The sequence below is a fragment of the Passer montanus genome, unplaced genomic scaffold (assembly GCF_014805655.1).
Source record: "Passer montanus isolate IOZ18808 unplaced genomic scaffold, ASM1480565v1 scaffold31, whole genome shotgun sequence".
NCBI lineage: Eukaryota > Metazoa > Chordata > Aves > Passeriformes > Passeridae > Passer > Passer montanus.
In genome coordinates this window covers 5,616,427-5,688,515 of record NW_024367819.1, presented here as the reverse complement: position 1 = coordinate 5,688,515, position 72,089 = coordinate 5,616,427, and the positions used below count along the sequence as shown (strand labels likewise).

General features: G+C 41.5%; 1 protein-coding gene across 3 annotated transcripts; it reads left to right on the top strand.

The window, feature by feature from the left end:
* The first annotated feature begins 18,705 nt into the window (after nt 1-18,705).
* On the top strand, nt 18,706-69,599 carry BASP1 (brain abundant membrane attached signal protein 1). Of its 3 annotated transcripts, none has more exons than XM_039714869.1 (2): nt 18,706-18,900; nt 67,973-69,599. In XM_039714869.1, the coding sequence occupies exon 2, from the start codon at nt 67,982-67,984 to the stop codon at nt 68,711-68,713; it is 732 nt and encodes a 243-aa protein (XP_039570803.1). In that variant the 5' UTR covers nt 18,706-18,900; nt 67,973-67,981; the 3' UTR covers nt 68,714-69,599. The 3 variants fall into 3 exon arrangements, with proteins under 3 accessions (XP_039570803.1, XP_039570805.1, XP_039570804.1); XM_039714871.1 differs by lacking the exon at nt 18,706-18,900 and adding an exon at nt 19,033-19,166; XM_039714870.1 differs by lacking the exon at nt 18,706-18,900 and adding an exon at nt 19,044-19,171.
* The last annotated feature ends 2,490 nt before the right edge of the window (nt 69,600-72,089 follow it).

Sequence of the window (72,089 nt, the reverse complement as noted above, 5' to 3'; positions counted from 1 at the left end):
TTCCAACTACATCACAAAGAGCCTCACAGCTACAACTTTCCTATTCTACTTCCACATGAATGGACACCACATATTTGTATGGATAACATAAGAAGAAATTTTCAAAGTTGCAAGTGAAAGCGGTCTGCAAACGAGAATCAGACAGTGTTTTCTTGTGTGTAACCAACCACTTAGGAGCAGAGAAGGGGGAAAAGAAATATTTTGACGTGGTTGACTTAACAAGTGGATGCAGAATGTTTATATGCAGAAAGTTTGCTCATGAGCTGGAGCAAGTGGCATCCTCTAGATAACTCTATTTACCAAGGTTGGCTGAAAAACAGGAGTTGAGGATGTGGCACAACAGAGACTGTCCATGGAGCAGTGACATGGCTGATGCCATACTGAAGTGAAAATTTACCCCACAAAATGCCAGATTGGTTTTTGAGAAGAAGTGACTAAATGGGAGGGACGGCTGACTTGTCTCTGAGTATTTCAGCACAGGCTGAAGCATGCCACTTCAAAATATTCTGGATTCCCTGTGTGAGTAAGGATGAACTCAGGTAACCATGCCCAGTGACAGTAAAGCCAACACCAGTGTCTCTGCAAAAGCTGCTGCTCCCTGTTCCTCTGGTGGTTTGTCTCTCTACACCTAGCAGGCAAAACCTGGTCACATTCAAATGATCTCTGATGACTAAAACCAGCTGCCTTCCCCTTCTGTCTCAGCAAATCTCAGACTTGCCATTGCTTTAAAAAGCTTCTTGGCAGCTGTTTGGATGAATTTGAAGGACAGCTTGGAAAGCTGAATTTGAGAATTTTCTGGAACAGCAGTGATAGGCAGTCTCAGACAGAGCCTCAGCTAAGTGTGACATGCTCAGGTTTGTGTTCGGGTCCCAGAGACAGGCCAGACTGAATTTTCCTATTGAACAAAGTGGGAGTCTTCCCACTTCCACGAGAGCCTTTGGGAAGTTCACCTTTTCTGCTAATACAGACAAAAACTGTCAAACTTTTTATGTAGTGACACAAATGAAAATGATATTATAAATAAAAGCACAAGAACCTACAGTCTTAATCCAGTGAGAGTAACTGTAAGGTGCCATATGCTAGCATCCAGCTAAACCCAGAAGGCTGCTTTTAGCATTGAGAAGGCAGGAACTTCAGTTTACCCGAGTAGGGACTCTGAAGAAAGCACTGAAACCAACACAAAAGCTCAGGTCAGGAAAAAAGGCATGAAGTAAAAGGTGTAAATTATGTCCAAGCTCAGTGAGGTATGATCTAGTGCAGAAGTTCAATCTTGAAGTGTGCTTATTCAAAAATATAGATGACTAATTTAAAATGTGATCCAGGTGAAATTCAAGCTTCCTGTAGACTAGACATTTAAATATATTTCTAAAGCAATGCAGTGAATTTTAATTAGGGAAGTTTTATACGAGCTTTTCTATATAAATACACAATAATGAAATGCACATGCACATAAACACAACAAAATTCCAAGAACATCCTCTCTTCCAATAAAATTCAAGATTTCAAGCTCAAACAAAACTGAAACATCTATTTCTGTTTTGAAAAGAACATTTTATATTTAAAAAAGGGAAAAAATAACAGAGAAGATGAAAATAAACTATTCAACTTTCTCCAGAGAAAATATATTTTCAGATGTGCAGACAGGAATCAATGTGTATGAATGCCATAACTCATTTCTACTTCTGTGCACTTTGGGCATTGTTAAGAAAACAAGGTGCTACATACAGTGGGAAAAAAAAAAGTATAATTTGTCACACTGAAACCAAGGTGTTCCTGAAAAATTTTTTATTCCCTCTTCACAGTATCATTTCTAAAATGAGTTACACCTGCACCTTCTGAGGCTGCATTACTGATGGAGAAATCAGAGAAAATGGTTGGACCTCTTGGATCCGTTCTGGTACAAGCCAGCTGAATACTCAAGTGCCTGTCAGTTTGGAATGGCCATGGCCCAGAAGTGGCTTAAATGCAACATGGTCAGAGCAGCTGTGTTCCCTCCTTCAGCTGTGTCCCCTCCTTGCCTCATTCCATAAACCTTGAGAAAATTCTCAGTTTATTAATGATAGCATTTGTGAAAACCATTAATGCTACATTGTGTACATTTTTTTTATTGTCTAGGCTGTCAGATCCCATTGTCAGATTACCAAACTTTAGCAGAACACAAGTTTTATAATTTCTTTTCTTATATGTTGGAAAGATCTGAAGAGCACTTTGACTGAAGGCCTACCATGTTTTTTGTCATTGGGCTTGTGAAAGGTTTGAAGTTATTATGTCAATCTCCCTGCAATGAGCATGGCTTGTTACCTTTTGGATTAAGATTTCATGAATGCCAAGCTCCTTACAGCATGCTTTTTCCATTGGAAGGAATTCAGGGCTCTAAAATGTCACCAGCCATCTACAAATAGATCATGCAGGTCCTGCATTAACTTGTTACATTTCATCTTTATTTCACAGTTTCATATGAAATGATACTGTCTACAGTTAAATTTATCTCTTCTTTGCTATCAAGGACAGTCCTTGAACATGTTTTACTTATAAAATCCAACACCACTTTTCCAAGAGCAAATATTTCCAAAGAAACAGATTTTCCCAGAGTTAACAGTGACTCAGGAGGTCTGAATCTTTGACTGATGTGAATAAGCAGAGAAGTAGTAAATGAGGTTATGTCATCTACATCAGCTGAAGATATCTTACCACACAGACCTGAGAAATTTGCTGAAGGCATACCCATTTTAAGAACTCATTAATGGATCATGGAGTCTCCTACTGATATGCTTTTTTATTCTTTCCTTTATGGGTTTACTTGAAAGCTGTGGCATCCGTGGCCCACAAACAAAGACCAAAAGACTGAAGCAGTTATCTGTTAGTTGTTTGTGAATGATCTTAAGGCAGACCAGAACACTTTTCAAGAAAACTGCTTTAAAATCATGAGGGTTTCCAAAGGAAAAACAATCAATGACATGTTCTGGACTAAGATTCTTTCCAGAAACTAAACAGTAAGTTACAAAATAGGCCAGTTCTCAAGCATTTTGGAATGACAACAGTTCAAGATTTTTGTGGTGAAAGCATAACCTTTGAAACTGTTATTTCACAAACAAACGGCAAGCTCTGTGCTTCTTCACACAAACACAAGATTTGATTGCCTCTGTAAAAACTGTCCCCAAAGCATTTCCTTTGGCTGGTGTGGAATGCTGACTATTCATTAAATCAGGCACAGAAAGAAAATTTTTTGGCCCTTATGAACTTTTGAAGCTTTGGGGGCTAGCAGCTGCTTATCTTGTGAACAGAATTTCCTGTTAGTATCCTTCTAGCCTATTTGTTCACTAGAAGCCCAACAAATGTCAACAAAAATAACACTCTGTGTTCCAATTTTTAAATTCAATTGAGAAATCTCAGATGCATTACACTTCTCAAATAGACCCATGTACTATTAATGAAAGTACTATTACGACCTCGCTCAGATCTTGTTTACTTCTAGTGGTTGTTAGCTGGGTTGAAATTATAAAGATGTTGAGGGACTGACTAAGAACACCATGTTCATGTAGCATAAAATGTACTTCCAATAACAGTGCCAGCAATCATTTTAGGAAAGACTAAATAATTTAAATTTTTTTAAAAATGTCCATTTTCATGCTGTGAGAGTCTGATTCTTATTAAACCTGATATTTCTGTAGAGCTGAAGGATAAATGAAACATTCTACTCCTTCAAAAGTTCATTCAAATTGTAAATAGTTGAAATGAGTCTTTCCCCTCTGATCAAAACCAGCCCTAAGGGGACCCTGCTTGATTTTAGGATTGGTAAATGTGCAGAAACATGACGCTTTCTGATAATGCCATTTCTAGCAATGCTTGCTGCACAGAATGACACTGATCTACTGTGTCCAAGGGTATTTATCACCAACATTAAATCAGCTGGGTAGATATCCAGTTTCTAGTGGAGCAGGACACACAAGTGTAGCAAACAGTGCTGCTAGGCATATTCCCAGGGAGGGAATGCCTGATTTTTCAAAGCAAGAACCAGACATATGACAACTAATTTATTTTACTTAAGACACTACTGGAGACACTACTGCAGAAAGCCAAGAGTCTAGGAAGACCACCCACCATCCTGGACTCAAAACTACACTGCCTTGAACTCCTTTGACAGCAGTGGGTGACATTTGTAGCACACAAGTTTGTGGTGCTCTGCGATCCCTTCTAAAAGGCAGGAGCAAATTGGGAAGCTATGAGAATTATGCACTACAGAGTTTCACATGGTTTGAAGGAAGTGATCCTCCTGCTGGCCTTGCAAGATTTAAAGTATCAAGAGAAACAGCTTTGGGCAAGGAAGCAAGGAACTCTGTGAGCAATTGAAGTTACTGTAACAAGTGGAAGTTTGTTTTCCAGATCCCTGTGGCTGATGTCCAGGGTCTACCCCCCACACACATGTTGTGCTGCATGTGCACACAGCAACTGCAAAGCACGTGTGCAGTAAAATCAGACCATCCAACATCTGCACAGCACATCTGGTCTCGTTTATGATGATGAGATGCTGACGTGCTATGTACATGTGCCTTAAGAGAAACATCTTTAATGTGCCTTTAATAACTTTTTGCCTCCTGACTCAATTGTCTGTCTAAAGATGTGTCCAAATATTTCCCTAAACACAAGGCATTCAGGAGGCTCATGTCACTACTTTCTGATGTTCTTGAGGTGCAAGTTGACATTAAAACTTTTCCCTAAATTGGAGCAAGTCTGGAGTCTCTCCAGAAATGAACACATGCTAGCTTTTCATGTGAGATTTCTGGTGCCACTGTTGGATAAAACTGCCTAATAGGTTCAAATCTGTGAAGGGGATGGGGGAAAAAAGTTTAGATTTTGCATTTCTGATTGCAAAGATTTTATTTTCCATACCTTCCTTTGTAAAGAACATCAACAGTGGCACTGTCAACACTGTCCTGTAACCTGGAATCCAGAAAGCTCTTTGTCCTGTCAGTAAATAGCAAATGCAGAAAACATGATTTCTCCACAACTGGCATTCACCCTAATATTGAGACAACAAATCCAAAGTAATCTAGAATGCCTTTTCATTGACATTAATGATTTTTAATATTTCAGGGGGTATCTGCTTATTCAGATATATATTTGTTCCTTTTCCATTAGGATGCTGCATTTCTAAGTCAATTGGTAAGAAAATTTGGCATCAGAAATTCAAGAGGCATATACATCCAGTGTTACTTACAGCTTATTATATGGACTGCAACTATAATTTTCCTTATTTGTAGCTGAAACACATCTTAAAATAGCTGCTTTATAAATAATCACGCATATAATGAAATCCACATGAGTACTTCAAAGTTACTCTGGATTCTCACACAAAAGTTCTACAGACCAAACCTGTACAGTGTTTCCCATGTGAAGGGGGACAGACAGCCTTTCCTAAGGATGCTTTCCTTTTATTGAGTTCATGGCTGTGTTTTGGGTTATGAAGAATTGCTTCATTGTGTTCATTAGCATTTCAAAAGCATTTAGCTTGGCTGGAGCTCTATAAAAGATTGCTGTGAACTGTATTGCTGTACGTATATAGGCACTACTGAATACAATAGGAAATAGGGTATATTTACATTTTTATAGAGTTTCCTGAGTTAAAGGAATGTGCTGACTACTTTGAAGTTGAGAGCAAACTTCTCTTCCTCAGCCTGAATGTTTTTATGTGCAGCACAACTGTAGTATCACAGTGTAGACAAAGTCATTGTTATTCTAACCATTCTTGCATTTTCAAGGGTGAAAATGCAGGTGTGGGTAGAAAACTGAATCTGAGTGCTGGGGCTTGTCTGGTGACTAATTTCATGCCTTGTCTGTGCTTGTGAGACATGTCATAGGGAAGAACTGTGTCATTCCCTTTCAGATCACAACTACATCTACCCCTGAGTGCAGAAGGGTAAAAGTGACATGTCCTAGAATTCTATTCACTCCAACGTATGAAGCATTTAACACAGCAGGTTTTGCATAACTTGTGAAAGTGAACAGGTAGCTAGCTAGAAACAGGCTTCGAGGCTGCACAACTCGAATGCAGATTCTGTATTCCTTCCTTGTATAGCATAAATCCCTGCTGGACAGTAACTAAAAGGCCATGATCAGACAGGAGTAAAGGCATGCCTTGTAGGAAGGATGAGCAGGGGAAAAGAGGGCACAAGTGAGGAAGAAGAGAAGGGAGGCTTATTAAGAGTCAGGCTGTCCAGTGTTTCAGCATAAAGCTGGAGGACACACTCACTGAGCACGTCCCTATATCAAGAGCCCAGGAAGAGGGTGCACTGAGTCTGTAAGAACTACCTGACCAAGAAGACATAGAAGATGAGGCTTTCCAAAATGATTAGTAAAGGTTTCTTGGTTATGTGCTCTCATCCTCGTGCTTTTCAAGCCTCTGGACATCAACAACATGGCAACATTCCAGGAAATCCCTAAACTGCATTGGTGATAATTTCACAATAAAAACATCAGAGGCTCAACCACAGACCTATTGCTCACAGACTGTGAAGAGCTAATGGAAAATGCAGTCATGGTTGGCAGCTTGGGATGCAGTAGCCACAGGATGATTGAGCTCAGGATCTGAAGGAGGGCTGGGAAGGAAAGCAACAGGGTTAGGATTTTGTATATCAGGAGAGCAGACTTGGGCTTATTTTTAGGGAATTGCTAGGCAGAGTGCCCTGGGAAGCAGCCATGAAGGGGAAAAATGCCCAGGAAAGCTGGCTAATTTTTAAAGAAAACTTCTTGAGAGCTCAGGAATAAACCATCCTGTTGAACGGGAATTCTGGCAGAAGGCCTGTTTGGCTAAGTCAGGAGTTTCTCAATGAAGTAAAACACACACACAAAAAAAGAGTGCACAAGAAGTGGGAACAAAGAAGGATAATGAAATAAGTGTGCAACAATATTGCTGAGCAATGCATTAGAACAAATGTTATAGAGACAAAATTAGGATGGTCATAACAGAAGGTGGGTCTGGAGCCCACACTGGCCACAATCAGAAAGGGAAATATGAGATGTTGCAGGAACATTAGCTGGAAAAGGAAGCTCAGAGAAAAGATAGGTCAGTAGATGAATGAGGAGAGGGTCTAGTGACATAAACATGGAAATGACTGAAATACTGAAGTAATAAATCCTTTTTGCTTCATGTACGTAACCTGTTCCCAGAGCCCTGTGTGTACTAGCGTATATTTGGAAAGAGGTGGTGAGTAGGGAGGCACAACACATTAGAGGGAATATTCAGCTCATGGGAAGAGGTGGATGCTGACAGAGATGGCTGGTGTGATTGTGGTGTCACTGTCCATAGAAAATAATAACAATCAGGAGAGGTAGCTGAGGACTGTGTCCTCTGGAATTTCCAAACCCAAGGACAAGATGGCAATGAAGACTAGTCAACAGTTCCAAAGGGTTAATCCTCCTTTCCTAGCCATTACCTTCTCTGACAAAATGACTGACTATGAAAGCAAGGGCAGATAATATAATATATTATATGGGGATATAATATAATATATAATCCTAGCCATTACCTTCTCTGACAAAATGACTGACTATGAAAGCAAGGGCAGATTGATGGGGATAATATATCTGACTTTAGGAAAGAATTTGACATCACCTCCTACTGTAACCCAAATCTCATCTAGCAGCTCAGGAAGTTTGGACTTGACTAGAGTAGAAATTTCGGCTCAAAGGATGGAATTCAGTGGCTTAGGGTCTGACTGCTAAGTAGAGAAGTTCTCCAGAGGGTAACACTACAATCCATATAATCCAGTGTTTCATCCACAGTCTTGATGATGCACACACCTTCCACAAATTTGTGGATGATGCTAAATGAGGGGGTGGCTACTGACACCTCAAATAGCAGAACTTCACAGTTCTTCACAGGTTCACAGTGACCTGAGAAAATGGGACTCAGTAAAGGCAAGTACACCTGGGGCAGAATGACCCAATGTATCAGTACTAGCAGGGAAGTGCCTGGAAGAACAGCAGCCTCAGTGATAAAGATCTGGGAATACAGGCATTGTTTGGTGTGACAGTGGATGTCAGGCTGAACATGTGACAACTGTGTGCTCCCATCATGCATAAAGCAAGCAGTTAAGGGTTTTCTTAGGGGTGCATGGCCAGCAGAACAAGGGAAGTTACTCCTTCCTTTAATCTGCTGCTTGGGAGACCACAGTTGGACCAACATGTCTGGCTCTGGAACATGCTTCACGAGGGAGATGGTCTTGCAGAAGGTTACCAAGGTGTCAAGAGATGCAGAACACATAAGCTGTGAAGTAAAATTTAGGGAGCTGGGCTTGTTTAGTTTTGTAAGAAAGAGACAACAGGGAGATTGTTCCGCCTATTGAACTATAAAAAGCAAAGATATGAAAATGTCTAAGTCAGACTTTACAGCAGCAAGCACAAAGCAGACAAGAGTAAGGGACACATTTTGTGACTTGGGAGGTTCAAATAAGATATTAGGAAAACATTATTCACCAAGATGGTAATGCAGCACTGGAAGATGCTGTGAAAGATGCTGTAGAGTGTCGAACTTTAGAAATTTTCAAGACTTCTCCAGATGAAGCCATGACAGACCTAATATAACATTAATGATTGTCCTGATTTAAGCAGAAAACAGAACTATGTAAGTTCTCAAAACAGCTCTTGTAATATGCTGTGATGTGCCTCCAGTCTTGAAATCTGGCATTTCAAGGAGTTTATTTTGCTACTGGGCTGTGTATCAGGGAAGGATATAAAATTCGGATTGTCAGGGAAAACTTCTTGGTAAGGAAGTAATTTCAGTTTATGGCCTTTCCCCCACCCCGCCTCTTATCTCAAAGCAGATATTTTTTAAAGTTGATTGTTTGGAGAGAGAAGAGGAAATAATATCTTCAAGCATTTTATTTTGAAAGGTCTCAGTAATCAATAAAATTGGATTGCGCATAAGTCCAGAAACTGATAAATAAGTAATCAAATGTAAAGCAACCTGTAGTCAAACTGCTATAATGTAATTGTTGTTTACAGTATCAGCTTTAGTATACCATGGTAAAAACGGTCTGGTTCAGCCTTTGTACCCTAACACTGCAGGAGCTTGCAGTATATTCTTCCCATGATTCCTTACACGCCAATGACCTTGTAGTGAACTCAACATTCCTGCTATTTACTGAGGTAAATCCTGTTCTATCTTCAGCAGAAGGCTGGAAGTAGAGGCAAACCGTCAGCATCTGTCACTCATCGCATGGTACTGGGAATGAGCTGTACCAGCTTCAAGTGCTTTTGCATTTTGTGCTGAAAGCAGCTTTACAAATGTCAGTGGTTACAGGGAACAGGAGGAGAAGTCAGCCTTCCTTCATGCTTCCTATTTATTTGTTGGGGCTTCTTGTGGCTTTTGCGACTAAATTGCTCATGGCTGTAAAATAAATTGCTGGATACAGGCTTGTTCCTCCCTGAGAAAGGCCTACTCTGTGACTGGTAATTTTTACAAATAATTTCAAAATTTCCAAAATGCTTTAGAAAAGGCTAGCAAGCATTTGCTTCTATAGACAGAAGAAAGCAGTTGAGAAAGTGACACGGGAAAGCTTATATTTTGTCCCCTACTATTGAATTTCATCTGTGCTCAGAGGCATAATTATTTAGGCCATGATATACTTTTATACTATAAAAACAGGCTTTTGAAAATAATATGCAAAGAAAGGAGGCAAGATTTGCTTTATTATGTGACCAGCACACAAAGTAAACAGACATTGAGTAGAAGTGGCAGAACAAGAAAACTAGATGTAGATTGTAGACTGAAGAAGATTGGAGCTTCAGAATATGCACTGCACTCATTACCCATCACTGCAAATTCACCATGAAATCCTCAAAAGTAACCCTGTTACATCTGTTCTGGAAAACCAATATTCTCTCAGAATATAACCATGGCTCAAAATGCCATGGTCAGTTTTTCTTTCTGTGGATTTTTATTCTTAGTATTGGCAGCCTCCATGCCAAAAATTGTGTGTAGGTTAGCATCTTCCTGAACTGTTCGGTTAACCCTTCCAATACCCTTCTTCTCTTCTGCAAGGTGGAAATCATCTGCTCTCGGTGCAGTTTTGGTAGCAGTACTTCCTCCCTGGTGCATCATTTCAGAGGTGACAGAATCAGAGCCATTAGCTACCAACACCACAGAGGGATGCAGCCCCCACTAAATCTGGCCTTGCTGCCTCTTAGGCTCTTTCACTCCCACTACAGGGGTATCACCCGTGCTTATGGCGTTTTGTGATCCTCACACCGCAGAGCAGCCTAGCAAGCAGCACGGCCTTGCTGCTCTGCGTGCCTTGGCCAGGATGTGCAGCACACGGCTCAGCATGACCGGGAAAAGTGGCCTCACCCCACAACAGGACAGACTGTACAGGTGGAAGACTGAACAGCAAGATGGCTGTGAATTGATTTTCAGTCAATTTTGACTCGATTTTACTTATGAATTCCTGTAGTGTAAATCCCTTACATTCCCTTTGCAGTGGTCAAAAGTGGTATAAACCCCTACCCCTGCCACGGAGACAAAATGCTGCTTCGTAAGAGTAGGAAGGGGAGAAAGTGGAGAGGAAGAGTACAAAGAAGAGCTACAACATCTCTTGAACTCCAATAACTCACTGTTCACTGGCCACTGTTTTGTGCTCTCATTTCCCAGTTCACTGTCTCAGTTCAAACAAATAGCTGCCTGAAAGCCCTCCTGCTAATGCAGTGGCTACCATATGTGGAGCAAAAACTCTAATGAATTGAGTAGTAACCTCTGCTTGTTAACAGCTCAGCCTCAAGATTATGGAGCTCATGGAACCCAAAATGCATTTACTAAACTGGCACTTACCTCCAGGTGTGGTATTAGTCTTGTTATCCTGACTGATGAATTAAAACACACAAGTTTGCTTAAAACCAAAGAACAGATGGGGTCAATACAAACAGGAATCTGTGAACTTGACTAACCAGAAGTAAAACCATATTCCTCTTCACAAAAATCCCATGTTGAGGAGTCTAGACTGTAAGGTCACACCACGGACTGCTCTGCTGGTCACAGCTCTTCTGGAAGGTGCTTGGGATTTTTACCATCTTGGAAATGATGGTGTTCCAGAAAGAACACTTGGAAAATTCTTGCTGAAAGTTAAAACTTTCCATTCCAACAGGTGGCTTGTCCTCTGAAATTTGTGTCAGACCTACCAGCAGTGAGGCATTTTCTAGTGATTTTGATGAGAAAAGATGAGGCCCTCCTTGTCTCATAGGAAAGTTATCAGCTTTTTAACTCACTAAATATAATCTGGAGGTGCTGTTTGCATGGTCTGAGTGGTTGTTACTGAAATTACCTGATCTTCAGTGAAGGACAGAATGGCAGCATGGTGGCAACAGCAGCCATGCATGTCACCAAGGCTGCTACCAGTCCCTAAACAAATAGGAGATGCTGGGCAAGCAAAAGCTGCATCGGCTTCTGCTACATGAAGTTTTCCAGTTACACTGGCCAAGGTAACTGGTTGATAAAGCAGGCAAAGTCTGATACTTCTGTGCTGGGGTACAGTCAGTAATCAGCTTCTGCATCTCCACAGATCCCGCTGGTCTTAATTTTTTTCTTCAGAAGTTTTTCAGTAAAGCTTGAACTATTTTGTGTGTGTAAGTAAGCGTTGGATTTATGTACTGTCACAACCTTGATCCTGCCATATGTCAGGAATCCCCATATGTTCTTTCATTTGTAGCATCCACAAGATTCACTCAATAAAGGCAAAAGGTACAGCCTGGCTACAGACCCTCTGTCATTCAGCTACAAACAGCTGGTAGTGCACATTACAAGGCTTATTTAAAGCTCAAGTACTTTCCCCCATCCTCTCTTATAGCTAAACTCGGCACGTAAAAATGTGAAAATAAAAATATCAGCGTAGTGTAGCATTTCAAAGAAGCATTCAGGAAGCAGACAGCCTGTCTTGCTCCAACATGGAGAATCCTGTGGCTGACTGGACAGCCCATGCTCTGAGAATGTACTCATCTCTGGTATGAAAAAACAGGTCCTCTAGGTGTGAGGTGCACAACTTACCACATAGCTGCTTGCTTTTGATAGTCTGAAGCACTGAGTCCTTTGTGTGACCATCTACTGCTAACATTTTGATTTCAGATAAATCTCCACAGCTGGCTCTTGACTGGAAGCAGAGGAAACACAGGAGTTTTCTCAGCAACTCTATGGACATGCTCTTAGTTGAGAAATAATGGGTTAGAGGCAGAAGTACAATCTGACTTTCTCCGGGGGAACCACTTCAATCTCAGCATTTACAAATATTTTTAGCTTTAGCCTCCTCAACTGTAGTTGTTTGACTCTTCACAAGCCATTTGCAGCTTGCTCTTGGCACAGATAGCACAATAAAGAAACAGCTTTAAATCTAGTGCCTCCAAGTTGAAGGAATAAGGGGGACTGAGAAAGGTGGATGTATTGGTATAGGACTAGAGCTGCTATCATTTATGAAGGTTTAAACTCTTTTCTATGCCCACTTCAGCCACCACAGATTCCCAGAACGCCTCATTTCAGTCAGTTCCTGATCTAGAGATACCCTTCATCATGACAGGGTGGGAAAGGACAGGCAAGGTACACAAAATAAGTTTATAAGCAGTGGGAAGACAGTAGAAAGAAAACCAAATGATCCTATAAATTTATCTCCTACAATGAGTCCCCAGGGTTTCCCACAGTCAGCTTCCAGGATGGGAGTGGTGTCAACAGGGGCCACAACAGCTGGCTCTCAGGAATATCTGCCCCATCAGAAAAATTTGTCTGTGTTCAAAAAATTGTTCCATCTCTTCCTTTCTTTGCTTTGACTCTGGGGTAACACTGGCACTGTTAGGAGAGTTTTAATTATAAGACTGTGTTTCCAAAAGTACAGGTATAGGTGATCCTCATGTCACCCAACTTGAATCCAAAAGCTGAGCTGTGGTATGAGTGCCTTCACTGAGGAGCAGCATGCCAGGTAAAGCTGAGTTACCTCAAGGAACTGCATGTTGTGCTGTCTTTACACAGCTAATTGAGGTGCCAGCAGGCACCTGTGACAAACTGGATATTGCAGAGCAGCAAGCACAGAGCTAATGTGCTGAGATAGGGGCAAGTTAAGGAGATAAACCAGACCCAGGGTCCATCCAGAAGTTTCAGTCAGAAGAAGCAGAAGATTGGGTCAGAGACGGGGATGGGATCAAGGACAAGAGTGGTGTAGCTGCGACAGGGACTGATGGCTTGGGCTGAGCTGCAATGGGGTATTGAGTCATGTGCAGGGGTGGAGAAGTCCCAGGGAAGGCTTGGCAGGGGCAGTCAGGGCTAACAGTGTCTTTGGGGCCATGGTGCTGGGGTTCACAACCAGAAGTTCTCTCTCAAGGTAGGAATAAAAAAACTTGTGTTTCAGACAGAATAATGTTTTAGTTCAATAAGTAAGGTATGTAAGCATCCTTTATTGTAGAGATCAGAACACCAAATACTGGAGCAAAGAATTATGTTTTTCATCTCTGAAGGTATTTGATACTCCTTTCTGTGCACTCACTTCTCCTGCCTTTTAGGAGGTACATCGTAGATAGCTGTCACATCAGTTTGATCATCCAGTCAGGTGTGCATTTGCTCCTGCATTACTGACATTCTTGTAGCTGAAAGAAAACAGAATAAAATACTACAAGAGAAGCCAATTCTGATCACTATCAAGATATTGATATGGTCACTCCAGCTGTTAACTGAAAGACATTTTTGTGGCCATAGAAGCCAAACAATGAATACCTTATTCATCTATTTCTTCAGTGAAACTTGCCAGTGAAAATGGAGCAAAGAGTAAGAGATCTAACCTATAGATGGTCATGGAGAAGCCTGGCATGAATAAATCATAAGGGAAGCTCATGGTAGTTGAACACATTTGCTTCTTTTTGCACATAAGTAACTCTAACTCTTTAGAGTAAGTGGGGTAAGAGACAGAAATAACCCAGATAATTGTACTGTCAGAACAGCAAATATATCCATCTTTGGCAAAACTTGCATGCAGACTTCAGTGGAGCAGAGAAGCCTTTTAAAATCGATGGCTAGTGCAGGACCTCCTGGGAGGCACATATGCTTTGTGTTACAGATTGAGCTGAAGCCAGAAACGTTGGGGTAAAGCAGGGTTCACAACCCACATATCCCTACCTGTAGGCTGTAGGCACAAAGTGCCACTTATGGTATAAACAGAACCAGTCTTGTAAAACTAGACTCAGATACACCTACTACCATAAAATTTTGGGCTGTCTGGATTAAAATTGTAATCAGAAGCTTGCATCTGTCTCTATGTCAGGACTTAAATTTGGATTGAGGTGTTCCAGTAGTGATTTATCAAAGTTGTTATTTTGGGATTTGATCAAAGCTCTTTATTTTATGTGCTTTGCCTGCAAATTTCTGAAATAATACCTTGTGTCTGCCTATACCATTGCAGTCAATTTTTGAAATTCATGTAGCTCGTAGTTCTGTAGGAGAGATGATATCAACAGCAGATAGAAAATTTTAGATATGTCTTACACCAGCATCTTGCATTTGCCCCAGAATAAATGACTCTATAACCAAGAGAATAACAAGGATTTTAACTGCAATTACAGTTTAGATATTAATTATAAAATTTACTTTACATTAATAATAATCTTAAGAAACACTTAAAATTTGCTTAGCATGGTGAAAGAAAAAAACCCCATTATTACGAAAATGCTTATGGGGTAAATGGGGCTTGGGAAAATCACTACATACGGGAAACTGCGGCTGTTCTCTTCGCCTGGATACCGGGAAAACCAGGATCTGCCAAAAAACTGAACAAAATGCTCCCTCTGGTGGTGTAAACTCGGGAATAGGAGAGCACAGGGCAGCGGCTGGAGGCTGGGCGGGGGGGGTGCGGCCGTTCCTGCAGCTGCAGCCGGAGCTGGCAGGTTTGGGAAGCGCTCTGAGCTGCGAGAAGCCTGGATTTGCTTCTGTTTGGTTGTGATTGTAAGTGCGAGGAAGGCAGTGTTTCATTTGCAAGGCTGGAAGAGGGGCACAGGTGAGGGTTTTCACTTGTTTTTGGTTTGTTTTTCCCTTGTTCGCTGGTCATCTCTCTCTTCCTATGGAATAAAATGGAAAGTTCCCCTGCTACCCCAGTATAGGTACTCCTTACTGATCCTAGCTTCTTCTGAGGAAAACGTCCAGTGCTCAGACACAAAAATGGAATTCTGGATGACAGGGACACAGGCAGAGAAATGGAAGGAGATGAGAGGTGGGCTTGTGATTATTTTGGACTTGTGTTGTGGACATGCTGGGCTAAGAGACGTGGCTTGTGGCTCTTGTCAGACCTAGTATAATGACAGAACAAAGACTTGATTTATTAATCAGAAGAACAAATAGTAAAAATTAAGTATGAGGAAAGAGTATCTAGGATTGCATTTGTTTCCTTCTGGAAAAGATGGAAATATGACAGCAGGTGACACCCATAAGAGAGACAGGGCTGAACAAGGCTGGGCCTGAAATATTGAAGCTGGAGGGAAGAACACTGAGGTACACTAAGTGGCAAGAGGTGATAGGAAGAGCTGGCTAAGAAAATTGAGATAGCTCGGGTATTTGTCAAAGCAGAGTGACTGTGTAGATTTCAGAAAAGCAGCTGTTAATTACACAAAAGGGCCTAGACTTGCCTTTCCACAACAGACCTGGTTATTCATCTTTTTGCAGGTGTCTCTGTTCTGCACTTTTTCTTCCTCCAGCTACCATTTTTTCATTTCAAAAGAAAAAGGAGAGGATATCTTATACACCCTTAGTTAGGACAAAGGCTGTTTTACATTAGCCTAAAAGTATCACTTTTATTAAACAAGACGTTCAGATATGTATCTTACCTTGATGTAGCTGAGTAACTGAAATGAGCATTTGACAAATTTTGAATTTGGCAGTCCTGAGATACATAATTTAGCATGTAGGTGTATTTACAAGAATACTAGCTGGTAAACTATGGTTACCATCTCAGCCCTCTAGCTGCTGAAAACAGTAAAAGGATCAAAACACCTCACAAACTGAGAGCAGCAATGATTATTTCTGTGCCATTTTTAGTTGTACAGGCTTTTCCAAGAAAATGACAGAACACACTTTTATTTCTGAGATATATTGTGAACCCTGTGTAAGTTGTAATTCAGCTGCAAAGTCTGATAGTGCTCGATTTCATACAGGTGAGCATTCATTGCCTGAGCCCATGTTTAAACACAAGCTTAAATAACAGCCTCTTTCTTTCCCTCTAATATTGCTTCACACTAATTGTGTGGTGGTTGGGCAATTTTACAAGACAATCTCGACAGTCATGGCCTCATGGGCACGGCTAGCCTTGATGGTCCCAGCCCAGCATAACCTGGGGCTCCTCCTGAGCCCTGCCCACGGTTCAGGGCTGATTTCAGCCCAGCCCAGGCCCTCAGCCCCTCACCGAGCCGTTCTACGCTCATGCTGCTGTGTTCTGCACGCCTCTGCTTTACTCCATGGCTAGATTTTGGACTCATCTTCCCTCTCACTTCTCGCCAGCCCTGCCTCACAAATACTCCTGGCTCAGAAATAAAACTGAGGAGAGGGATTTTCTCCCTTGACCTTGCAGCACGCCACCGCCGGGCAGGCGCCGGCGTTAGCGCTGCCTCCACAGGGATGCTCCCGGGAAAGCGGGCGGGCGGACCCCGCTCCCGCGGGCTGCACAGAGGCAGCGCGGGGGCGGGACGCGCCTCGCCTCCGTGGGGAGCAGCTACCTCCTTCTGCGACGTGTCAGGGCGTGTCCCCCTCCCTTTCTTCTCTTTCCTCGATTACCCAATTTAACGCTGACTGCCGCATGCCTCACCCGTGCTGTGCAGCCGCCCCCCCGAGCCCGGTATCGTGAGCGCAGTGATATCGCGGCCGGCAGCGCGGGGGGAAGGGCGGGCGGAGCCCTCCCTCCCTCCCTCTCTCCCTCCTTCCCTCCCCCAGCTGCGGCAGGGCGCAGCCAGTCCGCACCGCGCCTCGGGAAGGTGGGATGCTGCATCGGGGCAGGTGTGGCATGGAGAGCTCTGCGCCCCGGCGGCTGCAGAGCGAGGGTTAAACCTCCAGGAAAACGCGGAGACACGAAGCAGAACTAGGAAAGTAAAACCCCGTAAAATAAAAATATGAGGAAAAGACTGGCTTGCCAACGCTTTCATGAAAATATAAGGAATTGTCCCTTCCCGGTGAATCCGCCGTGTCCATGCTTCTCCTTTCCTCCCTTCCTCCCTATGCCCAGGGCTTTTGTGTGACTGCGGTGGGACAGCGGGGGCTCCCGCAGCGCTGCCAGGTCGTCCCTGAGCCTTTCCTCTGGCGTTTCGGACCGGCCCCCCGCCCCGGCAGCGGATGGGTGGATGGATGCTCAGCACAGCTACAGGTTGCAGGGTGCGGTGTCTGAAACACAAACTCAAATGCATTTTATTGCCCGATAGTTTTCCTTCGTGGGAATGTCGGGGAAGCGTGACACCGCACATCACACTGCAAACCACGGCCATCAGAAGAACACCCTGGCGGCCACGCCCTCCTTCTCCACATGCCCTGCTCCCCTTTCGATCCATTATCCGTCGAAAATGCAAACCGGACTAAACCTTATCACGAGCCTACCACGCGTCTCTCACTCGGTCCTTGTCCCCAGATAGATGGGAAAAGGCTTCCATTGTTCTTGCTGAAAGATGGTGCTGCTGGCTTTGAAGCCCCGGCGCAGCCGGACCGCGCCCCTTGAGCCAGAGGTTCCCCCAGGACGTGCCGCCACCGCGGTCCGTTCCCAGCAGCTCCGTCCTTCCCGGGCTGCGGGTCCCGGGGCCGGTCACCGGGCGGAGGCAGCGCCCGGCCCGGCCCGGCCCGGCCCAGCCCCGCGCATCGCCCGCCGCCGCCGGGCTCCCGCAGCGTGCCGCGGGCGCGGAGCCACGAGCAGGGCGCGCCCGGCCCCCGCCACAGCCAGGCTGCAAAACCAGGGCGGTGGGAAAGTGAGGGCAGCACCCTCGGTGGGGCTGTGGCGGCCTCAGGGATGCTTTGGAATAGGGGGAGATCTGGAGGGATACCAGTCCTGAAGCCCCAGCGACGTTCAGGCCAGCTCTTCAGCTGCAGGAGCGCCCGAGAGAGATCCATTCTCCTGAGAAATGTGTTGCTTTCCTCTATTTTGCTGCCTATTGTGTTTAACCGGCAGACCCTCTCCTTAAGCGTACCGAGAGCATCCAGGACCGGGAATTTTTAGTCTCCTCCGCCCGTGCCGCCCCTCTCCGCCGTGCAAGCGGCTGTCCCTCTCCCCGAGCGGGCTGCAGGTGTAGGCAGGCTTGCCCGCTCCCTCCGGCGCGCAGCATCCCAGCTCCGCCGGGTCCGCCCCATGGTGCACAGTCGCGCCCGCTGCGGTTCGGGCGCGGAGGGTCGCGGAGCGCCCCGCACCTCGCCGCGCCGCGCCCGCTCTCCTCGGGGCAGGGAGGTTGGCCGCTCCCTTCCCTTTTTTTGTTTTTTTTTTTTGAGGGGTGTGGGGGTGTAATGCTGCAAGGTGCGATCGCGGAGCCGCGATGGAGCCCCCCCCGCAGCCGGCACGGCTGATATTTAAACCTGGGCTCCGTGCGCCCCCTAAGCGCCAGCGCCGCGCAGCGCATCCCCCGCCCGCCAGCCCGGAAAATAAATAAATAAAGCGTGTGGCTTTTGAACTGCCCACAGACTGTCACAGGGAAGGGGGGAGGGAGGGAAAGAGGGAGGGGGAGAGAGTGAGAAATGCAGAGGCAGCAGCCGCGGTAGCGGCGGCAGTGCTCCAGCAGGCACTAGGCACTCCAGTCCCAGCGAGCGAGCGGGCGAGAGCCACAGCGCTCCGAGCGAGGCGAGGGGGCTCTGGGCTACCTGGGACTCTCTTTGTGACACCCCAGCACACAAACACACCGACAGGGACAGAGGAAAGACACGTAAAGGTAAGACGCGGTGTGTCTCACTTGTGCCATTCACACAGCAGCCCGCGAGAGCTTTTGCCATTTTTATCATTTTCCCCCTTTCCGTTGTGTCTCGATTGTGGGGAGAGGGGATGAGCGTGTGAATTGGTAGGAGCGGAGAGAGCGGAGCAGCCCGGGAGGCGCCTGCCCGGGCACATTTTAGGAATATCGCTGCGAGGATCTCGATTCCTCGAGAGGGGACCACCTGGGAGCGGGATCGAGGCACACAACGGACCGAAGGCGATTCCGTGAGGTTTAAATGCCCGGGAAGGCTCTCCTGGGGAAGGGTGGGGGTAGCGGTGGGTGTGGTGGGAATAATACTGGTTTATGCCCGATTTATTTTCGGTGCTTTTAGCCTGTTTCCAAAGGGAGTCTGCTTAATTAACAATAATTTAAAATAAAAAGAGAAAAAAAAAAAAGAAAAAAAAAAAGAAAAAAGGAAGATGCCCCAAGCTCTCCATGAAAGGAAGCGCTGGGAGAAGAGCACGCACGGCGCCAGGAAGATGGCAGGGCGGCTGGGCGGGGGGCGGCGGTGCTGCAGGGGGACCGCGGGGACCGGGCGGCCGCTGGGGGGGACCCGCGGGGTGCGGGGGGCGTCGGGGCGGGCTAGGAGCGGGAAGCGGCGCTCGCCCATTGTGGCCGGCGACAAGGCGATTGTCCCCGGCGAGGCGGCGCGGGAGCGGCGCTGCCTCCGCGGTCACGCGCGCGCGTGGCCGCGCCGGCGGGTTTGGAGCGCTGCTCCCGGCGGGGCAGCACACGCCGGGCTCGGGGCTCGGCTGCCCGAGCAGGGGCTGCGGACCCGCCGTCAAACACGACAGGGACCGCCGCTGCCGCCCCGGCGCGCCTGTGCTATCAATATTCACCGACTGCCGCCCCCCGCTCCCCACAGGTCCCCATCAACCTCTCTGGCTTTCCGTTTTCCCTCCAACACAGAAAGCTACAGCTCCCCTCGACCTTTTTTTTTCTTTTTATTCCTTCCCCTCCCGACCCGCCGTGTCGCCCCTTCCCCACGCACACGCGTGCCTTTCAAACGCGGCTCCCGCAGGGCGCTTTCCCCGCGCCTCAGCTGGGCGTGGCGCTCGGGCGGGGGAGAGGGAGGCGGCCACACGCACACCCCCGGGACACCCCCACCCTCCTGCCACGCCGGGTGGGCGCCGCGCGGGGGGATGGGGCGGGAGAGGGGATGCGGGGCGACGGGGAGATGCGGAGTGGAGCGGGGATGCGGGGCGGCGAGGGGATGCGGGGCGGAGGGCGATGCGGGCTGGAGGAGGGATGCGGGCTGGAGGAGGGATGCGGGAAGCCCCCGCCGCCCTGCCCGCGCCTTTGTCTGTGCCCGACGCATGCGCGGAGGCGGCGGCGCGGAGGGGCCGCGGCGGAACAAAGGCTCCGCGCTGCGCCGCGACCCCGGGCGCTGCCCCCGCCCCGGCGGGGTTCATCGGGGTCACCCCGCCGTACCCCGGCACCCTTCCTTCCTCTCGCTGCGCCAGGCTTTTTTTTTTTTTTCTTTGCCGTCTGTTACTGTGCGCGATGGCGGAGCGGACCCGTGCCCCCCCTCAGCTCACCCACACAAAATTTGGCGTTTAGGAAGGGGAAAAGGCCGCCCGTGCCGCCCGCCCCCGCCCCGCCCGCAGCGGGATTCGGCGGGCGGGCGGCCGCGGGTGCCCCCAGAGCTCCCCGCTCCGGGCTCCAACACCCGCCCCCGCTCCTCTCAGCGGCCTTGGGGGGCAGGAGACGGGACAGGGGGTCCCTGTGCAGCAGCCCGGGGTCGTTCGTGGGTGGCTTTGAGCGGAGAGGGCGAGGCGGGAGGCGCGGACGTGCCGCAGTAGGAAGCGCCGCGGAGCAGGCACGCCGCAGGGATGCGCTCCCTGCCCGGCTCCGTCTGGGAGACACACGCGTGCTCTGCGTGCCCGGGCGGGCGCGCTCCTGGAGCATCTCCCTCTGCCGAGGGGAAGCAATCTATCAAGAGGAAGATTGTGTGCGTGCGTGTTAGCGCGACATCTTGAGATCTCTTTTGTTCGAATTGTTGCGTCTCGATGCTGGCGTTGGTGCGTGTTCTTTCTTCTCGATGCTGGCGTTGGTGCGTGTTCTTTCTTCGCCGCTCTTCTTTCCCAACTCTTGTCCAAAATTCGGATATATATCTCTCTTTAGGGGGAGCATGCTTAAGCCTGTTTGAAATGTATGATTTTGTAAGCTAATGACAGTTTCTGAACCGAAGACAACTGGTGTGTTATTCAGGCTGGAGTTAAAGCTGACAAAAGAATATTGCCAGTGGGCTGCTAAACAGGCGATGGCAATGGATTTTATTGCTTCCCCTCGAGGGTGATGAACATTCACTAGAAAACATACACCCCAAGGCTCCTTGCATAGCAATTACTTGGTATTTCCAGTGTTTCCAATTAAGATCTCTTCTGAAGAAGCCATCAGAGCCCTAAAATATGTCCAAATGTCCCCTCTCTGCTTGCCAGATGCTTGCCAGGCACCACCTAAACTGGTGGCCAGGCTTCAAACACTGAGGGCTTTTTTCCTGTAATGTTCCCCATTAAGCCAGGGAGAGTCTGGAGTGGGAGTGCCATGCTGAAGGACGATGCAGCATCTGCTGCTACTGCTCTCTCCAGGGGAGATACCTTGTCCCACACAATCCTTTTGTATTCAGGGTGTTCCTGAGAATTCTGGGCAACCTTTAGGTATGGGGGAATAAGAAGAATCAAGGACATGGCTGAAGCTTTTTCACAGTTGCTGTCGACTCATTGTCTCACAGAACTTCATTTGAGGGAGAAGCTTTGTTTTGTGATCTCCCTTGGTAGTGGATTGTATGCAATGGATATTTTCTTTTTGTCCAGCATTTTCAGTTTAGCCAGGGAGCACCAACTCTGATCTGTGGTCAGAATAAACACAAAATGTTGGGAAATTCATGGCTCTGTCTATTCTTGTATGCTTCACGTATGAAATAGCTGATTGTGTAATACAGGGAAGTTGTACGTAGCTGCCAAAATGCAATCATGCAGCAGTTTTTTCTGCTCATTTGAACCTCTGAGTGTATCATACCCAGTTAAAATCAACATGAAAAGGGTAAAAATGGTAAAATCACTGTTCAAGTTATGGCCTGAAGCAATGATCCGGTGAATTTTTTTTCTCTCCCCCCCACCCCTCGCCCTCTTCCATACATCATTGCATTTGAGATGTAACACTCTCTGAAGCAACATGGTGATACAAGGTTGATTTATTTCAGAAAGTGGAATGTCTTTGGTGGGAGGTGCATATCCTTACCCTAAGACTACAGACCATTTTTTTACCATAAAACCTCCACAATTTCTGAGCCGTGTCTAGAGTTGTCTCCAGTCCTCAAGTATTTGTGTTTTGTTCTTTCAAAATCAAGTCTTCGGAATAAATTGTGTTTTTCAAGTGAAGCTGCTTCTGTTTGTGCTGTGTTCCACTGGTAGCTTTGGCCCATGCAGTGATCCATGAAGTCCTTCAGCAGAACCTCCCGCGTACACGACGGCTTCCGTCTGAACAATGGTAAATTCTTCCCTTGTGCCGGCACCCACCCATGGCCCAATGGCACACACCGAGCAGGGCAGGAACAAAAAGCTGCTTGCAGGGTAGAAACAGGCCTTCCCATGAAATCTTGGGTGAGTTCTGTGTGGTTGCATTTTTAGACTCTCATCTACCATTGAGTTAGTAATTATTTGGAAATCTGCCATGAAAGCTGGTCTTGCACTAATTTACTGGTTTTGAAAGCAAGAATTTTGGAGGGCTTTTGTTTGGTGGTGGTTTTTTTTTTGGGGTTTTTTTTTTTTTTTGGTCCTATCTCTATGAAGAGTATTCTGCAGTTTTTTGTACATGTTTGTGCACAAATCCCAGGTCTTGAATTGGGTGTGCAGGTTTAAGTGTAGTGTCCATGGCTGCAAAATAAATTTAATGGGTAAAATCTAGTTCTTCAAATAAGAACACTGGATGATCTTCAAATACATAATGAAGAGTATAATAACCAATATTCAAGGCCTTTCCTTTCTTCATACAAGGGTAGTAAAGGCAAGCCATTTTGAGGTATGCTAGAGAAGTATGGAGACTGATTTATAACTAAAGAAAGATACACAGGAATGACTTGGGTTGCTGCTTCTATGTCAATCAAGAATGAAAAGAATGAGGTAAAAACCAGAGAAATCAAAGAAATTCCTGAAAGCATTATAGACTTGATAATAGAAACCATATGCAGCATAATGGGGGTTTCATGCATTAGTAGGAAATACTTTCAAGATTAAAAAAATATGCAGGGGAAAGAAGGGGGGAAACCTCATGCAGAATGGAAAGGACTTTAAAGTCTTCCTTACAATATCTTTTATCTCACAGTTCTCTTGCCTAAACATGATGCCACCTAAGCTTCTCCATTTCAAGATGGAGAAATGTGATTAATATAAAAATGTATCTATTAGTTATGTGGTATGAAAATTCATAAGTTTAAGACAGAAATAGATTGATAGCAATGTGATTCCTCAAACATGAAAGATTCCTGACTTGCCAGAATCTGAAAAGAAATCCTTGACTTTCGTCTGCACACCAATAAATGTAAAGAGATACTGATTTGTAACACATGTGGAATGGTCAGGTTTTGCCTGGGAGCAAGATGTGTAATAATTCTCTCTTAAGTACAGTTAATGGAACTTAACTCTGAGGAAACAGTTTTATTAATAAAAACCTTGTGTCTTACGATATAAATCATAATCTGATCTCTTTTGATGTGTTTGCTATTGTCTTCTGCAGAATAGGAATGAAGTAGTCTGTGTGGTTGCCTGACTTGTTGGGTATGTACTGCCAAGTACCCCACCAGTGTGATAGCACTGGGAAAGCCACATGCTCTTTAGTCACATGTTGCATAGTTTAGATTTTAGCCTGGTAAGTGGTGCCACAGATGATTATGATCTGCTGATCCAAGGATTTTTTTTTCTAACCTTTAGGAATTTGAGCATCTTTTCAAAAGATTTGATTTTGTGTACACTGCCTTGCAGTTGTTCAGAGCAGCATGACCTGGTACTTCATGTAAACTATAAGACTGATGGCAGGATCTTCATTTTGATTGGAGACTTACTGTCCTTACAAAATATACAACACTGAATGTATAATGAGACTGGGCCTTAGTTACCAACCTTGCTGGATGGTGCCATGATGATGATTGTAATACTACTGATGCCTTGGCATGAAGAATATATGAATGCACTGTTGAAGCATAATCTTTTCCTTCAGGCAAAAGCCTAGTAGCTATAATGATAGTTTCCCAAGAATTAATTTTAATGACAGAAATCTATGCCATCATGACGTTCTGTGAGAAATGGAAGCTAGTTCTGTACAAGTAGTGAAATCAGGGGGCTGCTGGCTATCTCCTGTTTCAATAGCCTTTAAATACTCAGTGGGATGCAGAACATAACCCCTGCAGAAGGACAGAACCTGGTTATAGTTTTTGAACTTATTTTCTGCTATTACTGTTTTCCTTGTGTGATTGGATGGTGATGGAAGGGCTCATATTCAAAATTACATCTTGATGGGATGAACTATTTTAGGATGAAGTAGATGGCCACATAGTGGGATCCTGTAGATATGCATCTGCTAGACAAATTTAAGATGATTGCTGAACTATGGAGAAGAAATGAAGCAAAGTTAGACAAAACAAAGCATGGATCAACAATGGTAGAATTGATGCCGGTTTCTCTCATCTTCTTACCTTAGAAAAGCACATGCCAAACATGCATAAATAAAGATGTATAAAACAGTGAAAACCCAATTACAAACATAGTCAACATGGAAGAGTTATACCATGAGAAATGCTTTGGTATGTGCTTGTCTGAGATAGACTGGAGCCAGTGAATTGCTACATCAGCTTCCTGTAATCATCCTTCCTCAAGGCAGTGAAGCGCGTCATTAGCGGAGAACGAAAACAAAAACAGGGTAGAGGTGGTATAAAATTAAGAGTCTGGAAAAGGACAGGGTGAAACCTGTCACCACTGGATGTGGTGTTCAGATTATTTCTACGTTTTTCTTTCATATACAAAGTCTCCAGTAACTCAAAGTTGCTGTATTTTGGCCGGTGCTGGTAAGTTCGTGACTGACTTTTGCAGCTAACTGTGCATATCTGGTGGGAGGAGGCAAATTCAATGAGATCTGAGGTGGTGAAAACCGTCCTTATGGGTTTCTTGCTGTCACCAGAAAAACTTCAGCAAATGGGGAAGATGTGCTAGCTGCTCTAAACAACATTTCCTAACTAGATGTGCTGAGAGAGTGGGGTTCATTTTCCTCCAGCAGCATCACTCAGCCCTGCACATAAACCCTACACCAGTGAAAGTATATTTTGCACTGGAAATAGCTGGTGTCACTGAAGAGAGGGTGAAAGATGCGTGTTGGCCCTTGCTTTTCAGATCTATAGGCCTTGCAAAGCAAGGGAGACAGAAGTTCTCCAGAGGATAAAATTCAAAAGCAGGCCAGATTTTCCAGGCTCTTCCATTACACACTTTGCTTGAGATGTAGGAGAGTACTGCTGCTTTGCTGCATTATTTTGCTTGGAGCTTTCACTAGGAGCTTGTGAGGATTCTGTAGGGTACCTGAGTGCTCAGGATAGCCCCTGAGCCTGTAATTCAAATGCTTAAATTAGCAGAACAAAGCAAATGTGGAAATGTGGAAACCCTTTCCTTGTTTGCAGTCCACACATGCTGTATGTAACTGCAGCAATCATAGCTAAGAGCTTTCTGATAGACCTAGAGTGCTGCATGTCGGATGTGAGAGTTCAAGGAGAGTGACAAGCTGTCCTTGAAGATATCTTTTTTTCTGAACGATCTGGTATAACTCACGGGCGAGAATTTTAGTAAGAGGAATTTATACATTCTCTGCTTCTGTATGCTGTTCCCTTTTCTCATTTCCTACCCTCAGAGATCTTCATCTGGAAAAAAAACTTCCCCGGTGAAGAGATACCAGCAGAAACCTTTTTAGCTGCTTGTAGCTGTCTGATGTTCCACCAGTATTGTACATTTTATGATTTATTCAGTGCTAGTTTCCCTAGTGAGTGCTAGAGGAACGTTCAGCTTTCTGCATAGTGGCCCATCCTTTCCATCCAGTTGCCTTGAACGGATGACATTACCTTAATGAATAATACTTTTAGAGCCAAGCTAAATAAGGGTGCCATGTGCACTGAAATATGATAGTTCACTGGAGTGCACTCTTTTCCTGTTCATGTAATAGTGAGTAGAAGCCTCAACAGAGCTCAAGAAAACTAATATTACAGTATATTTTTATAAGCACTAGAATGATTATGAGGTCACTGAAAGTTCAGCTGTCATCCTCTTCTGTGGATGAGTCAGTGACTGACAGATTCATGAAGAAATTATTGGTGCTGCTAGCAATAGGAATGTGGCACTCCTTATGGTGTCTCATTCCCGACTGAACAGCACACTGTGCTGACAGTCCACTGGGCCACAGTGTATTGAAAGTGGCCTTCAGTGCTGAGGCACCTTCTCTTGCCAAGGGTTCAAACTGGACTGCAAATCACCTACAGGTGTCTTTGCAAACACCTCTTGGAACGTCACTGTTACCAAGACATTATGGAGAAGAGCAAACATATCAGCTAACAGATGACAAATGCTTGAAGCAGGATAAATATTGTGTCTTTAAATACTTGCCATGTGTGTTCTGAGTTGGAGATGATATATGGAGTATGGTGTTGAGGGAAATGAGCTGGCATTGCATGCTCTCCCACAGCCATTGACCCTGTGATGAACATCCGAGTGCCTCACCTTCTGAAACAGAGGTGATAGAGAATGAAGGAAATTCTGCACCGACAGATTTGTGGTTCAGAAAAAAAATGTCTGTCCAGGAGTTTCTGTGGAACAATGACAGTAAATTTACAGACTGAGGATAGAAATATTTATCTCAGCAGCTTTTATTTCCTTTCTACTTAAAACCCAAGTTCTTTGGCACATTTTCTCCTGACTGAAGAAGCTCTTTTAAATGCTTCTTGTTAGAAACTGCGTTCTAACCTGTTGGGATATACCATATTTTCTCTGTCCATATTTGTAAATGTATCCCATTAAAAGAGTTTTGTTGTCTTGTAACTAATTTTAATCTAGCTTTGGCTCTGTGCCCTTCCTTGCCATGTTACTGTAGCTCACTTATCTAAATTGAAATTGGTGGCTATGTTGCCATTTCCCTTGCTTATCCTTTCTGGAAGTCCATATTTTCATCCATGGATTTCAGGAACACCTTGGTAATCACACAGTAACAGGCAGTGTGTGCATTAGCAGACATGCAGAACACAGGAAGATCTATGCCATCAGCTTAATTCCAGTGTGCTGGCATTCATATGTAATGAGCAGACGTACGAGTCCATAACCACTTCTTGTAAAACTTTAATTTTAAACTCTATAACTCATGCTACTAGACCCCAACGGTTTGCATGCATATGGCTCCCAAATCTAGATGTTCACTAAAGTGAGATCATATCAACATGAGAACTTGGTCTTAAACAAAGTTTCATGCAAATCCGGTAACAATATGGAAAACTTGGAGCTCTGCCAGCTGGAAGCATTCAACAGTTTTAAACTTCTTACCAGCTGAAGAAATATTAATGTGATTTCCTCTGCTGAGTGAAAAGAGAGAGAATTTTTCCTTTTTACACATTGTTTTAGTCTTAAACAAAAGTGGCTCTTGACTAAATAAAAAAAATCCACCAGCAAACCCAACCCTTCTGTGATAGCTTGAATTGTGTCTTATTTTCAAGAAGAACTAGATTTGTTTGATCCTGTAGACAATTAAATTGCTGCAAGCTCATAATTAGACTGCATTAGTGAGTTGAAAAACCATCCAGAACACAGTTTTAGGGAAAAAATTTGCTATTATAAAAGACAAAGCTTGTCTGTCAAGCTGTGGCTGTGCTGGGTTGCATATTGCATAAAGGCCAGTAGCTGTCACAGTCATACTTGCCCAGGCTTCTTTTATAGAGAAGCATTGTTTGGATCCACTTCTAATTGCTCTAGATTTTAATTGTGTCTAAATAAAACATAACATCTATAAATGATAGAGATGACAACGTGATTGCTGTGGACATTGAGTGTGATGCCATCAAGGTGAGGACCATGTTCAGGCCAAGTGAGTTCATGAAGACAGATATCTATGTCTTTTATCCTGAAGGACAAGTTTGTAGCTACAGGGTGAAGACACAACATAGCCTTTGGTCTCTGTGGAGGTTCCCCAAGTAGGGGGCCAGGGAATTGAAGGGTGCTGATTTAGGTCATCTGCTGTACATTGTGCTCCCAAAAACCCTCTCAAAGGACATTCTTTGCATTAGAATTACAGCTAGTTATCTCAGTTAATTGACTCCGTATGCAGAGAAAACTTACAGTGTTGATACAGCCAAAATAATAGATAAATATAAGGTTTATTCACAGCCTGATCTCCGCTCACAAGCCCTTTCAAGTTTTGAATACTAATGCTTGTTTCAAGCATGCAGAAGTTTTGTGCATTGGAATGAAAATCTGGAGTCCTCCCTAGTCTCAAACTTCCTTTTTAACACCCTTGGAATTTGACTATGGGTCTGCTACCTGGTCCTCAGCATTTTAAGGGTTTTTTTTCCTAAGCTTCAGGTTGCCAGCATGAATCTCTTGCCTGTCTCACCCTGCTGTCTCTGGAAACCTCAGCTCTGAACAGCCTTAGGGATTCCTCCTGGCAAGGAGCTCCTCTGGTCTTAAAGCAAACAAAATCAGAGTGTCCAAGGGAGCCTTCTGTGCTCTCTTGCAAAGAGTGGCTTTGGTGAGACTGAATCCATGGTTGGAAGTCAGTCATCAGCTGCTCACTAGTGATGTTCATTGACTCCCTGCTCTGGAAAGAAGACCAGAGAGGTTACTTAATTATTACAAATGCCTGTTTTATCCTTATCTTTTATCTAGCCACATGATTCTGGTCCCCTGATCTAATTAGTTAGGGAGATAGTTAAATATAACTTCATGTATCTAGGCGCATTTAGCTATTTGTGGTTAAATCTGCTCATGTTTCCTAAGAGACTGTATTTCAAAATTACAGTCACAGCCAGGACTACCTTCATATGAAATAAAAAATACAGAGAGTTCATTTTAACTAACACAGTGGAATATCTTTTTATCTTAACAATACACCTCACAGCTTACAATCACTTTAAAGCCTTTCATGGAAACAAGGAGTCATCTTTCTGTGTTTTGCCACTAAGGACTTGCAAGTAACTGAGTTGTACAGAAGAAATGGGATTTCCACTGTTCATGTAGATAACTTTGGACTGCATGAGGAAAATAGTTGTTCTTTGTTCTGTAACAAATGATAGATCATCAGTAAGCTGAATTTAAATTATTTAAATAATTTTTGATGAATAATTGTAAAAATTCCTTGTCTGTGGAATAATTTCTAATAAAGACAGTATGTGGTAGTTGTTGAGAATATATAGTCAGAATTGCCATAAAGAAGATTTTGTTGATGAGAAAGGGAAAACAAGGATAACAGAGGTCCATTCCTTAGTTGTGTTAAGTGTTTAGAACCAGAATAGAATAAATTGCCTTTTAACTACCCTAAAATGAACATCGAAGAATTTCTTTTTTTCATATTGCTCTTTGAACATTTAAGGATATTTCTTGCATGGGTCATATGTCACATAAAAGAGAGCTACTGTTCAAGTGGATGCACATGTGAACAATAAGAGTGATCAAACAGGACCTATGAAAAGGAGAAATGAACACATTGGTTTTGTGCAGTGTAAAGAAGCGAATGATTATTTTCAAACTAGGTAAGACATAACCATTGAGAGATTACTTAAATGTGACTCATTCTGCCTTGGGGCAAGGAGAGGAAATATCTTGACTTCTCTTGAAGTATCTTTCAGTCTTGTGGTTTGTGTGATCAGGGACATGGTGAACCTTTGGAGTGAGCTAGTTCTTGAGAGCAGAGAAATTAGTTCAGTTGAAACAAAATCCTTCCCATGGGCAGTATGTCTGTTAATATTGAGATCCAAAGATGAACCCTCTGCTAAGATGCTTTATGGACATGGTATATGTTGTAAATAAATACACAAATAAGGCTTTTCTAAAGCTGGCAAGAGGCTGTTTGTTATTGATGATGAACAGCATAGGTTGTTAAATGAAGATTTCTCATAGTACTTTTGACAGAATTCTTTAAATGGACTGTAAGTTTGAGGCTATTCTTCAAAATGGGGCTGATGGGCAAGAAGAGGAGTGAAGCTTACAAAAATGATTGAGGCTTTTCAGGTCATAAGTTTTATTTCAAGACAGTGATAAGTAATCATGTGTGTGTTTGAAAATTTTACTCTTCAAGCCCAGAATGAAGTTTTGTGACTGCATCTGGGGACAGTTGAGTACTTCTGATTGATATGACACTACGATGTATTTTGTTACTTAATCTATAGGCTGCAGAAATGTTTGCTGGGTTGTTCCACAAATGAGTGGAGAAGGCTATTCACATGTTTTCAACACATGGTGACTGAAACTTAATGGTGTAATAACTAGCTTGGAAAGTGATATAATTTCTAAAGAAATCCTTGGTGTATTCAAAATGCTTTTGAATAAACATAATATTTAGCTGAACAAATATCTTTGTGCAGTTTATCTTTTGCATGCAGGTGGGCAGTTGCCGTTGAAGTTCCTCGCTCAATACCAGAGGCTATATCCATGCTATTTTGGACTATGTGTTTGAAATCAATCACTCAATCAATCAATCAATCAATCAATCAATCTTTTCCTACCTGAGGGCAGCCAAAGAGGTGTTTAGTTTCCACATGTGCTTACTGGAAATTGTGTGCTCTCAAGAAGCACTTGCAGATTTTGCCTGTGTTTTTCTGTTTTATGTACCAGCTTTTTGGCTAGTTGCCCATGTCTCGGTATTATTAGAGATAAGGGAATGCTCACCTTCATTTAGCTGCTAATTGTTAGATTATTCAGCAACGTATGGATGTCAAGTCATGCACAGCAGTGTGTTGGCACTTTTTAAAGTGAACCTTTCCAAGAGGGAGGCATGTTTAGGAGCAGAACTGGAGTGGTGAGCTTGATTCTGGTTTTATTCATGTTGATCAGTGAGTATCTGATTTGAATCTAATTGAGTTGCACTAATAAAGTCAGAGCTGTGAGCCACTAGAATTTCACTGTAATTTGGATGGTTGAGTGAGCAGCACTGATAGGGATTGATGTTTATATATACATATAAAATATATAAAATGCTTGTGTTTGTAATCATAATACAAAAGCATTTACCAGAACATTAAATCCCAGTGTTCTGTCATCTGTCTGCTTTTCTGCCTTTCTCCTTGCTTCCTTTGAGAAACCAGTGGTAGGTTAACTTGAATAGTATCGATGTTGAAAGTGAATTTTCTACTGCCTGAAGAAGAAGAAGCATTATCTTTTCAATCTGTGCAAGGTAAGTGTGTGCAGCAGTGAAGTTTTCATGTTGAGAAGATAGGTCAGAAAACAATATGCCTTAGGTTAGAATTCTTTTGGTTGGGACCAAAATCCCTGGCATTAGGTCTTATTAATATTAATAAGCTCATGTAAACTGACACAAAGTACTGCAAAATGGAATGGTTTTTTTTCCCAGATCATGGGCCTGTACATGAGGAAGAGCACACCTGGTAATTATGGCAGTGAGGAAGAGGAGTGTGCCCTAGATAAACTGCGAGCGTGTGCTGCTGTGCAGTAGCACGTACTAGGGTAGGTGGGGAGTGTGTAGAGTGTAGACACAGGCAGTGCCCTCTTCTATGCGGGAGATCTCTGTGTGGGAGCTATTGAATGAGGGTTGTGAGGTAGAGTGGTTGTGGGGATTTCACTGCTTGTCCAGGGTTTGAGGCAGCACCCTGAATCAGAGCTGCCGACAGCTGTGTTTTGGTGGTTAACCTGGTTTTGTTAAAACTGTTCACAAGTAATCCAACCAAGCCTGTTTCATCAGCTGCCTTATGGAGTTCTGTCAGGCAAGCAACAGGTAAGCAAGATGAAGGGCTAAAAATGACATGTTGGAACTTCATTTACAGGCTGATAAATCCTAGAAAACAGTTTTTGTATTTAAGTATTATATTCATGCTGATGCTTAAACTCCTCAGAGCTGGTCTGATTTATCATAGAGGAATGTCTCACAGATATCAGTCAGATATAGTTGACACAGTTAGTCACTTTTACAGAAACCTTTTCTACTGAACAGACAGGCCAAGGAAAATAAATATGAATTTTAAAATCAACACTCAAATTTGTGTTTCAGGACTAGAGTATGTTTTTGAAACTACTATCTGCAACGTCCTCTGCTATGAGGACAAGCTGAGAAAGTTGGGGTTTTTCATGCTGGAGAAGAGAAGACTACAGGGAGACCTTAGAGCAGCCTTTCTGTACCCTAAGTGGCCTATAAGAAAGCAGGAGAGGGGCTTTTTACAAGGACATGTAGGGATAGGACAAGGGGGAATGGCTTTAAACTGAAAGGGTAGATATAGATTAGATATTAGGAAGAAATTCTTTGCTGTGAGGGAGGTGAGGCAATGGAACAGGTTGCCCAGAGAATCTGTGCATGTCCCAGCCCTTGGTCAAGTAGAAGGCGTCCTTGCCCATGGCAGGGGATTTGGAACCAGATCATCTTTAAGGTCTCTTCCGACTCAAACCATTCTGTGATCGTAATAACATTTCCATTTTCTACTGTAAGGTAACTAACCACTTAATAAAGAGTACAATTCATAAGAGTTTCTAGGTTTAAGACCTAAACCATGCAATATGACACAAAGCCTATGGACTAATTAGTGTTAATTAATGAAAGACATATATAACATGGACAGTCAGGATGCAAACCCTTGCTCTTGCTGACTTCAGCTGGGGTATTAGTCTTGTCTCCTATAAAACATATTCAGCAGAATATTATCTTGTTTGGCTTGGGTCGGGCTCAACCTCTATTGATAGAGCTGTCTGCTCTGGGCTATACAAAGTACCAACTGGCAAGGGAATGTCTCTGGTCTGAGCCCTCACCAAGGTGTTGAAAGCTTAAATTCAAGCCTAAAATCAGCAGGGGAGAATTGAAACATGCTATTTTATAGAAAAAGTGACCCTCCTTAAGCAAGGGGCAGCTAAATTTTCTCCTGTTTGACTGTGAAAGCTTATATAAAAATGCCATGAATTCCAGTCTTTTGGGAGACTGTTACAGGTTTTTACCATGTAGCTCTAGTATAAAGAAAATGTCTTTGTTTGAATTCATAATTAAATATGTACTCCTTATGCTGTTTTGCAGTATTTTATTTGTAGGAGTTACTGGGAAGATGTTCAAGTCCCCAGCTGCCAATGAAATGCCTGGCATGAATCTTACCCACAGAGCTGGTCCCATTTTACTTTACATTAAAGACAAAAAACATAATGTGAGCATTTAAAATTTATATTACAGCCTGTGATTTTTTTTCTTATTTGAGAATTAATCCCATCTAGATATTAGATAGATACCAATGTATGGTAGATACTTCCACCCCAAGGGTGCAGGTATGACAGCTGACCTGAACCAGCAGCTCCACAGGGTGGGCTGGCTTCATGCTCTCCCATGTTTGTTTTGTTTTTCTTCTGGCTGGGCTCCTTTCCTCACAGCTCAGTGAACTGAATCACCTCACACAAGGCTCAGCTAAGAGCCAGACCAGCTACAAGGGAAGAGGAGCTGGAAGTGGCTGTCCCACTTGACAGCAAACGATTTCATTTGGCTTAGCCGTATAACCTAAATGCACCTTCATTCCAATATTGTAAAGATTTTTGATGTTATTCATCTAAGCATGCTTTTCATCTAAACCCACACTTGTAAGATGATTAATCTTGTGACTAGAACATGGAAACATCACATTATGAAATTTAAAAAATAATTGTACTTTAAACCTAATTGTGAAATCTTCCAATAAAATGCATTTGTTTTAAAATACAATAAGTGAATTACTTCAGTCACAAAGGGCTAAATGTGTCCAAAGACCACTGCATGTCTTGCAAGGGAGTTCCAGTATGGGATATCAGAACTGAGTGAACTCAGACTGTGACCTTTAATGACCATCTGCCTCTTTTGCATCCATTATTTTGTGTAAAAGAAGACTGACTCAAATATTAAGCTTGCTTTTTTTTCCTTTTTTTTTCTTCTTTTTTTTTCTTTTTGGTCTTTTGAAGTAGTTTCCTGTTAAAGCAAGCAGTAACCCTTATGGTTTATCATGCAATCCTTTGGTTTACATCTGAGTGAAGATTGATGGGTAAAACTCAGGTGTGAGTAAACTGGTATGGTGAGTAAAGGGATGCTTCTGACCATTTGACACTTTGATGTCTTGGCCAGGAGCCAGATCATTCAAGGGACATTGTGATCTTGGCATTGAAATAAAGTTGCAGAAAGCTCACTAAATTCTTATTTTATGTTGTCTTTTGATTTGAATAATTAAAATAGTGAGTGGGTTGTTATTATAAAACTGTTATGTTGAACTGGAAACTTGGGTTCAGACTTTCAAGTTTCTTAGTATTTGCTTAATGTTGGTTGGAGGGAGTTTGGGGGGGATTTCCATCAGTTTTAATCAAGGGGCCTATATTTTAATTACTAATACATATTTATGATCTCTTCAAAGGAGTTGTGGGGTTTTTGTTTCGGTTTTTTTTTTTGTTTTTGTTTTTTTTGTTTCATATAGAGTCACTTATAGTTTGCTTTAAAAGATAAAAGGTGTTTTAGCTTGATGGTTTCATCTGTAATTCTTGATTCTCACTACAAAACATGTCGTTCCAACTATAGGCTGTACTCCTTGATAGAACTGGTTCAGTGAAGCAGCAATCAAAACATGTTGCACATAACAAATTGCTACACGAGTGCTGGTTTAAGAAATCCTTTTTATCGTAAACAGGAACTTAGCAATTTTTCAAAAATGTCTTATCCTGTGGAAAGCTACTCAGCATAATTTATGATTTCTCACTTAGCATATTTATGAAACAGCTGTAAATCTGCACTTCATTTTGTACAGAGGTTTTGTATTTATGTCTACTGTGTCAGCCATTTGGCTGCAGGAAAATGGTACCACTTGCTCAAGGGAGGGGAAGTTAGCCCTGTTAGCACAACATGAGACAGTTTGTCAGGACAGCAAGGTAAGTGTGCTATTCTTGTGTAAAGCTGTGTTTTATGAGGTGAGCCCAGCAATCTATTGTCATGAGTATGCAGTAACTCATTGGACACTTCCTGCCTACCAAAACTCCGGAGAAGTCTTTTCTACCATGTCCTGAGGCAATGCAGTAAAAAGGCCTATTGATGGGATTTTTGAAAAACAAACTGCGAGTAAATGCATTTTCTGATTTTATCTGGAAGTGGAGAATAGTTGGACCAGCCTCATCCATCAGATCTACAGCTTTCTGCTTGTTTATATTGCAGCCATAAAAGTGGTAGCCTGTCCATCATGCATTTGGTAGCTTTAGAAGTGCAGAAGTTGGCTCTGTTCACAGCAGCACCGTAAGCCACGTTCATGAGGAAGCTCTGTGGGATCCAATTTTATCCTTCTGAGAATTTTAACAACCTCCTATAGAATTTCACATGCATTTTGCCCTACTGCTTCCAGTAGCATGGACACCAGTATGTTATACTTCTCTGTGCCCTGTAGTTCTGCCTTCCAACTGCATGCTTCAGTACCAGTTTCAGTATTGCTTTGCTTGGAGTAAGTGTTCTTGTTCCATTCTTTTCAATTGAACTAAATTGAATTGAATAAAAGCAACATATAAAAAATCAGTGATAGTAATACCAGCTTTATTTTTCATTATAAATTTTTTTTTGCACACACAGCTTTTCAGAAATGTTTGTAAAATCTAACGGACTCTCTTCAGTCTTAAATAACTGAGTAATCACCAAACGGCAACATGAGAGATAACAGTAATGATGGAGATTCTGCTGCCTTACATTTGCACACTTCTACATATGTATGGCACTACAGAGACTGAATCCATCCTACAAGTGTTAATGGATTCCTTCAGCATAGATAGTCAGCATAAATGCAGGTTAAAGCACACCAGTGCTCCCTCTGTTAAAGGGAGCAGGACACTGACCCCTGTTTTTTAATGGATTTGCTTCTGTAAAGCAAACTCACACTGAGTGAAAGAATGAAGCTTCTATAAACTGTGATGTACACTCAGATAACAAGTGTATGGCTAGCATATATATGGTATAAATACTAAAAGTGATCAAGGGGAACGGACTGAAAAAAAAAGCAGTTTTTGACTTGAAGTTCTCACAAAGCTTCCTGACCTGACTGCCCCTGGACAATGCCACGTGGCTTCTTGGTGGGGAATCTTCCCAGCACTGGGGTGCGAGGAGTGGTGCCTGAGAGCTTACCCAATGGTCCTGCTGGGGCAGCTGCACAACTTTGCTGCTACATCAAAACCTGCTTTCTTCTCCCTCTGCCTGTGAATTTTTTGCTTATCTGCACTTCTGGTGCTGCTGGGATGAGTCTGTGATGCACTAGTGGTTTTGAGTTCTCTCAAGGGAGAAGAGCTGCATGGCAGCACAGGGCTCAGCAGTCTGCAGAAACCATGCAAGCAGCCCCACAAACATACAAAAAGTTAGCCCACGCTGTGCTTTGGTAGCCACATGACCACCAGCACCTGGTGTAGCTGGTGTTAAAGCCAGGCAGCATGCCTTGGTGCTTGCCTTGTTCTTGTGCGAGCCTGTGCCTGATGAGGCCTTGGAGCACTCCAGCTCCTTACCTGCATTAGCATGTCTGATTGAAAAGCTGTTTGTTAAAGAGACTCCAGCAGGTATAAGAGCTGCTGTCTCTGAGAGGAAGAAAGGTGACTTTCTGAGAAGAACTTTTTCAGACAGGGAAGAAGCTATATGAATTTTGATCTGAAACTCAACTGCTGGTAATACATAATCACTGCAAAAATTTAATCTGAATGTTACCAGCTCCCTCTGCTCTTTTGCGAGGACAAACCTTTCTTTCTAAATCTCAACAAAGCAAGCCTTTAATGTGGGTCAAATGGAAATCCTGTTTATTAAAAAGCTGCTAAAGACAACTAAATTTTTAATTTCAATGGAAGAGGCTTCTCTGTGACCCTTAAAGGCACGCCAGTGGACTCTTCCAGCACATGCTTCAGTAAACAACAAATGAATCACTGAGGTGCTCTAACAAGGATTGATGTGTCCACCCAATTAGAGGGATATAAAGAGCTCTCCCTTGAAATTCTGGGTTCATTTGGGTTGCTCTGCTATTTCCGCAGTCTAGCGCTGAAGCATTGCTTCAGGGGTATTGTTGGCCTCAACAACTGGCTTGTGTGCGTTGTCCTAGCTAACAAGTACATTTTTTGTACAGATATTTCTCCTATGAAGTACTTTAGCCGAGAAATAAAAAAAATAATGCTGAAGGTCAAAGACAAATCCTAATATCTCTTTAAGCTAAGAGCAAGATCTTCTCCAAATTTAGCAATGTCATGAATGTGATTGATAAGACTCGTTAATCACCTGTTTTCAGGGGCTTGCAATTTCTTAACTTTTCATGAGCTTAGTTTTCTATTTGTCTAAAATATGCGCAGTTTTGGGAGGTGAGAAGGTGCAGTGCATGTTGTATGGTGTGAGTAATGCAACTGGTCAGATGAAGCAATGCATGGAAAATTCATTAAGTATTCTGAAGCTGTTTCCTCTTTCTCTTGGAACAATGTTTCTATTTTCCATTTCAACTGCATATGTAACTTGTACTGCTTCAGATGTCTCTTACATCATCTTAAAAGAAAGTTAAAAATTAAAAACTTTTTTCACTCTACAGAGAATTTCTATTTCAGATAAATAGCCCAATTTTTTTTGCACAGAACAACACATAAAGTAGCCTAAAGAAGGATGTCATGCACATCAAGAATAAAGCAAAGATGAGAGTATGTTTTGTTTTTCAACTGGCTGCTACCTCAACAATTGTGGAGCACTTCAAGACTGCACAGGCTATCTTGCAGATGCTATTTAAGGATTCCCTTTTGAAATTGCCAGCACGAAATGTGGTGGCAATTTACAATTCCCCTACCATGCTTCTAGGAAAAGGATATTATGTTAGTACATCTGAAGATTACTACATATTGACACCTGAAATTTCATTTCCTAGACGGCAAATGGAACCCTGACTTTTTTGTTGAGCTGCCTTGGCTAAGCAACAAATCATTACAAACCATCTGGTTAAGATATTCAAGTAACTCTTAAAGAAGATGCTTTAACTCCTACCTTTTTGTTGCTTCTTTTTATCCCTTCATTGTGATCTGGGGATCGTAACTTAGCTATGGTTAGCAGGTATTTGAATTGTTACAGTGACATGCCTGGGTTTGATGGTATTTTGAAGCCTTGATTCATCATCTGTGAAGGCCCTTGTGCCATGGCCTAGTGCTCCGAAACACATCATTGTTACATAAAAGATTTTGCTCTCTTCTGTAGGTTTTACAAAAATTGCAAATGTAATGTTGCAGTTCTTGTCAAGTATCTTAAGAAGCAAACTTGAACCTCTAAATGAGAAACCTTGACATCTACCATTGGTGGAGAAAGTCACGTTCGTCAGTACTCCTAATTATCCACTGAAGATAATTAGCTGACCATTTTTGGACATGTTTATCATAACTCAGATATGACAGCAATGAAAATGATCTGAAGATTTCTTTGAAGCAAAGTAAAAATGAGAAGGGCTTGTACTGTCTTTTAAGCCCAGAACCTTCCTAGATTATCTTTTGCCAATTCCTGATTTTTCATACACAACAAGACTTTATTTTTTAATAGATCATCTGTGTTGGGAATTGTTTGCTCTCTATTTCAACTATTTATGTAATCAAGTCACTGAACTACTGTGAAAATTCAGTATCAGGCAGCTGTGGTACAGAGTGTATGTGCCTTGTGTCACTGGCCTTTGTGTCCATAAACCTAAAAGCTGCTGCCTGACCATTCCTCTGCTTGAAAACTCTTCTTGTTTGCCAGGTCTTTGAGAACATAAAAGAATTGACACATTTTCCTAAAATTGAGGCACACACGTGTCTGTGTGTGTCTGTGTGTCTGTATGAGTGTGAGGATTTCCCATTAGAGTGAAAAAAATAAAAAAAGCAGCACGGTGAAAATATCCTGGAATTACTGTATGAGTGTGAGGATTTCCCATTAGAGTGAAAAAAATAAAAAAGCAGCACGGTGAAAATATAAATATTTCAAAAAATATTTCCTTACAGTAGTGAGTGAGAGCTCTTTATTTAAAATAACCTTAATAGCATTAAATACTAGAGTGAATGGAAAAACAGATGAGCCCTGTGCTTGTATTGAATCCATTGCTGTCTGCCAATATGTGTGGTTTCTTGCAGTACTGGAGATTGTTTCACGTCTGTTTCTCTTGGGCAACTGCTTTGGGACTGGACCAGTGTAATGGACAATTCTTCACTAGCTCAGATAATGGAAAAGAAAAATACATGGAAGAGAAAGGCTTGGTAGAGAGAAGTTTGATTGTACAAAACTCCATGGTTTTAGCTCCTGTTCAGTACCAAACTTAATCTACCTGTTTCCAGGACCTGTTTCCAGGACCTTGCTTGCTGCAAGGCAGCAAGCAGGCACAAGCACTTATTCTTGTTCTCAGTGGAGTTTGGAACACAGACCAAAATTTGTTTGCATGCAACAAGGATTGCCTTGCTACCTTGAACAGTTTGCTTCCTCTTTCATCTTTTTTCCTTTTGAGACCCTCCACCTCCCAGTTTCCAAACGTAAAGAAGGTAGATAAGGCTGTACTCACCCAGGGGCTCTCGGGCTAGAACTCCATCTCTTCTTGTCCCTTAACAGGGCGATTTTCCTGTATCTGGGGCTTCTGTGTTTCTGCTCTGTGGACATTGCCCTTACAATTTGTCACAATTGTCCTATTCCTTATCACAGCAACAGCTTCTTTCAAATACATTTTTTTATTGTGCTGAACCCTCTGTAGTGAACTATTGGTACAGGCATCTCTGCCGTTAAGAATCCCTCTTGTGCCATTTCCTCAACCTTCTCCCAAATCCTGCATGTCTTTGGATCTTAGGGCTTTTCTTGCAGTCAATTCCCATCTCTTTTACTTTTCCTCCCACATGCTGCAAGGTAGTCCCAGACCCCTGATTGACCATGGGCTTCCCTTTGTGCTCATCTGTTTCTCCTTCATCCCCTCTCCCTGTGTTCACTCCTGCCTGGATGCAGATTAGGTGAGAGACTGCCTGGTGCTGCCAAGGCTCACGGGAAATATACTTCCAATAGACATTGCAAAGCTTGCCAAAACCTTGCGCCAGGGCACAGGATAGTTTATTCTGGCAGGCTGTACGGTCACCAGGCCGCCAGCTGGCAGTGATTCTTTTGCGTATTTGCAGCATCTCAAAAAATACTGGTCCTTCCTTACTTTTGGTTTATTTTAAATCCTCTCTTGCATGTCTTAAATTTTATGGGATCAGCTTTTCTCTTGTGGGCTATAGGAATGGGTGGAGCCCAGGAGGCCCACACTAAGTGCACAAGTGCAGCACATCCGTGAGCAAGGAGCTCCTTCTTTTCCTTGACCATCAGCCATGTGTTCAGCTGCCCTGAGCTGAAAGCCACTCATGGGTTAAGAAATTCTCTGTGATACTTTACACCCCCACAACCTCCCCCAACAAGTGGGAGGTGCAAATGAGTACCTCAAAGCAGAAGTCTCTATATCTGGATTACTTCCTTTGCTGGAGAAAATAATTACTTTTAGCTGGCAACTACATTCATTTGGATACAGAGAAAATATCCTGTGTGCTTGGTGTGTTGGAAGTAGTGAATAATTGAGGTATGTAGAATGGAAAGAACTTACATAACACAGTTTCACAGACCTATGGGGAGACCTGAATTTGCTCAGCCCTTCTCTGCTGCATAAAGCTCTCTAGTTTTTGCCTTGCAAACACTGATTAAACATAGAAAATGAATCAGACCAGCCATCTCTTGATAGCTTCTAGATCAGTTATGATCTTTTCCCAATGTCATTTCTTAGGATGTTTAATGAGCATTTTCAGGTATGACTTTTGCATCTTGTCTTGTGGAATATGTTCTTATGCATAAATGACTTCACCCATATCACCAAATCCTAATTATTTTCCTTTCCATTCCTGGAACACCTCATGGCTACCATTGTCAACACTGAGTAATAAAGAGTTCTCCTGCAGTCATCAGACCACTCACTGTAAACAGCTTCTATTTGCATCCATTTGACTCTTTAAAAGCTTACTATTCTACTCTGTTGGTGCACACAAAAAGAAGAATATATAAGATGGAGATGTCTGAATAATATTCTTTTTTTGTCATGACAACATGGCTGATTCCTTTAAAGTAATACTGATTAAATGTTGCCCACATCACTGTTGTACTTTTAAAATTTTACTTTTCTTTATTGAAGACACAAGAAGGCTGAATCACTTAAAATTGCAAACTTTTTTAGAACTATGTCACAGCTACTGGGATGACCTCTGGGATGATCTTCCATAATGCTTCTCTCTTGCAGATTCTTTACCAGAATACTGATTAATTCTCTTGCTAGTTTTACTGGGTGGGTGCAGACCACCTGCTGTTTATACTTTCCATTTATGTAAGCTTCATTTTTGACACACTGATCAGAGGATGACAGTTGTTTTCTTGAGAAGCTGTGAAAATATTTATCAAATAATGCTGTGGCTCTGATGTTCTTGTGTGTAAAGCACCTTTATCCTACCACAGGTGGATTAGAGTAAGTTACTGCATTTCTTAAAATAAATTCAGGATGGAAGTCATAGAGTTGACTGTGTCTGTGAGGTGTTACTTTCTTTTTCATTCAGATCATTGTGCTGAGTCTCTGTTGCTGCGATGAAAGTCCACTGCACTCCTGTGAGAAAACCTTGCTTAATGCTGGACACACCAGAATGAGTAATTCAGATAGGCAGGACACTTCAAACCATGTCAGGAATCAGTGTGTAAAATTTAAGGAACAAATTTGATGAGGAACAGAAGAAACGTTGCCCTGGATCTGGCACTTTTATTGTGTGCAGTGTAATAAATACCACAACTGCTTTTAATAATAAGACTGGTTCCTCTCTGAGAGAGTGGCACTTTAACTTCTCTTGAATTTGGAGGATTTCTTTTTCTAAATTTATTTTATAATGCACAAAATTAATATCTTGGTAGTGCTGAGTTTTGAGGATACTGACAGTTTACAATTTTTTCCTTACCGTTAGTCCCCATACTGATATTCTGCCATTGAAATCCAATTTATAGCAGTTATTTCCATCTCTCCTTCGGAAAGAAGTGATACTACTCATGTTCGGGGCAATCCCACAGCAAATTATTTTACAGCTTTGCACTTCACTTTTACAGGGTTTGTCACTGTATTGAAAAGGTTATGTGCATTTGGAGTTCCTGTCTATCCTCTTGCAGTGGCCAGTGTGCAGGAAGGAACTATAGCTTTCTCTGGAACTGTAGCTTGCTTTCTGTCATATGGGGATTCTTTGCATCAAATTCTTTTTAAGGCAATAAAGCAAGCCAAATCCAGATGTGGTAGACCCAGTTCCTTATAATGTGTAGTGGTTGGTTTCATAGAATAGACAGAGCTTGAAGAGGTCCTGGTCATCCAGATTGTTGATTCTTCAAGAATCTGATGTTAAAATTGAGGTGAAAACCTGTATGTATTTAGGTCTGGAAGCAGCAGAATGCCCTCTGAATCCTCTTTTCTCCTTGCTTAGGCTTGTACCAGACATGTTTCACACGACTGTGGTATGCAGGTAGAATCTTAAGTGTTGAAAGAAAATGTTGATGATCTCCTACTCCTTCCTTTTGGCCTCAGAACTGTTACTTGAAGGGTGGTGGCAAATACTTCTGTGCTTTAGGAAGCCTTTCCTGGTTCTGATTGAAATTCCTATCATGCCTGAGTGCCTGCTTGTATGCAGGTCTTGTGTGGAGCAGCCTATCTCCAGTTCTGCTGTTAATTAGTTCAGAGCCTACAATCATCCTAAATTTGTAGATATTGAGAACTCTGCCAGTGCAACTTGATAGCTGGCTTTAGATGTTTAAATGAGTTTTGCTGCAGTACTTCAAAGGTATTACAGCACCAGGGTTAGTGATTACCTGGTGACTACAAGGTTTTCATTTTGTTAGATTGCCCAAAGCTCATACAGTTTGTCAACCAAACAAAAAAAAAAAGGGAGACATTATTTGTAAATTCTCTTTACAAAACATAATATGTGTGGAATATCAACCAGTTTGGCTACCTGTGAAGTGATTGAAAACTCCATAAACTCTTGGCTCTGAGTTTTTCTGTCTCACTGCATTGCATGAACGCAATCAACACTACTTTTTTTTTCTTTCCTTCAGCTAGATGGTATCTATATTCAGCTGTATATTAGAAAACTTGTGAACTTACAGTAGTTTCACTTCCTGCACCATTTCTGCCATCCTAGGCCGGTGTGTGGTATGACGGCGCCTGTTGTGAAACTTTCCTCTTTCAGAAGCTGTGCCCTCGGCTGTGGGAAAGATATGTTGTAATGCTGGGGAGGAGGGAAAAAGCACACCAGCCTCATCTACAGAATGGTCATTTCTCAGAACCTGCGTGGTCATCTTCTTCCCTGAAAATGCTGAAACCTGGGCTGCGCTTGTATTATTTTTTCACTATTTTTTTTTTAATGGAAAACTGTTGAGTAATAACACTTGCTGAAGGAATAACTTTGCATACATGCTACCTGTGCTGTACCTTTTCAGACAGAAAAAAACTTTTTCTGCCATATACCGTATGTCTCTGAAAGGCTTAGCAATTCTGACCTGACAGAAAGACAGGGTATGGAAAAAAATGCCCTGCAGTATTTACTTGAGCCTTCCTTCTGTCCAGACGAACCAAAATTAGCAACGTCAGTGTAGATGCTGGGTAGTTGTGCCACACATGGATTTATGAGCTTGTGTAAACATCTTGTTATTAAAAGTTTAAATATTTATACTGAGAATCTGCTGCCTTATGGACTCTTGTGAGATTATTTCTAAACAGTGAGGATTTTTTTTTCTAATTGAGAATATTCTAAGGTTGACTAAAATAAAACTGCTTTACTCCTCTTCTAATCAACAGTTACAGATTAATTTATGCTAAATCAGTGCTTAAGTGTTGCTTAATCCTTTTAGAGTTCTAGCAAAGACTGACCACTTGACTAAGATTATGTAGCTTAGAAAAAAATGCAGTTTGAAATAGAACATTGAAGCAAAATTAGGTAGACCTCAGGGTGCTGGCTTTTGCTGGTATTTTCACATTGGCATTTTGCAATGATAAGGCATATTTTTGTATATTTGTATATTTGTATATTTGATTTCCTTAGGAAATCAAGGCTTGTGCTGTTTATTCCTCTTAAGGACCCCGTGTAAATCCCCCTAGAAGAGATTCCTTGTTTTTGGTGAGGCTTGAATTGTAGTATTAAAGCAGAAATAAATATACGGCGTTAAAATTTAAACTATTTTCTGTTTAGTTGTACATATATATAACAAAATATGACCTTGTCTTGCCAAACGTTATCCAGTTGGCAATCATATGGCAAACAACATGCTGAAATGTAAAAGTCTGCTTTAAACAACACCTTCTGTACTTGATGTAATATTTCCCTTTTTATGAGAGGAACTAGCACTGTTAAGTGGAAGCAAATAATTGCTATGAAAAAGTGCAGAATTTCTGACTGGAAGTTTATCTTCAAAATCATAGTGGGTGGTGGGAGATAAGAAACAACCAAATATACCCAATGGAAGGATTGGTTTATTAGTGACTGTGCTGCACTTGAATATTGTGGGACCTGGAGGAGCTGCAGACTGCCAAACATCACCCATTGAGGAAGGAAGAGACAGATCTCTTTTAGCAAAAAAGCAATGGACTTCAGTCAGTGTGGAGAGGGGAATCATGGGATGAGGCAATTTGTGTCAGGGAGGCATGTTCTAGCACCAGCTGTCTGCAGTGGATCTTTTAATTCTAATATTTTTATGAAGTTTTAATTAATTCAAAGAACAAGATAATCCTATCTTTTTTCCTCTTTTAGAAGTTTGCAGGGAGGTAAAAGAAGGATTAAGTAATGAGTTAGGAATTTTACACTGAACATGGATGTTGGCTCTGTTGCTGTAGCTACATCATCCATCTCAACATACAGTAGCTATGGGAACAGAGCTATTGCACCTTGTAAAAGGAATGCAAACATTTCATTGCTGGTTTGCCATTTGTCAGAGTCCTTTCCTCAGAAGTCTTAACATAATTTCTATTCCAGTCTTAGCTCATTCAAACCTGCAATTCTAACCATGGCATCTCCCCCCCTACAGAGTCAGTCTCAATGCAAACAGGTCTCTTTTCTCTGTATTCTTACAAGACTTTCCATCAAATTCTACTTTTTTGACTGAGCAAGGACACTGAGTAAAATATAGCTGTAGACAACAGGGAAACCCAATGTGCATAGAATAGCATCACAAATAGCTTCACTGCTCAGGACACACCTGCAGTTGGACAGTTCAGTCACAGAATCCCATGGGTATTGCGCGTCCAAATATACTGCTGAATCTTGGGGAATATGGTGGTAGTGAGCATTTAAAAAATGCTTGATGGACAAGCTTGTCAAAATAACCAGAAACAGTGGACTTGTTTCAGAAAATGTTGCAATCAGCTGCAAGGAGTTGCAATACTGTAATTTAAATATAAATACAAATGAAAATTGTAACTGTTTAGCATTTTTTTCCCCCTACAGATCATCCTGACATATCCAGCAAGACTCTTGCTCTTTCCTGGCTCTTTCCTTCTATATCTTTCCTGATAGACCTAATAATATTAGGTATATCTCTTTTAGGCTGCTTTACCTGAGCGCTCTTAAATGTTGGTGGCCTTGGGAAGGAACAGAAGGAACCATAAATATTGCTCTGTCAGAAAGCTACAGGAAAAGAAACAGGGCAGTTAAAGTAAGATACTTATGTTGATGAAATTAATGTTCACAGCATGACTCTGTCAAAACTTGGCTTAGTACATTATAAGCAACTTATCAAAGAGAACTGGTATATTCAAGATAAAGACAGCCACAGTGTCCTGGTTTTTGAGAGTGGAATATAGTTGAGTTTGAACCTCAGGAACTTGATCCAGGCTTACAATTTTTGGCTTCAAATCAAACCAGTAACATTCTACTTCCTAGGAGATGAACTAAAATAAATCATCCGTGAAGCCTGATTCTGTTTCTTGCTTCTATCTATTCTACTGCAAGTAAGATTTCTTATTAAAATCACCATGGATACATGATCCTTATAATCCTGTGAGTCTTTTTCTGATTGTCTGCTTAGCTGCAGAAATTTAACTAATGCTGTGCCTAAAAGAAATGAGCTGCTGCCCCTCTCCCAAAATCCCAAATCCAAGCAGCTCACTTTTAAATTAGTCATGAACATGTTGACTTGGTTTCACCATGGCAGATGCATTTGCCAATGCTTCACATCCACCCAAGTGGGATCTGGGCTATGTGCCCTGTGCTGCATGGCCTTTCGCAGTAAGAGAGAAATAAAACATGTGTGGGAAGTTGCTTAGGCATCTTTGGGAAGAGTGGAGTAGCAGTTCAGAAGCAATTGCCCTGACACAGAGCTCTTTCACAGAGGTATGTGCACACTGCAGACAACAAAGTGCCTTTATGCAACAATCAGTATGATTGCTGTGCACCAGCTGGTTATTGCTGTATAAATCAGTATTCTGATTTATACATCCCTATGTGAAAATATGAATGTGCGAATCTCTGATCTTCTATCCTACTGCTTATATGCATGAGTTTGTGTCCCTTAAATGTGGTGGCATACAGTGCATTTGAGCAACTTGGTGGTCATTGAGAGCATGTCCTGGCTGCTGAACAGGCAGCGGTCAGGAAGGGAGGGCAAGGATCGAAGGGTCTGATTTTAGTAACTGCAGCAATATTTTGTACCATTCTGCCATCATCACCTTCTACTGGTATGGGATTTAAATAAAAGGTAGCGCAGATGACTTACACTGTACATGTTGTTTCTGGGCTCTTCCTTAGCAGCAGTGATGTGGTGTCATTATGTGCTTCTCAGAGAAAGAGGCTGAATTAAAAACAACCTCTGTTGCTGTTTAATGTGCTGCAGCAAATGCTCTGTAGATCTGTAAATCAAGACATTTGTTCTTCATTTTTAGCAATGCCCTTTCCCTGAACTCATTTAATGAGACAGTTGTAAGATGTTTGTATGTTCTCCAGCTGGACTGGGTGCACAATTCTTGAACTCTGTCTCTTACTACATTCTCATTTTAAAGTGTCCTGTGTCAATAGATAGTGGCAGCTATACTCTTAAGGCAGCCTTGTTCCACAGAATACCACTCTGACATTGTAAGCAGTGTAGTAGACAGGAAGATGCTTGAGAGTGAGAGAATTTGGGAATTTCTTTGTTACTGAAGATCTTGACAGCGGTTTTATAAAAGTGAAGGGGCACTGTAAGTAAAAGAGGAGGGTAAATTATGGAAGGTACTGTACAGACCAAAATGTGACATACAGCAGAAGGTGACAGTGAAGAACAGAAGACTGTTGTTTATTATCCCTGCTTATCACAGAAAACATGCACAGAAATCACTTCCAGCATATAAATGAAGTTTATGCAACTATAGGAATATGAACAGTTATAAAAGTAGTTTTAGAGATGTAGATGATTGCCTCTAATTTCATCTATCTCTTAAAAAAATGTTGCCAAGTAACTCTACTGTTTTCTATCTGCTTTAGATTAAACTGAAAGTAAGGATTTTATCAAACAATTTAACAATGTCATGCCCCATTTCTGCAGAATGTTACGGCAAATGTAGATTGCTCAGGTCCCTGGGTCAGCCCTACATCCCAACCCAAGTTCACTGAACAACCATTTACAAAGAATGGGTTATGTAGAACACTTTTCCCTGTACACTTTGTGTGGATTTCACATGGTGCCTTGCTGGTCCTAGCCTTGTGCATTCAAACTGTGCCACTTCCCTGGTGACACCAGGCACTTGGACGAGCCAGCCTTGTGCCCAAACAGATGCTGAGCTCCATTGCTGGAGCTGCTGCTACTGGTCTGAGAGAGCTTTTGTTCTTTGCTGGTTTGCTGTTTTGATGTTTAGCTAATGCTGTACCTTTCTCATCTAGTCCAGAGCATCATCTTACACCTGTGTATAACAGCTAGTATATCTAGCTCCCACTTATGGGTGGGGAGAACTTTTTGTTTGCCAAGATCCCATGGAAAAATGGATGAAAGCTCATCTTGTGTTAGCATATTCTTGCTCTTTTCAAACACGTGAAGGATAGATTTCTTATATATCCTTTTGTCCAGTTTTTTAGTCTCTCTTTTGACCCTCTCCTTCTCTCCCTTGCAAAGTAAAAGTGTGCATTTACGTCTGGCAATTCCTGCTTTTCATGGGCTCTTTTGCTACATGCCAGTGCAGAGGAAGTAGGAAGATGTAAATGGCATCAGGAAAAGGAATATGGGCCACATCCTGTGCTGAACATGCACAGGACAGCTTGAAGCTGAGATGTTCTGTCGTGGCTATAGAGAATAATATGAGCCATACTGACCCTGTATAAAAGCTGATTTGGGTTTTTGGTTAGGAAAGAACACATCTTGCCTTCTCTGTGTGACGGTCCACACTACCTTGCCTGCTAGAATAATTTTCTGGATATTTCTGCAGTGAGGAACATGGTAAAAAAACAGAGGAAAGACAGTGAGAGGGAGGTGACCTGCCATTTTCCAATATCCACTTAAAAGCTAAAAGACATCCTTTCTTCAGAAATGTTCTGAGGGGAAAAGGTCATCCTTTTGTCCTTTCTCCTTCTTTTGCAAACTCTGTTGGATGTAAAAGCAGTTTCACTCTTTAACATTTACACAGCTTGACCTCAAAAATAATCAGTGGCATCCTAAAATGACTGTTAATCCTGAGGGCTGCAGAGATGTCTGCCATTTGTGAAATACTTACATAACATTTGAATTATCAGAAAAGCATAAGGACCAGTTTAGCAACCTTCTCCTGGCATTGTTTGCTTAACATTTCCTATTAGACCATGCTCAGTATGGACAATATTATAGACTGAATTTTCTGAATTACAATCATAACTCATGCTTCAATACCTTATGTTCTGGCTAGTAGACTTAGTTTAAATCTGTGGTTTAACTTTCCTCTGTACCTTTAACTTGCAGATTCTACCTAAGAGCTTTCCTTGTTAACTGCTTGCAATGTCCAGATTAGTGCCTTAATGCCTTCATAATTTTGAGATCTATAACACTGCTGTAGAAAAGAGTTAAAACATAGCCTGGAATGAAAGAACTACTTAACATTTGTAAGTCCCATTTGCATGGAATGCATTTGCTAAGTATAGGTTGTTCAGGCTTCTAGGTCTCCTATGCAGTGTGACCTCATGATACCAAATCCAGATGAGATGCAAAGTCCTGTGTCTTCTCAGGGGGAAAAGGTGTGGTAGGACAGTGTATATTTTATTTTCTTTTTGTATTTAAAGCAGAGTTGAAAATTTAGGAGGATTTAGGTTAGCAGGAATATTAGCCTCCATGAACCTATACTATCAAATTTATGCTAATATCTGAAAGAAATGTGTCTCCTTAGTGCCACAGAAACCTCCCAGCAACATCATGCTCCAAGAACAATAGTATGGCTTGGAGGTGTTCATACAATAATTCTAGGGAAGTGTCTTCATGTAGACATCATTGTTTATAGCCGTGATTTTTTATTCATCCCATAGTGCTTATAAATCTGCACAGAGCCCTGGAGTGCTGGTGGTCTCTCAAACCTTAGCAAGATCAGCAGTGGAGCATGGACACTTTCAGAGCTGCAAGATTTCCATATGAGGTGTTAAAGGGAAAACAAACATTTCAGTGATGCATTCCTATTTTCGGTGGGTAACCATTGATTCAAAATAAGTGCAGACTGACAGGCTCAGTGAAGTCCCCACATCTGAATGGGAATGGAGAGTGGTAATGTTTAACATTTACTCTTTTGTTCTTTTATTTTTTTCCTCTACTTCCTTTCTAGTACCAAGGGAAGGGGAAAAAACCCACTCTTTTCTCAGATATTATTACCTCTTTACAAATTCCAGACTTTGTTTCCTGGCAGCTTTAATTGCAATTGTGGTCTAATGTCTCTCTTTTTTAATACAGAAAATTGGTACGTGCACAAAGTTGTTCTCCTGTTGCTCTCTTCTCCTGTCTACTTATTAACAGAGCTGTAAAGTGATTAATCATGTCACATGAGGGATGACAGACCTTTATATTTTCTTAGACATAAGTCCAAGGTAGAGTTACAGAGGGCTAATGGAAACTCAGGCTTTTAATTTCATCCTTCTGTAGTTAAATATTTAATTAATTGTTGAATGTTTTTGCAGCTGAGCATTGAGTCTTTTGTTCCACATGCTTAATTCCATGTGCTGAGCTTTCATAGGCTCTGTGGTGCATTCTGCTACCCAGCATCGTGCTGAGGTGCTAGTCAAGGGGAGGCTGAAAATCTCAGCAATTTACAGTGCAGAAATGGTGGTGTATCTTGCAAATTAAAAAAATTTGCTTCCACTAACTTTCTAAACACTGTTAGAAAGTCATTATAGTGATCTGAGGAGAGTGACACTCAGCTGAGAAGGGACTTAATTGCTTTCAATCTGTATAGGCAGGTGGTCATGCGTAGCTGCAATATTTCTTTTCTCTGGCTATTCGCTTGCAGATACTGATATTCACCCAGGTTTGCCATTGAGACTAATGTTTTCCAGCTGCTGCTTGCTAGTATGAGCATGTTTCTGGCAACTGAGCCCTGCATTTGAGTAACTGTAGATGTCATACGGTTGGGCCGCATATGGAACGCTTGATTTTTAAAAAGAATTGTTGAATTTTTGGTCCAACAAAGCCAACTGGCTTGAGCCTCTAGTTAAGTATTCTTTGCTCCAGCTACTAACTTCATGCGTAGAACAAGCAGACAGTGCTGGAATCTTTCTATGTCTTACTGTTTTTTTAAACTGAGATTTGTACTAGTATGTGATGTAGATGTGATCTAAGATCCCAGTTAAAGTCTACCTTCCTAAGTATAAAACCTAGTTTTTTAATACTTATTTGAGTACTGAATTATGAACATTCATGGCAGATCACTTTTGTTTAGCATTTCTAAGTATTTTTATTGTAGTTGAGTCAAACGATAAAATGATTCTTAAGAATGACGGCATTTTTTAAAGACTGAGTTCTTGCTTTGCACTATCTGTAGTTATCTTTGAGGAAAAGATCATAGAGAAAAACTCTCAAGACCCCTCAACTGATTTTTGAAAGTGCAACCCCTGCAAATAAAATCTGGAACTTAAAAAAATGTGAGGAAGCCCCTGTCTCTTCAGCAATACTGAAATTGCACACTGATTTATGACTGAATTACCACATTACTCTGAACAAGTTTTAGAACTGCTCATTTAATCTTTTCTAATAGCAAATATTTGTTTGCTGGTTTCTAAAAATAAGGATAAGATGCAAAAAAAGATGTTCAAAAATATCCAGGAAAAACAGTTGAAATGGCCTAATAGGCAGCCAGGTAAAATTTCCATGCTTTCATTAGTGGAATAACTAAATTCTATAAATAAAATAAATAAAATCCTATTATTGTTATAGTGTTTCAGCTGGAAAACCTCTCAAGAGCACCAAAAATAAAAATATCAGTAATGTGCAAACGAGCAAAGACATTTATATCAGAACGCTCAGTAGCTGGAGAGTTAATGGCATAGATTGTCTTACAGTGATTCATTATATCTAGCTTGTAAATGACAAAATTTGTCTCGATTTTATAAGGTTAATTTAATATTTTTAGGGCAATTTTGTATTTTATGTGTAAGTTTGAAAAGGAAAAGGTCTGGAGATATCTTCTTTCTCTACCTGTGGTGACTTTGACAGACTCCCATCTCAGTACTCCTGGCAAGCTAGTTACCAGAGACTCAGTTCTCTACTTTCCATCTCAAATTCTTCTGTCTTCTCTATGGCCTTGTTATACAGTCCTTTATTAGGTTTATTTCAAATGGTGCTGCATATCTTGGCTTCTGAATATGTAGAGTTAACTTGCCAGAACAAAGCAAGTTAAGAACACTCACACGAATTTAAAAATAAATTTAACGGACTCTTGTGTTTCTTGAACTGTTCTGAATACCAGCCTAAAAAGTATGAATGATTGAAATAAATTGGCATCCATTTTTAAAATGAATGTCTCACATACCTTTCTTGCAAGCATGCAGTATTCCCAGGCATAAACATTTAAAATTAATTATGGTGAATGAAGTTGTAAGAAATAATGAGACAAAAACTGCCTTATGGTTTAGGACTCTTTCAAGACTTTTCTTGCTTAATCCAAGGTTAGAAGTCAAATCTAGATTTTTTTGTAATCTGTTCTAGAGCTGATGCTTTAAATGCTTGGAGTATATGATAAAATTATGAGCTGTCAATTTACAAATATGAGAGTTCATAGAAACTGAGTAAATATGAAGCTGAGTGTCATTTGGTTAGGATCCCATATTATTCATTTACATAAGGTCTCTTCTTTCTCAGGCTAGAATGTTTCTTGGCACATGAATATTTTCCTGACTGGTCTCTGACAAATATGATAATGAAAGTAGTTTTCTTTTAGTTTTAAAGGAAAAAAAAAAGTGCCTCAATTTTTTTCTTTCTCCCTTTGTAACTTTTGAACTTTTTTACATGGAAAGTATGTTTTTAAAAGACTTGTGGTTATGTAATGTAAATGTTCTGAAATAACCTGTAGAAACATAGAAACATTTAGGCTGGAAAAGACCTCTAAGATCATTGAGTCCAGCACTTAACCCACCACTGCAAAGTTCAGCACTAAACCATGCCTCAGTGCCACATAATATACTCATATTGAAAAAAAAAAGAAGTCAAAATGTACAAAGTTAGTGGTTCACAACTTCAGTTTGTGACACTGAGCCTGGCCTGCAGTCCTTTGTAGCTGTCTGTCCCTCAGTGCAGGTGCTAAGCACTGAGAGCTGTGAGGCCGTTCTTTATTCCCTTGATACTGACATGGTCAAATTTTTACTGCTGATCTTGATTTACTTACCAAGACTTCTGAAATTCCAGATTAGAAATGAGTTTGAGCGCCATGATAAAGGGGAATGTATCTAAATTTGTCACCCTTCAAATCCCTAATTTCTGCCATTTCTTTCAGATGATCCTTTCATATCCTGCTCTGTTGAATATCATCTCCAGCAGTGCCATGTTGCTGTGTCTTCTTGATGCTTAATCACACTTTAAAGAAAGACACTTCCGATTTTCATTACTTTCTATAACTGTAATAATGTAATTGCTACAGCTCAGATCTGTGGGTAGGAAAGGAAGCTTCTGCAGAATGTGACAAATATAACTCAGAATTTTTGAACTTGTGTAATCTTTAAAAAGGTCTTGGAAAGTTAGTGAACCAATTTAGAACTTCCTCTTGTATCTGTTCAAATTTGAATAATCACTCCTAAAAGGGATGTAGTTTTAACAGAGACATGCATCTAGTTGATAAACATAAAAGGAATATAGCAGTGACCAGAATGTGTCCAATGCCCAGAAACATAATGAAAGCAGATTAAAAAGGGCTTATGGTTGTTTTTCAAAGATTCAAAATTTTCTGTTTAAGAAAAAATGGCTTTGCTTTCTTACATCTGTCTTCAATAAAGCACTAAGATGGCTGCCAAGCAGTAGCTATATCTTCATCCAGCTGGATACACCTGAGCTTTCTTAGCTTGAGAAAAAATTCTTCTCAGTAAGTCAACCATAACTGAGCAAAATGTGCATATTTGGAACTATAAATCAAAATGTCCATGTACAGATGTTCTCAGCCTAGAGGCATAAATGTGAAGGATCTTGGTTCCAGAAGGATTTTTAAGAAATACCTGAAATTGGTCAGAGATGCTTTACAACTGCATATTGGCATAGTATTGTAAAATCACCGTGAGTGACTTGCTTATTATGCTGTTCTCATATATGGTGTACAGTGGGAAGCTTCAAAGAGAGCAATTCAGTACAGTGCCAACATGCAGAAAAACAGCCTTCTCTAACAGAGAATTGGGGTGAAGGAGTCATATGGGATGGGCTTGCTTTTTAAAACAAGGAGAAATAGCCCAAGCCCTTACAGCACCTACTGGCATCAGGCAGAGCTTTTCTGAGGATGGGAAGGGATATTATCCCATTTTGCAAATGGGAAAGTTGGACTGAAAGTTAGATGGCCTTCCACACAAGAGCAACTGGGAAAGATTGAATAGGTTTTGGGTTCTTGCCTCCTCCAACCCCAGGCTGCTGTGGATCCCTGAAAATAGAAAGAGGGGAAGAGGTAATCTTATGACTTAGTGATGTGTTAGGGTTTTAGTGCAGTGATATATGTCTGCTTTAAAGGGAAGATCTCATCTGTCATTTTTACAATGGTACACTTTTGTACTATGACAGGTCCCAGAGGCTCTTTCACCTTCTGAGAATCAGATGCCTCCTGCTGTAAATGAGCATATTGTGATTTTAGGGAAAATGTGATGGGGTGGTTGTACTTTTGCATTACTTATCTAACTTGTCCTGAGTAAAGAGGATAATTCCTTCTGTATCTGATTTCCGTTTTGGAATGAAGTGGCTCATGTCAGATCCTGTGAGGAGAAGTTTATGACAAGCAGAGTTTGAAGTCATTGGCAAGCAACATAAAAGAATCTAAACATTTTAGACTCATATATTCACACAGAGAAGAATTTGAAAAGGAAACTTCTTTTTAATCACCACGTTGTAAAAGCTAGTAAATACTTAAATAGAAGATTTGTCCACTTGTAGTGAAGAATTGCTGAGCTGAAAGTGGACAGGGAAATTGGGCATTTCTGCAAAAAAAGCGGGGGTTTTTTGTTTATGTGTAAACCATAGAATAACCTTACTTGTGGTATTGCTTACCAGTTACCTGTGGCTAAAAATAAAAGAAATACAGAAAGCAAGAGATAGAGGTAGGCAAGAGACTGAAATGAATATATTTGGGGTTGTAAAGATTCTTAAAATAGTTAGGTGTTTCTTGTGGCATATTTCTTAAAACCGGCTCACTTGGCATTTTTTTGGGATAGCATGAGACCTTTGAAAGTAATATTTCCAAATATGGATAAGAGACTTTAATGTGCTTGAATCATATTTCAACCCAGCCCCCTTGTTTAGGATGTGTGAATTTGGTGTTCAGCTTGTGCATATGGGGAGGATTACCCAGAAAACTGCAGTGAGCAGAACTGTGAACATGATTTCTGCAGAGCTCTATGCCTTGGCTCCTGACAGCCAACATCTTGAAGTTCATGAAATGCAGCTCCCTCTCCCCAGTGCCCAAGAAAATGAATTGCCAAACTCTGGGAGGCAGAGCTGAGGCAGCAGGGCAGAGGCATTTACTCAGTTCACATTTCTTGATGACATCTCTCAGGGGAATGCAGGGGCCCTGTCCCACCAGCTGACCTGCTAGGGCAGAAAGAGAAAAAATCCCCAAACTGAAGTGTTGGCCAGTCTGACCACTGCTACCTCACCTCCCAGAACTGATTATAAAAAGCCTCTGGAAAAGCCAGTTACTGTTGGGAGTTGTAGCAGCTGTGTTCTGTTAATGGAATTAAAATGAATTTATATCCTCTTACTTCTACAACATGGGCTTCCTGGGGCACAGATGGGTTCCATGCATCTGCTAGTATGGGGGACAGAGAACTGGAGATGCAGTGCTGGTTTGAAACATGGGCTACTACTAAAATATATTAGTGCTGAAACAGCTAGCAGAACCTTTCTGGTGGTATTTTGCTTTTTATTTATGGCTCTGTCTTGAAACATGAAAACCAATTTTCCATATTTCTGAAATCTCCATTGCTTTGATAGACTTCTCTCATTTAAATCCTGAAATAGCTCGGTTATACTTTATATTGATGTCTGCTTACCTTCTTTGGTTAGAATAAATAATTTTTCACATAGTCATGGGCTGAAATGTTCTTAAACTGAGGAATGACTGTAAGAATTCTCTATAAATAGCATATGGGCATTTCTGGTATATGGTATGATACTTTGCAAAACTGCAAAGTGGCCAACATACAGCCTTGATGGAGGTGCATCTAAGAGCTATGTCATCAAAGACAGTTGGTATGGATTCTGAACTGCTAGAAATGAATTGTGGCCATATTAGGTATAACTAAATTCATTGACATAAAATGCAAGCTAATGCTCAGGTGAGGGGGTGGAAGAGGGCATCCAACTCCACAGCCATTGCTGCAAAGTTATTTTTGCTTTCATTTAGTGAGTTTAAATTTGATAGTTCTTATGGACAGGTTTTCTACAGATACTTAAATGGAAATGTAAACTAGGCTATTTTATCGAGAGGAGATATGCATCTGATCATCTTTCTTGATTTCTAGTTTTCATTGCTGCTGCAATGGTGTTCTTCTTTTTGAGTAGTTGCTAGCTTGGAATGGTTCTGGCTGAGTAATTATTAAATTGGATTGCTGTCTTTCCTGGTTTGAACATAAATCTCAGTGCAATTCATGGATTGCACTAGCTGCTCACTTCATATCTTGCCAAATGGACTTGTTTGCCTCTGGTCTTATGTAACCTTCCCTCTAGCAAAGCTGATCAGACATCCCAATATAATCCAAACCAAAACAAGCACAAAGAAAAGAGAAAGTACAGTCAGTGAAGATTTCAGAAAGAAATTTAGACAATCAGTCTAAGCCTGGGAGTCTTGAATCCAAGTTGATGTCTAATAGCTTAAACATGACATTGTACAGCTTACTGCCTGCCATGGCCATGGATCTTATTTTGGGATGATTAGAAACCCTTCATGTTTTTAAAGCGAATTTTTTAAAGCTGACCTTTATCCTGTTGGATCAGGAGATGAAGCTCTCTAGCAGATGTTGGTTTTGTTCTACTGTTCCCAGTGTTCTCTTGCACCACTGAAATCAAAAAGGAAACAGTGGTTGTTTCCTCTCAACCCCCTGGCATACAGAATATGCTTCACCTTATTAGCATGTCGTGTGGCACTGAAGGAATGTAAAAGGCTCCACTGACAGTGCTCATGGATGTGTACCTATGGTTCTCCAATACAGCTCTCATTTCTTAGGTTTTGGAGAATATTGCAAGTCTTAATTAAAGATTGCCTCAGATGTCTTGGTATTTTTAACAGTGATTAAAGGAGTGCAAATGAGTAGTGGTGGAAAAGATGGAGAGAGATGAGACACAAGTAAAAATTATCTGGTTAATGCTCTTTTCTTTCAGTGGTTTTGGAGTACCCATTCCATGTTATTTTGATAAACTTCCCCCAGTGGCTAAAGTGAAACTGGTAAATCAGCTTGAATGTAATATTTTGCTAAAAAAAAGGAGAAGGGCGTTGGGGGGGGTGGGGGGCAGGGGCAGGAAGAAAAAGTAAAATTGCAGTATTAAACATGCATTCTAAATAAGATCAAAAAGAAAGTCTGGAATGTGAGATTTTCTTTTGTCTTAATGTATGCTGGTTCAAAAAAAACTCTGCATATTGTGCTAGTGTGAGAACCAGGAAGTGAAAGAGACCGAAGTGAAAAAACTTACTATAATAGACAAAGCTGCAGTCTGCTAGAAAATGTATATGGCACAAATGACTGCTTAGGAACAGAAATAGAGAAAGTTTTCCAAGGTGTTGAGCATTCCATCTTCCATTTTCCTGAGTTCTAAAGAACACGTCTTTACTAGAAAATGTAATTACAACAGAGCTGTGAGAAGCTGAGAGCTGATAAGCTGCTGACACTGATACTGTGATCACGAGGAAGAATTTTTCTTAGCAACATGAGAAATACTTGTAATTCAGCCCAAAGTCTCACAGGTTTAATTATAGGTAGTTTTGATGTTACGCAAGGCATGACTTGACTTGAATACCTTGACTTCAGTAAAACATTTTTGTTTATAATGAAATTTGTGCACAGGACTGAAAGTCAGAAGTTGTTATTCCAAGAAGAAATGCAACAGCTCTTCAGGGAGTTGGTATAAAATAGCCTGTAAGTGCTGCTGATGTAGTGAGTAGGCTTTGTGATGGTTGCTTGCAGGAGGTTAAATTCCAGCAGAAGCATGATGTGTAACAGTATCCTAAAGACGTAAGCATGCTCAGCTTTCTAATGCCATGTTAGACTTGCAGGTATTTTTGGAATAATGTTTCAATTACTAATTTAACTGTCATTAGCAATTGTGTATTAACTGAAGGATGAAATTGGTTTTGTCCTGTGATTCTTGCATGTGCCTTAATTTTTGAGGAATGCTGTTGTTGTGTTCAGGGCTGAGGTTATTGGGAGGGTTGGCACATCAACAGTGACTGAAGTAGATGCATGTTCTTTGGAAGAAAAGAGCTGTCAGTGTTCTTTTAAAATCAACCAACCTCTTCTGAAGTCTAAACCCAAAAATATGGTACATTCAGGAGCATCAAGTGGATGTGCAATCATTTCCTTTTGAGGAAAAAGAGAGAAAAGCTATTCCTGCAGCTCAATATAGAGCTAAAACAGATAGAATCAGGCAGAGAATATATTAACTAAATACTAAATCTTAAAATACTTGAAGAGTTACGTTATGGAATCAGGAAGTAAAAAATAAATATTTAATTTTAATTGCTATTTTTTTGTTTTGTTTTGCTGGGTGAACTAAGTACTGTCTATTTTGGAAGTAAGAGCTTGCAGTGCTCTCATGAACACCACAATATGCACAACAGCAGCAGGTGCTGCATTAATTCAGTGGTGGCTGGTCTTGGTTCCCTGTTTTCCTCCTTTCAGTGGTGCAGTTGTGGAGTCATGTGCTGCAGTCAGAAATGGTGTGTTACAGTCCATGTGGCTCAGATTTAAAAAGGAAAAACTAAACTGAGAACTGGATTTGGTGTATAATTTTAAATGAGGTTTCATTCCTTGTGGTGAGGGTGTCATGCAAACAGAAGAAGGAAATTACATAGTCTAAGGATTGCCATGACCTATCCTATGTCTGTTAAAGGTTGTGTTCCCAGGTATAGGATGCTTTCTTACAGCCAGGTTTATGAATGTTTTTTACAGCCATTGCTTTTTTTCATCAAGCAGCACTATGAGATGGAAAACAAAAATGAAGAAGAATTTAACAATGACTTGGAGAATCCATTTTCAAAGCAAAACTGATAGATCTTATATTTCAAAGCTATTTCTTGTAGCATACTGTAATTAATGTTCTAAGGACTCTTTCAAGTTCGATTAAAACTAGTTTGACCATTTAAATGGGCACTAAAGTAATAGAAGTCTTTTTAGTGTGGAATGTTAGACAAATAAAAAGTAAGTATAGATCCCCATAAATAATTTTCTTTAGTGAGAGTTCCCTAGTTAAATACCCAAATGCTGTATTCAGAATATGAATGTGGCTCTCCATTATTTTAAGAAATGACAGGAAAGTTTACTATTTATACAAACAGTAACCAAGAACTTTTGCTATTGAAGAAAACATGTAACTTAGGATCATATGATAATTTCTTTTTGTAGTATAGAAAACATGAGTTTCAACTGTCTTCATGTTCCCCAGACTGTTTGTTCTTTGTTCAGGAAGAGGCTAGAAAAATATCAGCTATAGGTGTTAAGCTTGCTTCCCTTTAACAGTGTGAAGTCCAGGAATGAGATCTTCTCACCACTGCTCTTCTACCACTGCTTTCAGTAGGACTGTAGTGTGGAGGAGGATAATGTTTTCATTGCTGGTTAGCATTTGACTGTTACATTTTTAATGTAGTCTTTGGAGGCACCCAAAGGAGGAACTGTTCCTGGATCTACAAGCCAAGCATATTTGTGGTGTTGAGATCCATGGTAGGGATTGCACTGGAGGGACAGAATTCAAGCAAAACATGATTTAAAAGGAAATAATCTCATTATCTAGGCTTTTATCACCTTGTGTGTTTTTGTAATTATACATGGTGGTGGTGTCTTAGGTATTTGAGGAAGGCAGAAAGTGGCTGGCCATAATTGGAATAATATGTGTGGAATCTCACCTCTCCCTCAGTGTTGCATGTCCCGGGACCTAAACAGCTTCAAAGATGTGGGTAATAACCACCTCTGAAATTTCTATCATTACCTACTTAGAAACTTGATTCTAGGATACAGGTTAGAAAACGGGCTAGTACAAAATATTTATTAAACTGGCTGTTGAGGAGACATGCACAAAGCCCAAAATGATGTGGCAATTTAGAAAGAAGGAGACAGCATATGCTTATATGTCTTGGCTTAGTCTTTCAGGTTATTTGAATCCTGTAAGCTGTTTCTACAAGAGGTGTTCTTGTAAGGTTAATTTCAGTCTTTGCAAAGCAGGTGTTTACAGCAGAGTTTCCTCTTCCAACCATGTGCCTAACAATAGTGTGATTAAGATCTCACTCTGGGGCAGGCTGACTTTTGGCTGCATGTGTGTGCCTGCATGAGCATGTCTGCAAGCTGCTTTTATTATTCAACAAAGAGAACATATGCAGTTAATCTGAATATAGGAGAAATGCTTTGAATAGGTCTTGAATATGTAAGAAGACTGGTAGGCAGAATGGAGCAGATGAGGCAAATTAATAGAAATTGATGGCAGCATTTTTAATTTAAGCAATCAGAGCATCAGATAAACTGAGTGCAAACCTGAGCAATACATCCACTGCACTATAAAAATAATATATTTTATACCGCTTCTTTTTTGTTCAGTTTTTAACATGACTTGTTTTTGTTGTACACAATGCAAAACAGCTTTGGATTTGCTGCCAGGGATGAAACTGAACGTGCTGGAAGTTGTATCTGCACTGCTGGGCAAAGTAGTACTGTGTTGGATCAGTGAAAAAAGCCCACACATAGCAAAACACTACAATTCTGCTTTGAAAGCAGCAATGGGAAAATAACGAAGAAAACTAACACAAAAATGTGTCAGTTGTAGACAATTGTCTCAGGAGAATAGGGTGCTGTGATCTCGCTCCCTGTTAGGTGGTCTAACAGAAGAAGTTGTCTCTGCCTGCAAAGCACAGCCTTGCCTGGAGTGAGGAGGGAATTTGTGCACAGCAGAGCATTTCTTCCATGCTGCTCATTGACTTGGGAAGACAAGAACGGCCTGTGTTTTCAGCTTACGTGTTATGCAAGATGGCTCTGTAGCTGGAGAGGCTACTTGTGCATTTGGAAATGAGGTGTTTTATATTTGGGAACCTGCTCCCACTGAGTGACTGCAGCACGCAGGTCAGTACTTCAGTCAAGTGGCTCTCATGGAGTGACACACACAGGCTGCACAAGGCAGTTCTGTCATGCCCTTGTTCCCACAGACCCTCCTACAGCAAAGGGAGTGCTGCTGTCTGACCACAGTCAGGCTCAGCAGTGGATCTTCAGTCACTGCTGTGCACCCAGGTTCTCCATCTGTAGGGCACTCCAAGTCAGGAGGATGCAAGTCAAGAGTTTCCAACAGTGGCTTTCAAAGTAACCTATAAAATCTTCATCACTCTTTGATCAAATAATGGACAACTTTTACTTTTATTCAGGAATTCTGCCTAGTTAGCTACCTTTTTTACACATAGGGTGCAATGATGGATTACATGTGTGAAGTGCTTGTGTTTTCAGTTGATGCTTTATGAATTGATAGTTCTGGCAATACCTTTACCTGTTATGAAACTGCTGACATCACTCTTCATCCGTTCTTGAAAAATTTGGTTCCTAATTGATTAATTAATACACACCTCTGACCACAGTCACATAAATCTTAGCAGTATCTCAGGTACAATTTTTTAATTTGCTCTCTGAAAAATTATCACGTGATTGTTAGCTTTTTTAATAACTTGCTGTATTACTATAAATTGTGCTTCTCAAATGAAGCAGATTTTCATGTACGAGTTCTTAAATAGACAGAGATAATTTTATATCATCTTTTAGTGTAGCTTAAGTTACTATAATTGTTGTATAATATCAACAATAATAATTTAGGTATATTAATAAAAAATGGCTCATATTAAAAATCATGCTTCCCATTTTTGTGTTGTGTACATGTCCCTGAGAAATTTAAAGTAGTATAAAAATTGACGTTCCTTTTTTTTTTTAAGAAATTTGCATTCAATATATTCTGCTGCTCACCAGAGGGAACTAGAACTGAAATCTGGCTGAGAATTAAGCACTTGAACTGGGCAGTATTACTTCCTAGAATTCCTTTATTGTCTGAGTTTTAAAAGAAAACAGGTCCCAAAATTGAAATTGGCATCTGGCTGAGAATTAAGCACTTGAACTGGGCAGTATTACTTCCTAGAATTCCTTTATTGTCTGAGTTTTAAAAGAAAACAGATAGGTCCCAAAATTGAAATTGGCTTATTTTAAGATTGTGGTTAGGATATCAGATGAGCATAATTTCTGTGTTTTAAGCAGTCACTGTTCTTTTACTCTATACTCCTTTGCTGAGAGATTTACAAGGCTTTGGAAGAAGGAAAGGAGATGCAGTAGTTACAGGACTGTGCACATGTTGAGGGAGGGATTAAAGATTATCTGTGGTCCATGAAGAAAACACCACAAGTGCCAAGCTGAGATGTTCCCAGTTTGTTATTGTGTCTCAGCACAAAATGCACAAAATTGCATGGTGCTAAGGAACAACCAGGTCATACTTTTTTGTGTGCACCTCATGTCCAAGCACCTTGCTGCTCTGGGATCCGTGCAGGTGATGCTCACAGCCCCACAGGTGCAGATTTCCATGGTGTGCTCTGCCTCTCCTGGCACAGCTTTGTCCCAACCCAGCATCTCCTCAGAAGGGAGAGATGGCCAAGGGTGTGTGTCCTTCTGCCACCCTCACACCAGCCTGCCTGACTGTGGAAGAGCTGTTTCCCATCACTGCTCTGAAGCACAAGTAACATAAAAAAAGAGGATAAGGTAGGGTAGGGTAAGGAAGAAAAAAGAAGAAAAGAAAAGAAAGAAAAGAAAAGAAAAGAAAAGAAAAGAAAAGAAAAGAAAAGAAAAGAAAAGAAAAGAAAAGAAAAGAAAAGAAAAGAAAAGAAAAGAAAAGAAAAGAAAAGAAAAGGTCACTGATTCTGACGTTTGAAGAGGCTTGAACCTGAACGAGACCTAGCATTTCCGTTCTGCTAATTCCAAGTAAAAACAGATGAAACAAAGTGTGAGTGAAGATAATGGAGAAAGAACAGAAAAACACGGCTTTGTAGCTAAAAAACAAAGCTAGCAAGTCTAATAGTATCTAAGGTTATGCTAACAGACATTTTCTAATGTTAACCTGGAAAACTGATTGACCTGGGAAGGAGAGGAATGTCTCTTGAGTGTGTGTAAGTGTAACGAGGAGCATGGAATTATTTTTCGTATTTTGAGAAGAAGTATGTTTTGGGTGTTTTTCTTTCATAAAAATTTCAGAAAATCTTTCAAAAACAGCATTTGCATACCCCTTGTTTCTTTCAGTTTCCATATGTATCCCTTAATAAAAACTTTTTGCCCCCCTTTTTTTTTTTGTAAATGAAAGTGTAGGGCTACAGAGATGTAATGGTTTATTCAAGATCTTTCTATTTCTTTTCAGCACCTGGGGGATGGGGCAGTTTCTGGGATTGGTATTTCATTTGATTTGGAGTGTCGAAACTCTGCCTTGGGAGGGATGTGCATTTTTGTCTGCAGGCAGTGTGAGATAACTCATGCCTGGGAACAGGCTTGTGCAAGGGCTACTTTGGCCTGACCCACAGCACGTGCCTGCCCTGCGCTGGAGGCAGTGGAATTTCAGAAGGTACCTATTGTCTTCCTGAACTGGTTTTTCTGGCAATGGACTGAACTCCTGATGCTTTGCACGCAGTCGAACAGGAGCTTTGGAAGTTTGGCTTTGGCAATCAGACTGAGGTAACATCAGGTGCAATCTGTGACTTTGTCCTTTCCTGTTGCCCTGCTCACAATACTGTGAGGGAGGGTGATAGCAAACCCGGTCCTGTAATAGTCAGACTCTTTATTGGTGTGTGAAAGCCTCTGCTGAAAGAAATGTTTAGAAGTTTATAAACACATAAAACTAATTGGGCAGACAAACCTTTACTGACTAAAGAGATAGTAAAAGTCTGACTCTAGAGACTTTTTCAATATAGAAGAAAAATCTGAAGTATAAACTTCCAGATAATAGTTCTTTTTACAAACAGTACAAATGTGTGCTGCCCATGTTCCAGGGACTCGTGTCTATGACTCTTCAGATGGAGAATTTGAAATGTTTTATGAGTTCTTCCTCCTCTTGCGTTATGGTCTTATGGACATTGAATTTTTGAGTCCTGATTATCACAAACAGGGAAATTTAAAACCCGAAATGTTTTCATCTAAATAATCCACCACAGAGATTATTTCTACTATACAAAAAGGAAGATAACTATGCTGGTTCTGTTCCTGCTTCCCGAAGGAGAATGGAAACTTCAGGATGTGCAAAATGTATAACAGCTTCTAGAAATTGAAGAAATCCTTGCTCCTGTTCTACAGGCAGACACAGTGATCTCTGGATTGATTTCTTTTTCCATAAGAACAGCAATACAGAGTATATTGACCAGCCTGGGAAGCAGACAGCTTCCAAGTGTTGTATTTTCCCTCACTATTCTGAATTACTGCTCTGCAGAGTTGTTGACCAAAGTTCCCTGAAAATTACTGCTAAGTTGCAATTTCTTATATAAAATCGGATTCTGGACTCTTTCTCTAGACCCTTTTCTTTCCAGCAGTAAGGAGGCACAGACATCAAATGCTGTGCCATTTTATAGCAATGGTGCTTAGCACCAAAATTCTCAAGGATCTTCATTTGGGACTTGCTACAGAGAGCATTATGTTTAGCCGGCAGCTGCTCAAGCTAGCTGAAAACCTGTACCTGTCAGTGGAAGTGAAAAAAACTGAAGACCTACTGGGGTTCAGCCTCTAAACAGTGGTCAACAGTTGTAGGCAAACTTTGATCCTGGGTCCCTCATTCACAAGGTGAATGCAGTGATTATGGGTTTAGGGAGGGGCAGGGGTAAAGGAAGAGACTGAGCAGTGAAGCCAGGACCTCAGCCAGGGCCTCACTGGGATAGAGGGTGCATCCCCTTTATTTTTCTTTTTTCATAATTTAGTCCCTTGGTGGGGGGTGGGAAAGATGTCTGTCTCTTTTTAAGTGTTAACATGTAGGTAGTAAAACAGAGTGGATTTAACATTGTACAAATTCGCATCTCAATGACTTTCTGCACTTTGCTTCACTTGGGAGACATTTCACTGAGATCCACTTTCATTTAGTACCAGGCAGGATTATCCCTGCAACAATATCCAGCACAATCACAGAGATGCTTAGGTGTTATGGTTCACATGCTGGTCTTCTTGCGGGTACAGGGGGTTGTAATTTTAAAATACAACCTGGTTTGTGTCTGCTACACCTTTAGAGTCTGCACTGGGTGGTTCAGAGCTGTGCTTCAGGCTGGGACAGGGACAAGACCAGAATCTGTTTGAACAAGTGGAGCATGTGGAGCTGTTTCTAAAAAAGGTTGCAGGGAAGCCCAGATGTGTTATCAGAAGACTGGGAACAGGAAGAATATTTGTAAATCAGATCTGGGGAAAAAGGGACTTTGTAGCATTACTACCTGGGTGATGACCCCAATGATTGCTCTGCTTTTGCATCATAGCCTGGCACAGCTGTTACCACGATGGTCTAGGCAGCTTTTTAACGGGGAGATATGAGATTCAGTGTCCCAAGGAGGGAATTTATTCTGTTGTAAAGTAGTTGAAACTCTGATGGAAGATGACAGTCCATTTGTAAGCGGAAATATTTGCTAATAGACCACAATGGTAGTCTCTGAACCTCTTCCCCATCTCCTGCTCCAGTACCTTGGGATAGCTGGCCCTGGTGCCAATTGAGACACAGAGATTTCACATTGTATCTCCAAGCAAAGGCAGTGAATGTTTCTTTTCTTAGCTTGGGAGCACATTTCTCGTATGCATGCTTCTCTAATTTTTAAAGGTCCTTTGGCATAGACATTCTGTATCCAACTGTATCTGAGGTCGAAGAATTGTTGTGGAAATAAATATAAATTGTGGTGTGTTAGTACTATCCATGAAATAGCAAAATCTTGAAAAATACAGAAGACACAACAAATGAAATTAGGCTCACTGTACCTGGACTTTGCTGGAAAACAAATAAAGGCTTAATTAGAGATTACGAATTGGGATACACACATAATTTCAATATAAATCTCCAATCTGGCTGACTTGCAAATGCCCTGCCACAATATTGAGTTGTAACTGCACATAAACAATAATCTAGAAGACTATTTGTTTGTCAGATAATGAACTAATGTCCACAGCCTGCCCTAAATACCTAAAAACCTGATAACTCTGTCATGAAGGTAGAGATTAGATTGCTCAGCTGTGACTCTGTGGAAGTTAATCCTTTTATTGCTGTTACCGTAAAATTTCAGACAATAAAGCAGTGTTTCAGTAACATCACATTACCATTTTGCAGGGTTGTGTGATAACCTTTCAACAGTATTTGCAAATTGTTACTCTCTTTTTGAAAGCTGAAGTTAGAAAGATCTCTGCTGACCATGATATCTCAGTTTTGCCCAGGGTGTGTGGATATTTTGCTGTTGGGCTCTGCCTGGGGCTTGTATCTGTGGTAGCAGATAATCTACTGAGAGGCAGCTAGTTCTTAGTTGTATGTAATATTACTTTATATTCAGCCTGCTATGAGCAATCATATGGATTTTTACTGGTTTGTATTCACAGTTTTAGCAAGTGTGTGAAAAAAAATACAGCCTATAATTATATCTACCTGTGCAAAATGGAAAATTAGAATGATTCATCTCCCTTGGAGAAGTCCTTACATTAAACATTTGTTTGACAGTTCTTTGAGAAAAGTCACTGTTTCCTATTTTCAAATAGTAGAAAACACAGAAATATTTTTCTTAACCTTTCATTAATCATGAATTAAATACCTTTAATACCGAGAGTGTAATTTTTCTCCATTCATAGAGGTTTTTGTTTTCGACAATGACCCAATATATCTATGTCTTCTGTTTTTATAGACAAAGTTTGCTTTGAAGTACTGTGAAAGATTTTGTGTATTCTTAGTTAAGACTCCCACATAAAGGCTATATAAATACTGATATGGTTATACACGTGGTCAACTTCTTTTAAATAGCTGAGCAGTTATTGCTTGAAAACTGGATCAGAGGCACAAATGTGCCCTTCTCTTCTCCCATTTTATGTTGCATCACATCACGTGCCACGTGTAAGCTTGTGGTCAGAAGTACCCGTATTTGTTTCTTTTGTCTTATGGAGTGGTCTTGCTGTGCCTCAGGCTCTGTGTCTCCCATCCTGCTGAGTGTGGGAATGCAGGGCTTTGGGTAGGCAATCCCTGTGGAAGCTGCAAAGCTGGGTGGGACTCTGTGAGTGGGAGCTGTTCCTGCTTCTGGGGCAGCTGGATGTGGGTGCCTACATCCCTGCGGGTGAGGGAAGCACATGCTTCTGGCCCCTGGTACCAACAAAGGCTGTATATCCAAGGAAAACTGGCCATGAGGGTAACAGGCTGTGAGGTGTAGGGAGTAGATGCAGTCTTCTGTGTTAGTCTTCTCTCTGACTCTAGGCTACCTTTGATTTCTCCAAACCTTAATGAAAAGTTGGTTCAGAGTCTTTGCTAAAGTGATGGTGGACTTTGTGTTTAACCAGGGGTGGATGCCACAATTGGCAGCCAAATTTAGTTCATTCCCAGCCTGAATATAAATTTGTCTTTTTTCTACTTCCAGTCTTTCTCAGGCCACAGAAGATTGTGGTTGTATGTTAGTCCTACATCGTCCTGGTACTTCTTGCTACTCTGTCCCCTTCCTCCCCACTGAACTGTAACCAGGGTTAGAGGTGTTTGCAGGACTGTCTGTAAGGGGAGGTGGCAGAAGGGTGTTTTCTGACTGAAATTCTGCAGGGCTGAGCAGGACGTAAGCTCAGTGGCAGTGGGGCTCTGCAGCATCAGTACATTCAGCTGGCAACATCTTACCAAACCTCATGTGGACTCCTTTTCAGGAACCAGAATCAATTTTTCCTTTGCACTCTGCTCATTCTCTCAGTGGTGAATACTGGGCTTTGTGTAATCAACCCCTTTGTCTTTTCTGTTACAGAGCTCCAACATGGGAGGCAAACTGAGCAAGAAGAAGAAGGGATACAGTGTCAATGATGAAAAAGCTAAAGACAAAGACAAGAAGGCTGAAGGAGCAGCAACTGAGGAAGAGGAGACTCAAAAGGAGGCTGAGGATGCCCAGAAAACCACAGAGACCACAGAAGTGAAGGAGAACAACAAGGAGGAGAAGGGAGAAAAGGATACTCAGGTCACTGCCAATAAGACGGAAGAAAAAGAAGGAGAGAAGGAGAAAACAGTGACCCAGGAAGAAACCCAGAAAACAGAACCTGAGAAGTCAGAGGCTGTTGTCGATGCAAAAGTAGAGCCACAGAAGAACACCGAACAGGCACCCAAGCAAGAGGAGCCGACTGCTGCCTCTGCTCCTGCTGCCAGTAGCGAAGCACCCAAACCCTCTGAGCCTAGCACCGATGCAAAAGCTTCCCAGCCTTCAGAAGCCACAGCTCCCAGTAAAGCAGATGACAAGAGCAAAGAGGAAGGGGAAGCCAAAAAGACTGAGGCTCCCGCAGCGCCTGCAGCCCAAGAAACTAAAAGTGAAGTGGCCCCAGCTTCAGACTCAAAACCTAGCAGCAACGAGGCTGCGCCCTCTTCCAAGGAGCCCGCGGCAACAGCAGCACCTAGTTCGACTGCTAAGGCCTCGGACCCTGCAGCCCCTCCAGAGGAAGTGAAACCTTCTGAAGTTCCAGCGACTAATTCGGATCAAACCATAGCAGTGCAAGATTAAATTGGACAGCCTGTTGAAACAACCACTTAAAACAACCTGTGTCTTTTTTTTATTTTTTCAGCTATACTAACTCGTTTCAGATCTGAAATAGCAAATGTGTATTGCCCAGAAAAGAAGGAGAAAAAAAAAAAGAGAGAGAAAAAGTGAAAAGGATGTCCCATCAAGTTGGGAGGGAGGGAGGGGGGAGAATCCAAATAGTATTTTTGTGGGGAAATATCTAATATACTTTCTGCCAACTTGACACAAGTCCTGGATTAAAATAAATAAATAAATAAATGGATGTCTGAAAGTACAGCACATCTTTTGTATCTGAACTGCTGTAAATGCACTCCACCAGTGTATCAAAATCTTCTTTTTGTTCTGTAATGGGGTTTGGGAGTGATGCGTTTGATTCTGCCCACTAGGTTTGTGCCAAGGCAATCAGATCTTTATGAAAGCAGTATTTTCTGTGTTTTTTTTTTTTTTTTTTATTTACAGCCTTTCTTATTTTGATATTTTTTTTATGCAGTGGATGAATGCCAACTTTCAGACAAAACCCACTTAGCTGTCCACATATTTCTCAATGCCAATCCTCCAATTCTTCCTCTCCAAATATTTTTTGGGAGTAAAAAGCATTCTCATCCTACTTAGCCTACCTAGATTTCTCATGACGAGTTAATGCATGTCCGTGGTTGGGTGCACCTGTAGTTCTGTTTATTGGTCAGTGGAAATGAAAAAGTCTGCGTTCATTGCAGTTCCAGTTTCTCTTCCATTCTGTGTCACAGACACCAACACACACTCATTGGAAAACAAATGAAAAAACAAAATGTACAATGGATGCATTGAAATTATATGTAATTGTATAAATGGTGCAACAGTAATAAAAGTTAAATAATTTAAAAAATATATAAGTGTAAAGACTGATTAAATCTTCACTTTCACCCCTTGAGAACTAGGCAAAGGAGGTTCTTAGACAAGAGGTATTATGTCTGGGGTGTTTACTTGCATATAAATAGTCATTCTCCAACAGCCACAAGTGTTCTCAGGTGAGGCTGGAAGAAGTGGCCAATGAGAAGTGCATTTCATATATGTTTTATCCCAGACAAAGTAAAAATGGCTTTTGCCTGCCTTAACATGTGAAAAATGCTGTCTTGCTATTTTGAAGAGCCACAGGCATGCTGACAGTGTTTTAATTGGGACTAAGACAGTGGATTTGATAAACTGATCTTTTAAAATGAGGCAATTAATTTCAATCCCAGTCCTATTAAAGTATTTCACTTTGTTCTTTTCCCCATTACTATTGTGTAGGATATAAACAACTGCTGCCACAAAAGGCCAGTCCTGTGTATTTCAAATATGGATAATCTTGCATGACTGAGTAGAGTTTAGCCCAGCATAAACATTTTTTCACCAATTTTGCCTACTTGCTTCATTATTATTCAACAGAACAGCTGAGTAATTTCACTTTCTGCTGAGTGGTGTCATCGGTGGATACGGACAATGATTTCAGGGCAGAGCCTGGGATTCACAAACCAGTTAAAGCAGCATGTTTGGCCCGCCTATTAGTAAACTTTTAGGCAGAGCAGAAGTTCTGAAAGAAGTGGGCAGTAGTAAATAGAAACACAGCTGGTACACATACCAAAGGACTGAGCAGGCTTGTATTTAGTAAATAAGGAAAATGGTGTTTAAATTGGTATAAATTATGTCAAATACTTTCTCTCCATGCAGTGAGGATGATTCACTCTACAGACTTGCATAATACTAATACTAATTTTTTTTCAGAAATACAAACTTCCCATACCATGCTGGCAATATTGTTATGCAGCTGTGCACCTGGGAGAAGCTTACTGGAACAGGCAGGAATAGTTCAGTTTGGTTTAGATCAGGTCATTCATCTCCATGAATTCTTGCACCGCCGTGAAGATTTTGCATCCTTAATGTGATGCTGAATGCAGTCTTACTTAAATTATTTGAGGTAATTAAAAATACCCCTGTGCTCCACAGCTGTATCCAAACCCAGCAGCCTCTGCAGCTGTGGACAGCAATCTCACCACACGTGCTCTTGTTCTCCTAACCTGCTTGCTGATGGCAGTTTCATCCCAACAGGGTCAATGCTGCAAAGAAATGTGCTCCACATGGCTGGAAATCAATGGCATATGGTCAAAGAAATATACACTTGTGTTTGGGAAACTGAGAGTCAGCACAGCCAAAGATCAGTGCACTTCAAATATCAGTACTCTCAAAGAATAAAAAAGAAAAGTTGCTGTATGATGTTTTAAATATTTTTATTAATAGACAGGCCTGCAAAATTGGTTTTTTCTTAGTTGCTAAATTTCTTAATGTACAGCTGATGGTTAAAAAGCATTCTGGCCCAGGCCACTGCTCCAAAATGCTGTTATTCTATACCTACATACACAAGGAAAGAAACAATCTCTGTTCAAAGAGGTTATGAACTAAACATATGTGGTTAATAGAAATGTGATGCATATTGCTTGCCAGAAGAGCCATGAGAAGAAGTGAGAGCCTGGAGGCTTGCTTTTCTTCAGTCCAGTGTCTCATCTCCAAGACATTTTTTTTTCTGCATTATAATCACTCTTTAATGGCAGTAAAAGCATGCTGAGGGTACAGAGCTAACAGGCATGTTAATGCTGTGAGCGTAAGCACACTGCAGATAGCCTCAAAGGGCCCAACCCAACTCTTTTGTGAAAGTGTGCCACAGGAATAGAGAAATTCAACCCTGGGAAAGAACCTTTGCTATTGTTTAGAGCCCCCACAGAGACATGTTTGCAAGGTCTCCCTTGTTTTGCCCTGGAAACTGTCAAGAATCTCTTGCTTTCCTTTCAACAATAGGAAGGTCAGTGCCATTGGCTTTGCTCATACTTTGCTTGCACTTGCACAGCAAAGAGAAGCTCAGATGCCTTTAAATATACAGCAACTTCTTTTCTTTTCTTTTCTCCCTTCCCTTCCCTTCCCTTCCCTTCCCTTCCCTTCCCTTCCCTTCCCTTCCCTTCCCTTCCCTTCCCTTCCCTTCCCTTCCCTTCCCTTCCCTTCCCTTCCCTTCCCTTCCCTTCCCTTCCCTTCCCTTCCCTTCCCTTCCCTTCCCTTCCCTTCCCTTCCCTTCCCTTCCCTTCCCTTCCCTTCCCTTCCCTTCCCTTCCCTTCCCTTCCCTTCCCTTCCCTTCCCTTCCCTTCCCTTCCCTTCCCTTCCCTTCCCTTCCCTTCCCTTCCCTTCCCTTCCCTTCCCTTCCCTTCCCTTCCCTTCCCTTCCCTTCCCTTCCCTTCCCTTCCCTTCCCTTCCCTTCCCTTCCCTTCCCTTCCCTTCCCTTCCCTTCCCTTCCCTTCCCTTCCCTTCCCTTCCCTTCCCTTCCCTTCCCTTCCCTTCCCTTCCCTTCCCTTCC

Coding starts and splice junctions, on each gene's coding strand:
- BASP1 (XM_039714869.1), top strand. CDS start 67,982: ATGGGAGGCAAACTGAGCAAGAAGAAGAAGGGATACAGTGTCAATGAT.